Source organism: Vulpes vulpes, chromosome 3 (assembly GCF_048418805.1).
Source record: "Vulpes vulpes isolate BD-2025 chromosome 3, VulVul3, whole genome shotgun sequence".
Taxonomy (NCBI): domain Eukaryota; kingdom Metazoa; phylum Chordata; class Mammalia; order Carnivora; family Canidae; genus Vulpes; species Vulpes vulpes.
Genome location: NC_132782.1, coordinates 83,846,492 through 83,914,098, shown reverse-complemented (window position 1 = coordinate 83,914,098; position 67,607 = coordinate 83,846,492). Strand labels below are relative to the sequence as shown.

Sequence of the window (67,607 nt, the reverse complement as noted above, 5' to 3'; positions counted from 1 at the left end):
AAATATAATTTTACTTCTTCATTTCCAATTTAGATATTTTGTTTTTCTTGCCCAGTTGCTCTGGCTAGAACTTTCAATACAATGCTGAATAGAAATTGGTAAAAGCAGGCATCTTTTTCTTGTTTTTATCATGAAAGGATGTTGGATTTTGTCAAATGCTTTTTTTTTTTTTTTTTTGCATCAGCTGAGGTTATCATGTGGGGATTTTCCCCCCTTCTTTCTATTATTGTAGTGTATTACACTGATTGACTTTTGTAAGTTGAACCATCTTTGCATTCCTGGGATAAATCCCACTTTGTCATAGTGTATAATCATTTTAATATGTTGCTAGATTTAATTCACTAATACTTTAAGATTTTTGCATCTGTGTTCATAAAGAATAATGGTCTGCAGTTTTCTTTCCTTGCAATGTATTTTTCTGACTTTAGTATAAGGATAATGCTGAACTAACAGAATAAGTTAGGAAGTGTTCCTTCCTATCCTATTTTTTAAAAGAATTTGAGAAGAATTGGTTCTTTAAATGTTTGCTATAACTTTTCACTGGATAACACCAGTAAAACCTGGTCCTGGACTTTTCCTTTTGGGGTCTTCGATTACTGATTCAATCTTCTAACTTGTTACAGGTCTATTCAGATTATTTATTTCCTATTGAGTCAATTTTGGCATATTGTGTGTTTTTAGGAAGTGGCCCATTTCATCTAGATTATTTAATTTGTTGGCATGCAACTGTTCAGAATATTCTTTTATAATTTTTTCCTGTAATGTCAGTAGTAATATCATCACCTCATTTTTTATTTTATTACCTTGAGTCTTTTTTTTTTTCATAGTTAATCTGGCTAAAGATTTGTCAATTTTGTTGATCTTTTCAAGGAACCAACTTCTGGGTTAATGGATTTTGTCTATTATTTTTGTATTCTCTGTTTTGGTTATCTCCACTCTAATCCTTATTATTTCCTTCCTTCTACTCTTTTTAGGTTTCATTTGCTCTTTTCCTAGTGTGCCTGTGTGTGTGCAGGGGTGCTTTATAAGCCTGACACCAAAGGACAAAATCATAAAAAACTTGACAACTTAATTACAGAAAAAAATTTAACATATACATAAAAAATATATGAATAAATTAAAAGACAAAAAGCAAACTGGAAAAATACTTGAAACCTATTTCAGGCAAGCTCCTGCAAACAGTAAAATGAACATCCTAGCAGAAAAGTAGACAATAGGCCTAAGAAAATGAATGAAAGAAAAATCATCCTAATGGTTGCTAAACATATAATTAAATCCTCAACCATAACTGTAAATAAAGAAATTAAAAGACATATTTTTGTTAATTTTTTTTACTGAACTGAAATTCACATAACACAAATTATTTTGAAATGAGCAATTCAGTGGCATTTAGAACATTCACAATGTTACATTAACTACTACATCTATCTAGTTCCAAAACATTTTCATCATCCCAAAAGAAACCTAGTCATTAAGCAGTTGCCCTTCACTCACCCTCCTCCCAGCTGCTAGCACCATTGATATATTTTTTCCATCAAAGAAGATATAAAGCAGTAATAATTCACATATCTGTATATCAGAATCACCTGGGAAGCCTCCAAAATTCCAACGCCCAAGGTCACATCCCAGACCAATTAAATCAGAATCTCTAGGAGTAGGACCAGGGTATCAGTATTTTTTAAGGTTCTCCATGTGATTCCAAAGTACAAAGTTGAGAATCAGTAATTTAAAAGAATTATAATATCCAACATTAATTCTAGTGACAGTGTATCCTAGTATAGTGTGCTCTGTAATTTGGGAAACTTTTTGAAAGAACTGTCTAGCAATAATAATAGCTCACATTTATTGACCTCTTATTATGTTCAGACACCAGGCTAAGTGTGTTATTAGTTCTTTTAATCCTCACAGCAGCCCTACGTAGCAGTGTGCTAACACTCTCATTTTACAGATGTACAGAGATACAGAGAAACTAAATGATATAACCAAATTACACAGCAAAAGTGGTTTTTTTTTCAAAAGTGGTTTTTTAAAAGATTTTATTTATTTATTCATCAGAGACACAGAGAGAGACAGAGACAGAGGCAGAGGAAAAGTGTTTTAATCCATGCTTTAGACATGTACTCTACACAATTGTACTCTACACTATGAACTGCCATCCTTTAAAATACTCCTTCTAGAAAGTTAACCCAAGGAAATCATCCTGGATGTGCACGAAAATTTTCAGTGCTGTTGTTTAAAAATGAAAATTGAAAACAATTTAAATGCCCAGGTGTACAATAGGAAATTATTAAATTACATAAATTATATGACTGAATATGAGGTAGCTATTTTAAATGGGTAGTTGAATATATGTGTGTAAAAGCTGAATAATTGGTAGGCCAAAAAATTTTAAAATAGTATGCACAATATGTGTGTATATATATCTGGTAAAATAGGTACATCTGGGTGGCTCAGTGGTTGAATGTTTGCCTTCTGCTAAGGGTGTGATCCCAGAGTCCTGGGATCCAGTCCCGCATAAGGCTCCCCACAGGGAGCCTGCTTCTCCCTCTGCCTATGTCTCTGCCTCTCTCTCTCTGTGTCTCCCATGAATGAATAAATATATCTGGTAAAATGCACTGAAAATGCTAATTTCATTTTATCTCTGAATTATCGATTGTGGGTAACTTTTATTTTCTTCTTTTTGCATATGTAGATTTCCTAATTTTTCCATAATGCTTACTTTTTTTGGTTTTTAAAGTAAGTTTAAAGGGGAGTCTGCTGGCTCAGCTGGTGGAGTATGAACTCTTGATCTCAGGGTTGTGAGTTCGAGCCCACATTGGGTATAGAGATTATTTAAAAATAAAATCTTAAAAAAAAAAGTTTAAAACGTGTACTGTCTTCATCAACAAACCTCCTCCATCTCTGCTCTTGGGATACATAGTCTAGAGACCTTACACAAAACCTATCATGCTCCCATCTTCCCCTTCCCATTTTTGAAACTTTAGAGTTCCAGTCTGTACTATCTCAAGCTGTCTTTAGTCCAGATGACAGAAGAATTAGATGTCACTATTTTCTTTAACCCCCAAATTCAACTTATTTCCTTCCCCCATTGCATATACCTCCTATCTTCATTTCTTCAAAACCAATAAACATCAAATCCACCCTCTAGAGCTACATGGTTGAGGAGCTAAATGTGACTATGAACTTAAAGAGAAAAGCATAGAAATAAAGCCTATCCCACCCCTTCTCAAATATTCTTTTTAAAAAAGATTTTATTTACTTACTCATGAAAGACAGAGAGAGGCAGAGATATAGGAAGAGGGAGAAGCAGGCTACCTGTGGGCAAGCCCAATGTAGGACTCAATTCCAGGACCCCGGGATCACACCCTGAGCCAAAGGCAGACGCTCAACCACTGAGCCACTCTGGCAGCCCCCTTCTCGAATATTTTTTTCCTTTCTTTCTTTTCTTTCTTTCCTTCTTTCTTTTTTTTGGGGGGGGGGGCTGCGGGGGTTGGGAAGGGTGCCTTCTCCTTTTACTTTATCTTTTTTCCTCTTTTTCCTTGAAAAGAAATAGGTGATGTACCACCACCACTTTCTTCCCCCTAAACACCATCCCGGATTCAGGTCATACTTACTGTTACTATCCAGCTACTTACTATACATCTTGCATAACTTGCATAACCTGTTTTTTTCTGTAACTAAATTAATCCTATCTACTTTGTTTGCATTACAAACTAGTTGTGTTGATAAATATAACCTGCAAATGTTCTGAAGATATAAAATGCACTTTATAAATTCTGAAGGAGGCAATTTTTTTTCCTCTCCAATTTCTTCATTCATTCTGCATTATTCTCATTATTCATTCTGTAAACATGGATTAACAAGTGGGTCAGGCATGTTCCTAGAGTTCTTTGAAGACCTCACATCTAAAGTGGGGAACCCCAGCTCATAGACCAGTAGCTGCAGTATGATGTCTAAGAACTAGAACAGCACAGAGGACCCTGTGACAAAATCTGGGCACAGGAGGTCTTCAAAGAGGAAGTGGGGGTTTGAAGAGGGTCTTGAAGGTTGAGATGGTTCACAGAAAGCTAGAGGAGGGAGAGAAGAGCATTCCAGATAGAAGGGCCACATGCACAGAAGAAACATGGGTAATTCCAGAAAGGCAGAAACAGAAGATGCAGTTAGAATAGAAGGTTACAGCCACATAGGGGTGTTTTTAAACCTGACTAGAGAGTTTTGACTTAACAACTCAGCTCATAGGTTCCTGGTTTTGTTTTTGTTGTGGTCTCAGGAGTGGGCTGGCATGATCATTGAGCAGTCTCCACTCCCAGGGGTTAGCAGGTACCAGCTGTGCAGAATTAGCAAGGTCTCATCCCAAGCACTTCCAAACCCTCACCTACTCGCCTTTTGTGTCTCTTTTCCTTCTTTTCCTTCCTTCCCCCTCCTCTGTTCCTTCTCCTTTGATTTCTTTTCCCTTCTGCCCTTTACCACTCTTGGTTCTCAGTGCATGTGGAGCCAGAAAGTTCAATGACAGCAGTAGGAATTCTGCAGAAGTCACTGGCGCCTACTGGTGAGAGCAAAGGGTGGCTCGGGAGGTGGTGAGTGGGGGTCCCCACCAAGGTTCTTGGTCATTTGCTCAACTATGCACACTTGGCTGCAGGGGAATGAAATAAAGCAGAAGGAAACAAAAATGAGAGCAACAGGCACAGGATTTGTAGGAGGGAGCTTTCCAACCAAAGAGGCAAGAGGGAATCCATGTCCATGCTTCCATCATTTTAATGCAAATAAAGTGGGCCTGAGGTATGGACTGTGATAAAGCAAAGTCTCCTTCCCTCCTGACAGGGTCTTGAGCAGCCTGCCCCAGTAACTCAGGGCCATGCCCCCCACCAATGCCAGGACCTTCCAGTCATGACTGGCAGGACTAATTACATTTGGGGGCCTAGTGCAAAATGAAACATGGGGCCCCTTGTTAAAAAATTATTATGAATTTCCAATTGGGGACAGCAGAGCATTAAAACCAGCACAGGCCCTTCTGAGCCCAGCGCTCTGTGTGGTGACTGTACGGTTTGGGCACCCACGAAGTCAGCCCTGATGAAAGGCAAAGGTAATATGGACAGGACTGGCACAAAACACAGGAACTAACCCAAGCAATGCAGGAAATGAGGCAGTTAGGTTCCCACAGTGGGGTCTGTAAACTATCTTAAGTATTTAAAATACTTAGAGATGGATGTTGAAGGTATCCAATATCCAGTGGATTTTGGAAGTAGAAAGGAAAATTTTAATAAATTTGAAACAAAAATGGGGAAAAGGTTATATCATAAATGCAATGTTGTAAAAAGAAAGTAAAAAGGGTATCTTGATTCTTGCTGTTGTAACAAACTACCATAGACTGGGTGGCTCATAACAACAGAAATTTAGTTCTGGAGGATGGAAGTCCCAGATCAGAGTGCCAGCATGATCAGGTTCTGGTGAAAACCCTCTCTTGAGTTGAGGCTGCTGATTTTAGTTTTAACTTCACATGGTGGACACAGACAGAAGGAAGTTCTTTCCAGTCTCTTTTTATCAAGCGCACTAATCTCCTTCAGAGGGCTCCACCCTCATGACCTAATTACCTCCTAAGGCCCCACCTACTACCATTAATATTGGGGTTAGGATTTCAACACATGAATGGGGGTAGACAAACTTTCAGTCCATAACAAAGGGGGTCATTGTGGCAAAAAGGTTAAGAATCATGAAATAAAATTAAGTCATATCTTCACATTACAATCTAGTCAACTTGGGAGGACTTTTTTTTTTTTTTTAAGATTTTATTTATTTTTTTATTTGAGAGGAGAGAGAGAGAGAGAGAGAGGGAGACAGAGAGAGAGAGAGAGCACGCACATGAACGGGGAGTGGCAGAGGGAGAGGAAGAAACAGGCTTCCTTCAGATCCCAGGACCCTGGGATCACAACCTGAGCCAAAAGCAGCTGCTTAATTGAGTGAGCCCCCCAGGCACCCCTTGGGAGGGCTTTTTGAGGGAAAAGCCAAAATCAGAAATGACTCTCTTCCCGGTCCAACCAAGGAAAGATCTCCTTGATGGGCCCAACTCTCTCTGTCTCTGAGATGATTTGGAACTTCACTGGACCCCCGTGTACTAGCATACACCCCTCTGGATTCACATTACCACCCAATCCCCATCTTAGCCTCTTCCCAGTCTCCCACCTTCGCTCTCTTCACTGTATCTGCCAAGATTTGCCCAGGCCTTTCTTCTTCGTTTTCTTGGCTACATGGTTATTTATTTGAAAAGAGCAAAGGGTCACCAAATTTGGCTCCCTTACCTCTTGTGGGTGGTTTTATGGAAAGGGAGGTAGGGATGAAGGAGATAGAGGGCTAGCTGGGAAAGATGATATTGGTTTTGTGGACCTGAATTCTATTTGATTTTGTTTTGCCAAATTTTGAGAAAATATGGCCCCAGTTTATGAACAAGATCTTGTTTTGCAAGGCAAGGGCTAAATTCTATTAATAGCCCTGAGCTGAGCCTTCTGGGGCTGCATAAAGGATAAAGATGAATTGACATTTTCAAATACAAGTAATACAAGGCTATTACTCCATAAACCAAGACAATGTTAAATAACAAGTCCACAGTGGTGCAAACTGGACTCTGAGCCATTCAGGTCTTATGGGATCATGTGCACTAACAGCTCTGGGAATACACATCTACATCTTACCATCAAGATCTTTTTTATTTATTTATTTATTTATTTATTTGTTTATTTATTTATTATAGATTTTATTTATTTATGAGAGAGAGAGAGAGAGGCAGAGACACAGGCAGAGGGAGAAGCAGGCTCCATGCAGGGAGCCTGACATGGAACTGGAACCCAGGTCTCCAGGATCATGCCCTGGGATGAAGGTGGTGCTAACCCGCTGAGCCACCAGGGCTGCCACATCAAGATCTTTTAAATACAAATGCCTGCCTCAACCAGTACACACTCACCCTCGAATGAAAGCAGAAGAGCCCCTCCTTACTCTGGCTCTCAATCAGCTTTGTCACTTGTTGCTGACTGGCTGCCTTTAGGCCTTGGCTTCCTGGCTCAGTGTGCCATTCCTCTGAGGCCACATTTGCTCACCCTCACCTGCTGCACTCCCAGCTCCACTTTCTTGACCAGGAATGGGACTGAAGCTAATAATTGCTCAGGGCCTTTCAGATCCTACTATCTGCCAGCTGACATGTCCTTCCCCCTCATTTCTAAACAATGTCAGCTTCTGGCTCAGTGTCACTCTAATTCCCTACTCATCCTAACAGCAATTTCAAAATCCAGGTAGATGAACCTTTCAACACTACAGCTTTTCACTTCTGTGAGCTGCTTTCCACCAGATATTGTCATCCACCCTCCCTCAGTTACTCATTCAGGACTGACCATTTCACACCTGGGCCTCTGTCCTCAAATTTCAGATGTCATCTCCTCCTCTCTCTCAGGCAGTGATTATGGTTCCCACTTTCAAAAAAATTTCACAGACTTCCCCACTCCCATTTCTACCCAGCTATCAGCATCTGTGTCCATATAATCGTACTGCCCATTAGTTGCCATGGATGAACCGTTTGTATTTGTATCTAAAGACAATCCTTCACTAGACCCCACGCTTCCTCACCTTCACAAGGTTATCGCACCAGAAATTCTCCTTGCTCTCTCCATTTTCCATCACCATTTTCTCCCTCTTTTCTGAGTTATTTCCTTCGATGTACAGCTATGCTTTTATTCTCTCATTTTAACAAAACCCTCCCTTGACCCCACCAATCCCTGACGTCTGTCCTGATCACTGATGTATCCAGCTCTTCTACCAGCTATTGCCCCATTTCTTTGATCCTGCTGCAGTAAAACTCTTAAAAAAAACTTTAAAAGAGTAAAACTATTAAAACCCATTCCTATACTCAATGCCATTGATTTCTCCACTCCCATTCTCTCTTAATCTTGTTATAATCAGACTTGGCTGAAACTGTCCTTCTTGAAATTATCAATGATCTTTGTAGCACATAAGCCAAGAATCAATCATCTACTGATGGTTCTCAGCACCTATTAGCAGTGTCTACACCAGCTGGTCACTCTCTCCTTCCTGATACATACTCTTCACTTGTTGTCCAGGACATTTCACTTTCCTGGTTTCCTTTGATCTCACCAATTGTTCCTTCTTAGACACCTTTGCTGATTTCTCCTCTTCTCACAACCTCTTGGTGCTGACATGGCCCAGGGATCAGACCCTCATTCTCTTTTCTCTGTACACTCACTCCCTTGTTGAGCTCATCCAGTTTCATGGCTTCAAGGCCATCTATTTATCAGCAGCTCCCAAATTTATATTTCTAGCACAGAATTCCTTCCTGAATTCCAGACTCATATCTGTCTGTTCAAAATCTCCACTTTGAAACATAGCAGATAGATATGGGCAAAAATGAATTCTAATTCCACCCCCATTGACTGTCCTCTAAATAAGCTACTCTATCCTTAGCTTTTCCCATCTAAGTTGATGATAATACCATCCCTCCAGTGGCTTGGGCCAAAACCAAAAATCATTCTTATTGCTTTGTTTTTTTTCTCATATCCTACATTCAATGCATCCGGAAATGCTATTGGTGTTACTGTCAAAATATTTATAATCTGACTACATCTCAATACCTCCATTACTACCATCCTGCTCTATGTCACTATAATCTCTTACCTAATTGGTCTTCTTGCATCCACACTTCTCTTCCTATGATCTCTTCTCAACATAATAGCCAGAATGATCCTTTTAATAGTGAGATCATACCATTCCTCTGTTTAAACTCCTTGGTGACTCTCTATTTCACTCAGCATGAGCATGCATTCTCAACAGGAATAATATCATTTCCAGGGGGATGGAAAGTTGTTTCTTAGGGGTCAGGGTTAAAAAAAAATCTTGGATATTACAATGGTTTGTGGCTGTTTGGAGAGCCACGGTACATAGACAAATGTAAGTTATATCTATGGTATTAACATTTTATGAGATAGTAGTAGTTAGGAAAATAAAATCTAAAAAGTCTCCTAAGGGGCGAAAACAAAACAAAACCAAACAACAACAACAACAAAAAAAAAACAACCAAAAAAACAGTTGACAACTAAGAGGAAAAATCAAATTCCTACACAGCTGTACATGATCTGGCCCCCATTATCACCTGGCGCTTCTCTCCTAATCTCCTAATACTCTCTCCTTGATCAGTTTCAACCATATTGGCTTCTTTGCTGATTCTCATGTATATCAGTCATGCACACTCATACACACACACACACACACACACACACACACACACACTGAACCTTCACGAAAGTTACCTCCATGGATATTCACTCTCAGGTTTCTCCAGGTTGACTCCCTCACCTCCTTCCAGTCTTTGCTTGAGTCTTCTCAACATCTCAGAGAGACCTACCATTGACTATGACCACCCTATTTAACTCTGCAGCATGTTCTCTCTTACCTTCACTCTGGCCCCCATTTACTCTGATGATTTTTTTCCCATACCACTCATCATCTTCGAACACACTATTTAAATTTCTTATTCTATGTATTGCTTGTTTTCTGTCTCCATCCACTAGAGTATAAGCTCCATGAGGGTAGAGGTCTTTGTTCTACCCACAGCCTCTAGAACAGTGTCTGGTATAGCGTAGTAGCTTTCAATAATGAATGAATTAATCCTTTCCAGCCCTAGAGGAAAACCTTAAATCCTAGACATAAATATAAATTCAGTTGGGTATGAATCTATAACTGGAAAAAAAAGTATAAGGCCAGGGCTGAGGATGTGACTCATGACCACATTATTAATTCTGTCTGGGACCCCCTCCTTAAGGTCATAAAAATAACTAGAAATTGAGGCATGTTAAAGCTGTATCTGGAGCCTAGCCCAGATGGAGAGGGACTTTTTGCTTGGGCTTCACATTCACAAAAGCCTCAAATGTAGGTTTTGAACATTCCTTCCAAAGGGAGTTGGTTATATTTCAGCCAGAGACATGCCCACAAGAAAAGAAAGAGACTTACAGATTACAACTTAACTGGTGTCTCATTACAGCATTCTGCCTCACAGATTAGCTTTGTAAACCTGATAATTATCGCAGGACTGTCAAAACCATAAAGCTTTGTAATATCTCTGTGTTAAAAGCATCCATTTGTTAAATGTAACCATTTCAATCATGCCACAATTTTGGAACCCTGATTTTGCTTCTCTTTGGTTTTTCACATACCACTAAATCTGAGAAATGGAGTGGCCTGAGCTTTGAGAGAGCCTGCATGTGTTAGAAGGGCTTTGTTGCCTCTTGGCCACAGAAAACCAAGGAAGTGGACTCTCCAACATTATATGGGCTCCCAGCAATCACAGACTGCCAGGCCCGAGACACTCAAATGCCTCCTCCCCTTCTGGCTCACAAATGCTTCCCCTAAGATATGTACTTACAAAGCGCATTCCTTCCCCTTTGCTCAGTTATCCCATAATACTCTGGCGTGGAGGCAGGAGAAAGCAAGTGGGAAAGGATTACCCACAACTCAGGCCCAGGTATGAATGCTGCCACAGAGACTGTCACAGCAAAGGGGCACCCACCCTATTTGGGTTTTGTGACTTTATGTGTCAACTTGGCTAGGCTATAGGATCCAGTGGTTTGGTCAAACATCAGTCTAAATTACATATAGCCATCAACAGACTTCCCAACCTTCACTCTGCCTTTCCTGGCTCTTAAGCCTGACATATTGATTCAACCAGCACTTTTTGAAGACTGTGGGGTAGTAGTCATATTCTTTGGGAACAAAGTGTTGAAAACATCACAGCCCTGACCCCGTGTTGCTCAACTTCTAAGTAAGCTAGGCAGGCAAAGAGTGGTAGTAAAATATAGTCAGTGCTACACTAGAGATATGAGCTCCTTAACCCCATTGGAACAAAGTGTGTATGTTGGGAGGGATCAGGTTGGGGAAAAATAAGGGAGTGTGTAGTTTCCTAAAGTCCCAACCTCCAAATATCATCAAAATAGGGATCAGAGTCAATATATGAATTTAGGGGTGGGGGCACACAAGCATTCAGACTACAGCAATTATCAACACTTTGAAACCCTTTGTATCTCTTTCTATCCCATCCCTGACCCAATTTCAGAAGTGGCCATTACTCTAATTTTAAAAAATAATTCCCTTGATCTTTATCGTTTTGAAACAGATAGATAGATAATATCTGACTCCAATTCCAAGAAGAGTGTCTGGTACACAGAAGGTACTCAACAAATACTGGTTGAATGAAAGAACGAGAAACTGTGCTCTCTACAAGAGTAGTATGATTTGTAAAAACAAAACAATTCTGATGATGGCTAATGAGCATTGTCCTGCAAAGGGCTCCTCTGTATCAAGTAAAATTAAAAAAAGGGAATTTTTGAGATAATATTAAGTAGTAACTTAAATAGTAATAATAAATGTAGTTGGCCGATGGAGCAATGGGAAAAAGCATCAAACTCAGTGTCAGCAAACTTAAACTGGAATTTGGCTCTGCCACTTGCTAGCTAGTGTGCCTGTGAGCAGGGCTTAGCCTCTCTTAACCAGAGACCTGCTTCCCGTTTCTATGGATTTGACTGGGTTGGACATTTCAGAGAAATAGAATCATACTCTGTGTGGCCTTGTGTATCTGACTGCTTTCAGTTAGTAATGTTTTCGAGGTTTATCCACCTTGTAGGACTTACCAATACTTCATTCCATTTTTTACAGCTGGATGAAAGGCCATTGTATGGCTATATTAGGCTTTATTTCTCTGTTGTTGAGTTTATGGATATTTGGGTGGTTTCCATCTCCCGGCTCTTATGACTAATGCTGCTATGAACATTTGCGTGCAAGCGTTTTTTGCATAGACATGTTTCCAATTCTCTCAGGAGTCCATCTAGGAGTGGAGCTAACTCTGGACTGAACTTTTCCAGGAACCGCTGATGGGTTTTCCACAGCAGCGGCACCATTTCACAGCCCCATTAGCGAGGCAGGCGGGCGCCAATTTCTCTACACCTTCACCAAACGAGGTGTTTACTATTTCTAGAACCAGCCTTCATTTTACCTCACCAACACTTTCTGTCACTTTGGTAGCGCGGGTCTAGAAACTACTTAAAACAAGTTTCCGAGATGACACTCGGGTATTTAAAAAAATGACTTCAGAGTCCTGTTTCTAATTTTTCCTGGCAGAGAGTATTTAGCTTCGCGGCTGCCTAGCCTGAGGGGAGGAGGCGGGGAACTCACTCACCGGCACACCGCTCCTTACAGAATCTCGGGAGGGAAAGCAGCTTTGGGAACAAATCCCTGTCCTAAAGGGATAGTTGCCTAGAATAGGGATATGAGTAGCAGTTGAAGAGCTCTTCTCGCGCATTTCACGTCATTTCACTTTATTTTCTCGCTCGTGGTCACACTGAGGAGCAGCGCGGCCAAAAGGGAAACGCTCGCCCCTCTGCGCGCAGGCGCACAGCCTCAGTCCACCCTCTCCCTCCGGCCCCGCCCCTCCAGGCCCTTCCCTCCGCCGACACGCCCCCTCCCCGAGCTCGGGGCTTAGGGGCAGGGAGATGGCTGTGAGGAGGGCCTGAGACCAATCCGCTTGCGTCTACGGGAAGCGGCGCTTCGCACTGGCAGATTAAGGCTGATGATGTAGCCATGTTCCAATCCGCACTTTGGGGGGCGGGGTTTAACTTCCAGAGCGCAAGGGTAGAGGGAACCGCCTTGTGGAAGCACGTGATCTGGGTCTGGAGCCGGAAGCTACCTATCTGATAGGGAGCGCCCCCAGCACCTAAGGCTGCGATGGTGAGTGAGGACGCATGCGCGGGAGTACGCGCTAGGGGTTCTGTATGCCTGTTCCCCAATCTCTTTGGTTACCCCTACTTGGGCCTCCACTCCGCCCTCACCTCCTGTCCACCCGGGAGGCAGAGAGAATCGAGATGGGAGGGGAGGCGACGTAGAGGGCTGAGGAGGGACCTGTGCGAGAGTGTATGGGCGCTGGGGAGTAGTCTGCGGGGGTGGGACGGGCCACCAGGGGAATTGGAGATGGGGCAGGGTGGGGGAAGGGAACAGCAGATCTACAGAGGCCAAGAGAGCCCAGGGTCAGAGGGTGAGGAAGATGGGAAGCTTAAGATCAATGTTGAAGGCTTTATAGAGGCAAGAGGGTCTGGAAGGGCCCTGGTTGGGGAAAGAGAAGGTTCGGGCGGGGCGGGGCGGGGGGAGTTGTCAAAAAGCCTTGGGTTTGGAAGTGAAGGGCATCTAGGGCCATCCTGGTATGCTTCTCTAATTGCATCTTTACCCACTAGACTTCTGCACTGACCCAGGGGCTGGAGCGAATCCCAGACCAGCTTGGCTACCTGGTGCTGAGTGAAGGCGCAGTGCTGGCGGTGCGTTCTGGGCAAGGGAGGGGGTCCCCCATGGACACAAGGCCCCGTGATCCCTTTTAACATAGCCCAGTTTAGCCTAAGTTGTCTCTAGTCTCAGTCTTAGCTATCATGCTGGGCGTGTAGTAAGCTTTCAGTAACCAATCAAATAAATCTTTGGAATCGTAGTCTGGTACTTCAGAGTGAAAGAGGTTTACTGACTTTACCAAAGTCAGACAAATAGTCTTTTGTTGATAACTGATATTATCCAAGTTTTCTCGAATGGTCTTTAGTTAGTATTTATGTAAGAGGTTTTGTATTTTGTTCCATGGTGCAATATAGTGTTAAGCTCTCTGGAAGTTTTAATGGAGCTGGAGAGCATCGCTTAAGGTACAAGTTGAAAGTAATGCAAGTGGTAAAGACTAGTGAAGGAGACCAGAAAATGAAAGATTCAACCCATGTGTTATACATTATGACAAGGAGACTTTCTTAGAGGAGGCAAGAATTCAGCTGGGCTTAAAGGATAAATAGTGGGACTATCATAAAAAAAAAAAAAAAGATAAATAGTGAACAGGCAGAAAAAGAGAGTACTCAGGGTTGGAGTGGTGGCTTTGTGTTGAAGAGATTTAGAATAAAAGATTCCATTGTGGAGGACTTTCAAGACTGGGTTGACACACTGGGTTAATCGTGAGGGGAATAGAAGCTTTGAAGGGTTTCGAATAGAAATGTAGGTTAAGGAAATAGTTGAGCAAGATTCTTCTATTAGGTGTGAAGATAAGCTGGGAGGGTTGGGATTCAGAAGTAGGGGGCCTGCTGTGAAAATCTACGTCTGAGACATGTCTGGCAGCAGTGAGAAGGAGCAAGGAGAGAAGGAATTTTAAAGGAAGAATCAATATATATTGGTAATGACTAGAGATAGGTAACAGAAGAGATACTTCTTCATGTAGTAAGACTGAGCCCAAGCCTAGACTGATGGTATCTTAACTAAGAGGAAATTAAGAAAGGAAGTTGATTTCGGAGGGGGTGAGATAAAGGGGAATTTTGATGACTTGACTTTAGATATTTTGATATAGAATGAGAGCAGTTAGAGTACATTGCTAGGAACTAAGCATCTCGCCAATATCTCAATGTAATCTTCAATAAGCCCATGGATAGGAACTTGTCCCAATTTACAGATGAGAAAACTGAAGTGTGGAATGTCTAAGAGAACAAAGGGCACTTCCTTAGTTGAGAGGTCCATGTTGAAGAGGTTGGGAGAGGAAATTGAGACAGTTACCAGAAAAGAGGAAGCCTAGGTCACAGTCATATCATTACCCAAGGGCTAGGTAGTAGGGAGGGGCTCAAGGACAAAAAGTATGTTCAGTTATGTTTCAGATTCTGCAGATAGGGCAACAAATAGAAAGACTGAGGAAAAGAGGGAGACTTGAACTAGTCAGTGGTGGATGAGCACAGATGTTTGAGAATGGTTTTATTAAGAAGTGGGGACAAGGGAAGAAATCAAGTTTCAGGGATTAGGAAAGAATGGTCAGTAAAGAAATGAATGAGAGTCACTGCTCACAGGGGGAAGCCCCATATTGTAAGGATGAGAAACAAGATGGCCTCAACAGGAGCAACAATATCATAGGAGAGTTTCAGGTTTGTTTTTCCAAAAATGGGGGGTGACCTTAGGGGTACTAGGAAGTTGAGAGGGAGAGGTTACAAACACTAGAGCCAAAGTGACTGTTCTTGGAATTCTTTCCCAGTTCTGTTCCCTAATTTCTGCCATCCCTCCTCCTCCCTCTGCATGCAGTCATCTGGGGATCTAGAGAATGACGAGCAGGCAGCCAGTGCCATCTCTGAGCTGGTCAGCACAGCCTGTGGTTTCCGGCTGCACCACAGCACGAACATACCCTTCAAGCGCCTGTCCGGTGAGCCTCAGCCCCTGCCCCTGGTGGTGGTGGTGGTGGGAGGGGGTGGGGGTTGCTCCCAGAGGCTTCTCTTCTCAGGGGGAAAAAAACACCTGTCTCCTGCCAACCTCCCACCATCTCCCCCTGGGGTCCCTGGTTCTGGCTACTTTCTTCCCTTTGGGTGGGATTCATCCCTGCATCAGAACTGTGAGAAAGCAAGAGAAGGAAGGAGACATAATGGAGCCCTCCTATCTTCAAATCTTTGAGCCTTCAACTATCAAAAATGCCTTTGGCTTTTGATCCCACCAGTTGATGTGACCCAGTAGAGGCCGTTGTACCCCACTAACTCTGTGCTCCCTTCCCTCTCCCGGGTGGGGGAAGGTGTGTCTCCTCTCCAGTGGTCTTTGGAGAACACACGCTGCTGGTGACCGTGTCAGGACAGAGGGTATTTGTGGTGAAGAGGCAGAACCGAGGCCGGGAGCCTGTTGACGTCTGAGCCTGCCAGAGGGCAAGGGGCAGAGGTGGATTGGGTCCCTGAGCCTCCTCGATGAGGAAGACGCAAACCTTCTCCACCTTTTTCTTGGCTTGCTGCTAGAACTAAGGCTTTCTGCTCACCCACTTCCCCTCCCCTCCCCTCGAAGGGCAGAGGCTTGGGGACTTTGCACTGTGTCGGGGAGAGTGAGGGCAAGGGGATCTCCCTCTTCTTTCCGTCCCTCCCTCCCTCCTAATAAACATGAGTCTGATGTTCCCAGGCCTAGGAATGTGTGTATGAGGGGGGTTGCACCCCAAGTCTGTCTTTCATCTTCTAGGGAGACAGTCATGTATGTTGGACCAGAGGGGTAGTGTATATAAAACTGGCAATCAGAGGATAATATGGTAGGAAGGGGGTTGAGGGGAGCTATTTGGTGTGCATGCTGAAGGGAACCACTCTGAGCCTCTGGGATCTCTGCTCCTGCTGCCAACACACAAATGAAAATCATTCTTCCCCCTCCTGAACAGGCATTTAATAGTCTTATTTCAGTTGGAAGCAGTAATTGGAGAATAAGTTACAGGAACAGATAGATTAAAAAAACAAACAAACAGAAAAACAAAAAAAAGAAAACCCCACACAACTTAAAGTGCTTTAGGCTGCAAACGTAAACATAAGGGGCAGGAGGAGGCCACCTGGCTATCTCCCCTTTCCCCTGAGACAGGAGGGTCATTGTCCGGGGTCCCTTTACCATCACCACCCTCTAATCTCAGCCCTGCAGGTGGGTGGGAGGGAGGGAATGTCAGAGGCAGGAGAGACAACTTAATAGGAACAAGGAATACACTTTGTAAACTTGAACCAGGGTACAGGGTGGGGGGGCGGGGAATGGAAGGGGGGCAAGGGAGCTCTTGAAGTCCCTGCCCTGGCCTCCGGGTGGGGCCAGCCCCCCCCCCCCCCCGCCCAAGGGAGATGAAGAAATACTGTTGGCTTAGTGCTGTAGCCGTACCCGCCCATTTTACAGCTTCTCCCCTCCTCCCTCATCAGCAGACACAGACAGGTAGCCTTCTTGGGCCTCCTCATCCACGGTGGAAGGCATCCCAGGGGAGGCAGTCTGGAGCGAGGACCCTCTCCAGGGGCTTTCAGTTTCTGGGAGGTAAGAGGGAGGAGAGCCTGCATGGTGCTACTTGACAGGCTCCACCACCAGGACCTTGCACTCACGCTTGGCAATCTTGTCCAGAGAAAGCACAGCCTTGTCCGGGGGCAGGTAGAGGGGGCGGCCCACAGGCGAGGCCACAGGAGGCGTGATGGCCCTGCGCTCCATCACGCTGCCTGACCTGGGAGAAGGCAGAGGCTGTGGGCTCCGGATCACACCACAGGACCCTGATCTGCTCCTGCCCCAACCCTGGCCTCTACCCGGTACAGTGGCACCAATGGCACACCTCCCCTGCTTCTGTACCTCATGAGGTGGCTGCGGGACGGCTGTTGGTGAGAGAAGGATTGAGAACGGCCCAGGCTAGCCTGGTGTCTCTCCACCAGGTCCCGTACAGCAGGGCTGCTAGGGCTGCTCTTTCGAGAGAGGGGCCGGGCCTCAGGCGGAGGGTGGGACACACTGGCTGTGAACTGCAGCTTCAGTTTCATGTGCTGGCTCAGCTGGCAAGGGGAGACACAGGTCAGTGTTCCAACTCAGCCTCCAGGCCCCAGCCTTCCTTTCAAATCAGGTTCCCCATTTGCCCTGCCAATGCTGGATCTAAACTCCACCTTCATTCTGCGTAGCTGTTCAGTGCCACCCATGGTATTTCTTCCACAGAGGCTGGTGGCTCTGACTCCTCCCACCCCGACCTTCCACACAACCCATCACATACAGTCCAGCCCCTCCCCAGCCCACCTCAAAGAGTCCCGTCCTCAGAGCCTGGAAGGCCACACTGAAGGTGAGCGCACTGCCTTTCCGGGAAAAGCCTAAGTTGTTGAGGGGCGTGTGGCAGACAATGGAGTCCAGGGCTGCCTGCATGGCCCGTCGCTCCTCCTCACACAGCTGCTTTCCTGGAGGGGATGGCCGGGGAGGGGGGAGTTGTAAATAACAGAACCAGCCACCAATAAATACATCTGTACAGAACTTCTCAGTTGACAAAGGGCTTTCATGAGCACTCCTCAGAGCCACTCTGTGGAGTAAACTGAGTATATGTCATCTTCTCAACTCCATAAATTAACACCTAATACTTACTGTGTGCTGAGGTCTATTCTAACCACTTTACTTATGTTAAACTGTTAAATCACCGAAACAACCCCATGAGATCTTATTTCCCCCCATCTTAGAGAAGAGGAATCTGAGTGAGGCTCAGAGAGATTAAGTAACCTACCTAAGGTCACACAGCTAGTGAATGCGAGAGGTAGAAATCAAACATGCCAGGGAGCCCAGATCCAGGGTCAGTGCCCTTAAATCACTGCCTGGCTGCTGCTTCAAACTCTCCATATGTGATACTCTGAAGACCACCCAGGTACAGAGCCAAAGCAGCCTGATGCAAGCCACCCACCTCCATGACCTCTTTTCCCTTCCTTTGGGACTAGGTCCCAGAGCCCAACAGCCCACCTACCAGCCTGTGCATGCTCCGGGGTCCACACAAGCCTCACAGCAAGGAAGTCTTGGAGATTGTTGAGCAGTGTATAGGTAACAGTGAACCGCTCATAAGTCTGAACGGGGGACTCACAAGAGGCAGTCATCACAAAGCATGGGCGGTCCAGGCGGATGCTGGGCAGGCTAGAAGCAGTGTGAGAGGGAAGCAGGGTGTGTGTTGCCACACAGTGAACAGGAGGGTGGTGCCCTTTGGGGAGTCCCACAAACTCACCGGTAGTGGGTGTAGATGCTCTGGGTGAAGGGCAGCTTCGGAGTAGACCACTGAACCACAGCAATCAGGGGAACCTCTAGGCCCTGTGGGAGAGACAAAAGGGAATATCATCTATATCTACCGTTCCTTTCCATCTTTTGTTGTCCTCCCGCCCCCGGCCTTTCCTTCCCACTGCTCTTTCTTAACCCTGTTCCTTGAGCATGCCAGCCTCTTATACTCACCTCCTTGGCCCCTTGAGGGGGTTGCTCCCCCCCTCTCAGCTGGAACAGGAAGTTGTGTTCCTCCAGGGCACTAAGCGGGCAGGGGAAGCAGCCAGAGGTACCAGGGAGCCGGCAAAAGGAGCCCATGGAGACTTCCCCAGATTGGTGACTAGTTCAGCAGAAAGAGGGACAGAGCTTGATCTTTTCATGCCAGAGCCCTTGACCCTGCCCCCATCCCCACTGTGTGGCTGTGCCCCTCCTCAGAACCTCACCAGACATTGTCCACCAGGAGCACAGAGCCGTCGGGCATGACAGGTAGATAACTAGCATTGAAGTTTGGGAGAATACGGATGTCCCAGATGGAAATTTCCTCCTGGGAGGAGCTGTTCAGCACTGTGGGAGGTAACAAGCTCAGCCAAGAGTACCTGGACCCCTCAAACCGCAGCTTTACCCCTCCAAAATGGACCAATCCCCACCAGCGTGCCCAGAGTAACTGCCCCCTTCCCCCGCCCCCCTCCCCCCCTCATTACCCTTGCTGCTACACGGATCTGCTCACCCTTGAGCACGGTCAAGTGTTTTCCAGCCACAGTGAACTGGCGGCATTTCAGAACTGGAGGGGGCAGCAGAGTCAGCAGGGTGCTCACTGCGGAGAGGGCAGAGGCAAGAACTGACGAGCTGGGCTCAGACCTCACCTCCAACCCACAGTTCTAATCTTCCTGGACTGTCCGCTCAGGCACTTGGCCAGTATCACCCTTCCACTCTGTCCCCCAAATTCCAGACTCTAGCATTTCCTCTCTGCATTCTCCCCACCTTGGGCCTTGAAAGCGCTCTGCTCCCCCCGGAAGGTCTCCCCGGGAGATCGGGTCTGCAGCAAGCGCAAGTAGCCTTGATCTCTGACCTCTGGTGCCTCAACCTCCCGTTTCCACACAGTCACTACAATCTGAGCACAAGGGACACAGGACTGAGGTCAAAGGAAGCGACAGCCAACCCAGCCTTAGAAAGGGAGTCTGAATTAGGACAACAGCTCCACCCCTTGCCAATCTTACCTTGGCCTTAGGTGTCCCTGGGGGCAGTCTATCCAGTGAAACGGTGAGTGGGAAGATGACCTCATCTGTGGACACAATTGGTTCCTCCACAGGCAGCTGGGGTTAGTGAAAGGGGTAAGAGGGCGGGAGAGTCAAAGAGGCAGCCTGCGGCGTTCCCTTTAAAATGTGCAATCCGCGGTTCTTCTCCGCCAGGCCTCTGCTCTCCTCCTCCGTCACCTGCCTCTTCCAGGGCCCCCAGCGTCCATCCCCTCCTGTCTCTGGAGCCCCCCAAACCGCCCCTCCGCCCCGTGCCTTGTCACCCCAAGCTCCTCACCGTGGTCGCTCCCCCTGAGGTAGCAGGGCCCGGGCCGTGGGTGAGGAGGGGGCTGCAGCCTCGGAACAACGCCCCACCGCCAGGATCCCCGCCCCCTGGGGGTTCGGGATCCTGGTCTCCCGAGCCACCGCCCCCGGGCGCCCCGCCTCCGGCGCTGACCGAAGCCAGGGCGGCCAGGGCCGTTGCCAGTTCTGCCCAGGCTCCCCGGGAGCCCAAGCCCGCGCCGCCGCCGGCGCCGGGCCCCGCGCCTCCCCGGCAGCGCAGCACCAGCAGGAAGCGGACAGTCTCCCCCAGGTAGAGATGGTTGCGCCGGGGCAGCGACCGGTACCGGCCCGGGTCCCCCGCCAGCTCCGCGCGCGGCGGCAGCGGCACCGCCGGGAAGTACATGGAGTAGTCACACTGGGACTCCATGGGGCGGCGAGGACGGCTTGGGCCGGGCCGGCGGAGGGCGAGGGGACCGCTGGCGTGGGGCTGGGGAGTCCCGACACCCGACCGGGGCTGCGGGCCGGGGGACCAGCCGGGGCCGGGAACCGGGGCAACAAACCCGGTACCGAGACCCCGCAGGGCCGGAACCGGGCTGCTGGGCCGATTGACTGGCGAGAAACCGGAAGCGGAAAAGAAGGGGCGTGGCCTCCGAGGCCCCGGAATTTGTGGGTGACCGGACTGCTGGGGGGAGAGGCGGGGTCCGGCTGGGGTTAGGCTGCAGTAAGGATTCTGGAGAGACTGCAGACAGACAGATTTTAGAGAAGAAATGCTAAAAGAACCCTCTCCAACTCCATTTCTCCCAGGCCGGTGTTCCATCCTCCTCCCCTTTTCGCCCCACATAAAGCAAGTCAAAGGTTCAAATTATTTATTCATTCAACAAACATTTCACAGTGAAATGAGCATAGTCCAGAACTAAATAATTCATAGAGAAATGGACACATTATTCCAACTTACACGTTCCAAATTTTCTTCTGGCTTACTCCGCGATTTGCTCCTCTAGGGGATCTTTGAGAGTGCTAAAGGGATCTGCCAGGGGGTTGGAAAGGGGAAGGGGCAAAATGGGCCGGGAAGGGGTACTGCAAAGAGCTGAATGACTGGAATGCCTTCGCACAGGCTGGAAGACTTGGTCCTCACAGTTGTGCAAAGTTTCATTCAACCTCTAGGGCACAAACATGCTTTCAGAGGAAAGTAGAAATAGCATCTGGCTGCCCCCTGCTCAACCATGTGTGCCCGTGTAGCTTTGTCACTAGACTTTGTGGTCTGATGTCTGGGGGGAGAGTACCCTTGACGTCTTACGGGGCAAAGAGACTGTTGGGGGAAACTGCTTGGCATCTAGCTTGTCCTTGTACTGTAGCTCAGGGGTAGCCAGGCGCTCACACTCTTCCTGGTCTGCGAGGCTCAGTCCACTCCGAAGTACGTAGCCCAAAACCTTACCTGACCCAAACTGGAAAGGGCGGAACCGTCGGTCAGTGATATATTTGGGGTCTAAAGCCTCACCCCCCACTAGACAGTGTTTAGCCAGGGCCTCTCTGCGAGCCCGGAGCTCTGCTACAGCACTCTCCAGGCGGCTCAGGCCGTATTGATTTATCCGTGCCCACAGACTACGGTTGAAGTGAACATAGAGAGCCCAGTCCAAGTGGTTCCAGGCTCGGGCCCGTGCAGTCAGCTGCATGTCTTCAGTGGTCAGTCTGCTGTTGCTGACAGCACTTCGGCCCTGCTCACCTCCAGCCTGGGCATTGTGCATGAAGCCCACCACATCATCTAGACCCCAGCACAGGGCATCTGCCAGTAGAACCAATGATTCATCAAAGTACTCAGCGACCAAGACCAGATCAAAGACAGAGTCTAGCCAGGCCAGACTCCACTGGATGAAGGACGAAGACCCCAAATCTAGAGAGGCAGGGCTGGATGTCTGTCTGTGACCACCAGCAACTGTGGGAGCAGGGTGGAAGAGACCATTGGGATCCAGGGTATGGTGGGCTCGGGGACCAGTGCCAGAAGGCAAAATGTTCAGCTGTGGGAGGTTGGGGTCTCTAGGTGAATGAGGATTTCCTCTTTTGGTCTTCATCTCTGGGGGGAAGGGGAGGCCAAAGTCAAACCAAAGCAAATTGCGTGCGTAGTGGTCCCCACGGGCCCCAGGTCGGTAGAAGGCTCGAGGACTGGCCAGGAAGGCAGCCAAGGATGGTGCCTTGCGGAAGGCCGATGAGGTGGATTTATAGTAGGAGAAAGCAGAGCGGGCCAGAGCTGCTGGGTCTCGAACAATGGAAAAGAAGAAGCTGTCAGAAGGCATGACCTGAAGTACCTGCAGAGGAAAAAAAAAACAGGTATAGGGAGAAAGAACTGGGCCAGGAAGAAACTAAGAGCAAGCCCATGGCCAGCTCATCCCCTAGACTTCCCATACCTCCTTCTTACAGCTCTGCTAGAAACTCTTGGCTTCCTTCATTAACATCTTGGGCAAGTTATTTATCATCTCTGAGACTCAATTTGTTCATCTGAAAAATGGGGATACCCCTACCTTTCCACTGACTATGGGGGTCCACAAGACAAAGAGTATGAAGGAAGCTGGTACATGGGAAGCTCCTCAAGAACATTAATTTCTTTGGGCCTCTCTATGTAGCTTTGGTTGGTAAAATCTCTAAGAATCAAACTTTGCCTTCACTTCTCCAACAAATACCTATTAAGTGCCTACCCTGGGACTCTTGGTCACAGCTCCAAGAAAGGAACTGGTCTCAGGCCTCCTCCAGGTGGGGAGAAGGTGTCACTGGCAGTGAAGAGGAAGGAGAGGGGCCAACCATAAAGCTGTCTCGGGTATAGGCATCAGGTGGACAGGCCAAGCTCAGCATGACCAAAGGACAGAGTACTTCTGGGGCTCCTAGGCATCTTGGAAAGTAAAAGACACCCCTCAACTGGGAACTGGGGAGTTATGGACACTTGGTAGGATGCTACCTGAGGCCTGGAACACATGATTCTAATTCTCAGCAAGAAGGAAGGTGAGGGGCAGCCTGGGTGGCTCAGTGGTTTAGCGCCGCCTTCAGCCCAGGGCGTGATCCTGGAGACTCGGGGTCGAGTCCCCACGTCAGGCTCTCTGCATGGAGCCTGTTTCTCCCTCTGCCTGTGTCTCTGCCTCTCTCTCTCTCTCTTTCATAAATAAATAAAATCTTAAAAAAGAAAAAAAAAAAAACGAAGGTGAGGATTGGACTGAGCCACACCCAAGGATGCAGAACCCGGCTCCTGGACTCCTCAAAGGGTTTCTGCCTCTGAATATGGCTTGTCACTGAACCTGATGCCCCTAACATGATGTCCTCCAATCTGCTCTGCTAATGTAGGCATGCCCGCAGAGCAGAGCCTATGAACTGAGTGTCTCTTTGAAGGAAGGGGAGAACAGTGCAGAGAACATCCTATGACATCAGGTGAACCTGGAATAGAATCCCAGTTCAGCCATTTATCAGTTATGTAACTTTAGGCAAGTTATCAAACTTATCAGAGCCACTGTCCTCCATTTATAAATCTGGGTTACCACTTACCTTGAATGCAGAAGTGCATGGAACACTGTAGTTACTCCGAGCATGATGATGACAATGAAGGTAAAGGTAAAAAAAACAGAGAAACCTGCCTGAAAGATCGTTGTCATCACCTCACTCCCAGAAGTGACTCCTCATGAGGTCCTATTCATGACCCTCATCTGCTTTCTCCAGCTCCAGCTTAACAGGAACATTTTTGCCGACCCCGCTGAAACTCTACCACCTACATACAATCCCCCTGTTACACACACAGACATACACATACACACACCACGACCACTGCCGCCACCACATCTTTGCTGATATTCTTACTACAAAGTTGTGTCCACCCTTTCCTTAAAACCCACTTCCCCAGAAAGCTGCATGTCTTTTGGGGTGAATATTCTCCCCACAGCTCTAAATACAAATGCACACATACCAGGAAAGTTGCTTTGACTTGGGAGCAGATGGGCCTGCATTCAAATCCTAGCTCTGCTCCTTTCTGTTGGGGAGGCCAGTCACTTAGCCTCTCTGAAACTTGACCTCTTCATATGTGTAATGGAGACACTTCTAAGTGCCTTTCTGGCAAGGCGATGGTAAGATTAGTACCCAGGAATCAGTAAATATTCAGTAAAAGTTCCTTCCCTGTATATTTTCATTTGCACATTGATTTTGTTTGCCCAAGAGCTCCCAGGTTCCTGGGTGTGTGGATGAGCACATGAGTGCACACATCTTCCCCTTTAGAACTGGGGAGGAGGGGGTCAGGACCAGGCTAAGGCTTAGTATGTAGACTTGGCATGTAGCTGATTCTCCATCTGGCAGAAGATAGTAAGAAGGCAGTGGCCAAGCAGGGGACCTGGCAGTGTCAGTAGAAGGGACCAAGAGGAGCAAGAAGCATGGAGGTGGGGGTTGGGTGGTCAGAGTTGTCAGAGCACTGATACCAGTGGGGTAAATTGGTCAAGGAAAGAGGCTAAAAAGCTCCAGATGGAAGAAGGCAGGACTTTGGCTCCCAGGAACTACTTGGCAAGGGATGGCTGAGGAGAGGGGAACAGGAATCTCTGTGACCCTCATGCCCAACTTTTGGATGAAATGGTGCCTGGGAATCCCCAGGCCTGGGGCCTCCTCCCCTGGTGGTCTTGGCCACAAGCCTAAGCCCACATCTCTCCAATCCCACCCACCCCCTCCCACACCTCTCACCTCTTTCAGGTTGAACCTCATGTGATGACAGAGGATGTGGAAGGGGGGCTTGGTACCTCCACCCTGAGGGCGGTAGCCTTTGACCCTAGAGGCCTGGAAAAGCCTTGGGTAGCCGAACTGGTAGCGGGCAGGGAGAGCAAATCGCAGCCCGTGTCGGTCCCCGTAGCGATGAAGTAGATTCAGCACAGAGCTGCTCCCAGATTTATGAGTCTTCAGGAACACAAGTCGCTGCCGGGGTGGGCAGGATGATACAGCCAATCTCAGGGATGGGGCCAAGGGCTGTCGGAGCTGCAGGCCTGGTAGCCTGGGGAGAGATGGGAGAGGAACTTTCCTGTCTCTCACCAGCAGGTGGGTGGGCATCTGGAGCAAGGACAGAGGACATGGAACCTCCTCTGAGTCCCCAAGAGTCACAGACCTAGGTGGCATGGGGAGGAGCTAATGGGGAGCATCTATCAGGCATTGGGACACGATAGGAACTCACCTCTTCTGGAAGGGCCCCCCCCAGAGCTGGAGGGCAAATCCGATGGTCATGAAGACTCCCAGAGCCACCCCCAGGCTCCGAGGCCCCCAGAGGCGCCTGGTCCTGGTAGGAGACAGAGGGCCCATGTGGCACAGGTAAAGGTGACGCTAGCGAAGGGACAGGGCGAGGGCCAGGCACAGAGGCAGACAGCTTGAGATAACCGTGCAGCCGTGGAAGGCGCTGGTTCGAGATCGGGGGGTCATCCCCCAGGCCTGCTCGTAGCCCTGGTTGAGTCTGCCCCCTGAGTTAGCAGATTTTTGCCTCTGTCAGCGTCTAGAAGGGAAATGAGGGGGGAAGGAGGGGAGTCTAAGGAGAGGGTAGAGCCTTCTCTCCTGCTGCTGCAGCTCATTCCAGGAGTGGGAGCCTTTGGGGAGGGGTGTGTGCTCTCCACACCCAGATCTTCCAGGTGGCCCACAACTACTCCTCTGCTTCCCTGGCCCCGACCTGAAGTTTCTACCTGAGCCTCAGGCATTTAGAAGGGGAGGGTAGAAAGGCAAAGACCCTATGAGAAGGACCAATCTGTTCATGTGCCAGTGAGGTAGACATGGGCGGGCCAGGCTTCGCTGGCTGGCTTCCTAGTGAGCTCCTTTGCCTGTGGCAGATGGGGATGAAGAGTCCCATACTGAGTCCATGAGGGGCAGGCATAAGGAGGGAATGGGGGACAGTCAGGGCACAGGCTACTGAGCCCAGAGAGGTCAACTATAGAAGTGACTTTGTCATGAGTAGGAGTCAAAATTCAGGCATTTCGTCCCCCTTCCAAAGCGCTCTCAGTGCAGGGCAGACCCCAGTGTGTAAAGAGCTGGGGGACACGTGGGGTTACTTGTGAAGCTCAGCTCCCCGGACACCCCCCCCCCCCACACACACACCCATGCCTGCTTTCCAATTCCCTCTGCACCCAGGGGAGATTGAGAGGGTGGAGCTGGAGAGAGAGAAAACTCTGCGACATACAGATACCGAAAGATATAAACACGGAGCTTCTGAGTCCTTTCCCAGGCCCTGGCTTCCTAATCAGCTGGGAGTCCGGACCCTCCCCTTCAGATCACAGCCACAACCCTGGGCCACAGTTCCTCCAAAAAGTCCTGGCAGCCCCTTTCTGGGACAAGCCAGGAGTAACCCCAGGCAAGGAGAACCCACACTTGCTACCTAGAGACCCGCCCCCTCTGGCATTACCCCCCCCCTCAATTCCCTCCCCCAACACAGCCCCCAGGATCCAGCCTGGCACCGGACTCCCTCCTGTACCTAGACTTCTGTTCCTTTCATCCATCCATTACCCCCATTCCAGCCCTCCTCTATCCCCTCCACCCTGGTGTTGGCTCGGTCTGTCGTCAGCCCTTTGTTGGCCCGCTCCGGGGTTTTCTCTATGAAACCCCCAAGTCTCCTCCCATCAATTCGAGAGAACCTCCACTGGCCGCGGCCTTGGCGTCACTTGCCCACTCACCAGGCCCCCTGAGGAGCAGCAGGGAAATCGGGGTCTGGCCGGTCAGCCCGCCCCAGCCACCGCCCGGCTGCGCGCTGCGCTTAACTTTCCCCATAAACTTGCTCCGCGCCCAGGCTCCTCCCCCTCCCTCCTTTTGTCCCGCCAGTCCCAGCAGCTGCTTGGGCTTTAATCGCGTCTCTGGGTCGCTGCCGGCATCCTTCCTTCTCTGTCAGGGCACCCAGCCCGCTCTTGGAAGACAGCACTTTTACCCTCCTTTCACACTTGGGAATCAATTATACCTTTTCCTCCCAGCTTTGTGCAGAACAGAAGACTCATTCAGGCAACAGAAAGAAAGAAGGAAAGAGAAAATAACGAGTAGAAAGCAGACATTGTCAAGGACATGACAAGGTAGCTCCAGGGTTGACACACGGAGAACAGGGGCCCCCACCCTGATGGCAGGGGACAGCGGTGTGGTAATATTAATGATGCCTCCAGGCTGCACAATTCTCCCCATTTTACAGATGAAGGGGTTCAGACCCATAGAATAGACAGCTTGCCCAAATTGAATGACAGGGGCAGGTTCAAGGAGAGGTCAGAAGCCACTGCCAGGGACGTGGCCATGCTCAGGGAAGGATGCTAAAAGTCCAGAGTCACACACAGGGTCCAATAAATTAGCTGTTTATTTGTAGAACAGATACTGAATCCAACACTGAAATATGAAATGTGGAAGTTTGTGAAGGATGTGGATGACAGAGATCATGAGATGAGTCTTTTTTTTTTTTTCTTTTTGGTATTTTAGTTTAAGAAATTGATACTGAGAAAACACAGAAACAGCCCACAGATCCTGACATCCTATTCATATACATCCCAGTCCCCTGCCCTGCACCCCATCAGCACCCAGCTTTATCCCTTTGAGACCAGGTGCCCCATCCCTCCCCACTTCCAACTTCCTTCAAATCCCATCCCCAACTGCAACTCTAAAATTCTTCCCTTTTTCCTTTTTGAGGCTGACAAATGGCCCAACATAGAGGTTGAGGTTGAAAAGTACACCTCCTTCCTAAATAAATAGCCCCAGCCCCTCCTCCCCAGATCGTAAATGAAAAAATAAATATCATGAACACCACCCACCCACCCACCTACCCCCAACCCACCAATGGTAATCTGGATTTGGGGCCCCAGCCATTCACCCAAAAAGTCCCTTTCTCTATCTGTCTGCATCCCCCTTTGATTCCTCCCCAGATCCAGCCTAGCGGCAGGGGGTGGAGGGGATGGACCATGAACCCTTCTGATGCTAGGGCACCCCTCCCCTGTTATCTTGGTCCAAGCAGGGCCAGGGCTGAGAGGAAGAGAATGAGAATGGGTTGGGTGTGAAAACCAACAGATGTCCCCCCAGTCCTGCTCCTGCCCTGGTTGTGGCGGACAAGGACACCTCCTCCTCTGCCCCCACTAACATCCCTTCGAGGAGGGCGAGGCAGCCGGGCTGGGGGTGCCACAGCTGCTGCCCCAGCCATCCAGTCATCTGCATAGTGCTGTCCCTCTCCAGAACCGCTGGCATCCTCATCTGCAGGAAGGAGAAGATCAGAGACAGGGTTGGGAAAGAGAGGCAGTAGGAGTCAGAGAGAGAGAGATGTAAACAGGGGGGAAGACAATTTGAGATTAAAAACAGACGAGAAGAGAGGGGAGAGAGAGACACAGGTATATAGGTGGAAGCTGGGAGAAGGGAGAAAGTGACAAGAAGGCAAGGAGAGAAATCACACAGATATAGGAATGAAAGACAAGGGACAATAAGACAGAACAGAGAAAGATGGGGAGAGAGAATACGTGGAAAAAGCCAACAGATGCACACAGAAGCAACAGGTAGACAGAGGGGTGGTGAAAGAGAGACGATGAGAGACAGAGATGGACAAACAGTAGGAGAGAAAAACGAACGTCCGTCCGTGCCTTGCTTCTCCGGTAATCTCTATCTTGGGAGCCAACCCAAAGGCCCCCCACTGGGCTTTCCCACTTCCCTCAGGATGCTCACCCTCCCCAACAACCCATAGCCTTTTTTGTTGGCTCTCAGAGGCTCCCCCCTATTCTGTAAGAGTGGACTCAAGGAGGAAGACCTATCATCGGCCTTCTACCCCTCGCCTTTGAGGTAAGCGTTCAGTAAGCGAGTTTTCAAAGGAGAAGAGAAAGAAAATAACCGAGGGGAGACGCGAGGGGAGGGGCTCAGAAGGCAGTGGGCGGGGGCGGGGCCGGGGCGGGGCCGGGGCGGGCCGCAGAGAGGCGCGAGCGGCGAAGCCCTCGAGGCGCCGGGGGCTCTCACCCCAGTCTTCCAGTTCCAGGTCGCGTCCCAGCGCGGCCACCTTCATCCTGGTCGTGGCCGCCCGGAGCTGCAGCCGCCGCCTCCGCGTCTGGAGGTCGGAGCCCGAGTCTTCCTTCTCCATCTCTGGGTTGTCGAGCTGCTCGGTCGGGGAGGTCCCGACCACGGGCGACAAATACCTGCGGGCAGAGCAGCCCCGAAGGCTCCCGCCCGGCCCGGCCGACCCGCAGTCGCCCCCGGCCCGCCCGCCGACGCCCGGTCTCACCGGCCCCGCCCAGCTCCGGTCCAGCAGGGTGCCGCCTCCTGAGAGATGTCCGCCGCCATGCGGGGGTCCCCGCACACCGTCGTGGGCAGCCCGGCCCAGAAGCCCCTTGCCCGGCCTAGCCGCTCGCGGAGCTCCCACACCTGGGCGAGCAGAGAGCGCGGCTGGGCTGGAGCACGCGCCCCCCACTTCCCGTCCTCCAGGTCCCCCCCGCCGCCGCCTCCCGCCACGCACTCACCAGGCGGTTCATGCTGGTGCTCGCTGTCGTCGTGGGCCTCTCCTCCTCCGCCCCCGCCCCCGCCGGTGCTGCCGCCGCCGCCCCCGCAGCCGGCGGGGTCCAGAAGCGGCCCACCTCTTCCTGCGGGGGTGGGGCTCGGCGGGCCCGGGCCAGTATCCGTTCGGGGTTCCCACATTGTTGAAACACCTAAGGCACAAGGAAGAGGAACCCCCCGCCACCGCCAAGTCATCCGGCGGTGAGAGCCACAGTGTCCCCACTCCCAACATGCCGGTCTCCCTGACACCCCAATCTGTCTCCCCACTTCAGGCCCTTACCTCCACTTATCTCTCTGGTATTCCATCTGATACCCCCACACTGTCTTCCCCCCTCCTCAGGCTGACATTCCCACTCTTCTCATGGCCCCCATACCTGGGCTGACACTGCCACACTATTGTCCTGCAGATACATCAAAGCTTCAGAGATCTTCACTCCAATGGATCGGGCTGCCAGCTCAAAAGAAAAAGAACCCTGGAGCTTCTCAGCCAGTAACAGGAGAGCATCTTGAAGAAGAGGAAGAAAGAGAAAGTGGGGTCATGAGGGAACTATCATATTCCCACAAATCCCAACCTGGGTCTTGGAGAGAAGGAACAGGTGTTGGATAGGGAAACCTCACATGAGAACAGTCTCTCAACTCAACAAGGTTTACAACTCTCTCCACAGTCCACCCCAAGGCATCCCAAACACAAACAGCCCTCTCAAGCCCTCCTGAATCCCCTCACCTAAATAGGCCTCCCAGTCAGGATCCAGTCCCTGGTTTCGGAGACAGCCATTGGCCACATTGAAGCAGAAGCCCCGGCAGGGTGGCAGTGAGGGGACGCCCCGACAAAGGGGACAGCCAGTCAGACGCATCACAGCCCGCTTGCAACCTTCAGACATTGGCACCTGGGGGCAGATACCAGGACTGTGTTATTCGCAAACAAAGTGACTGCACTCAGCCAAACTTGGTGCTGGACAGAGAGAAATCAAACATCCCCCCCACCCCCCAGGCTCTGTGTGGAGAGCTGGATGTGATTGTGTAGAGTTGGTGACCCCATGTGGCAACAGGTAAGACCTCAAGACAGTCACACGTCTGATAAGGAAGTTTCTTAGGGGCCAGGCTACAGATACCATCTTTTGGGGGAGAGGGAGGGATGGAATTAGAGAGGCAGTGGGAGGAGAGGTCTGAGAAAAGGTTGAGAAGAGTGAGCCCATTGTGGCTGAGAAGAGAGGAGACTGGGAATGCAGGATGTAAGAGGTCAGGGAGAAAATGGGTGCTGAAAAGAGGGATTTAAAGGCCAAGGCAGGGGCAGCTGGGTGGCTCAGCTAGTTAAGCTTCTGCCTTTGGCTCAGATCATGATCCCAGGGTTCTGGGATTGAGCCCTGGGTAGGGCTCCCTTCTCTGCAGGGAGCCTGCCTCTCCCTCTCCCTCTGCCCCTCCCCCTGCCTCTCCCTTTCTCTCTCAAATAAATAAAATCTTAAAAAAAAAAAAAAAAAGAAAGAAAGAAAGGCCGAAGCAGGAATCTGGCCTTCAGTACCAGGAAGGCGGAGTTATTAAGGAGTCCCGTGGGACATGGGGTGGGGGAATAGTAAAGGCAGTACTTCAATTTCAGGCTGCTCTGGAGATGAGCAGGCAACCAGAGGCTGGCAGGGGTGGGGAGGGCTGGAAAGGGGGTTGTCTCAGAGGGCAGAAAAGGGTTACAGAATGGCACAAGGTCATGGGTCATGGCTCAAGGGCCCCTCCTTCCTGCTTTATCCTGGTTACTGGTGTATCCAGGACTGACACGGAAAGGCCTCAGACCTCTCCAGCTGGCACTTGACTCTTCCTCATAGGGCCTCTCTTCTACCTCTCCCTCCCTGGGCCCTGCCCACACTCAGGCCCCTTCTAACCTTAAGTGCTTCGCTGACCACATCTCTTCCGGTCTCCAGGCCCTGGATAAAGGCCCGGGCGGCCACCAGGGCCCGGGTTATCTGGGATAGGGGAGAGAAGGTGAGAGAAACCACAGGGTCAGTCATGGTTCAGTCAAGACTGGAGCCAAGAGACTACACCAAGGGCATAAGCAGCAGGGATTAGGTTTGTGGAGTTAATGGCAGCATTGTTAGGAGTGCCAGGTGGTACAGGGAAGCAGGTTCAAAAGGCTCAAAGGAATTATAGTCCAGAAGGATAAAGGGGAACTGGGTTTGGGAAGAAACAGAGCAATTATGATTTATAGGGCTGAGGGCTGAGTGATAGAGGGACGGTGTATCCGAATAAGCAATGAACTGGAAGCCAAAGGTGTATCTCACACCAGAGATACACCCTGCCCATCATCTCACACCAGAGATACACCTCTACCACTTACTGGCTGTAAGACCTTAACTTCTGGGAGGCTCAGCTTTCTTATCCATAGAATAGGGATACTACCATCTCCCTTGAAGAATTATGATAATTAAATGAGATACCATAAATGAAAGTCTGTCTCATTAGGTGCCTAATTCATGGTTAGTTGAACCAGAGGAAATCAAGATATTAGGATTGGGGAGCAGTTGGCAGAAAGGTGGCTGGGGCCAAGAACAGGAGAGTGGGTCAGGGACTTGTGTGAAACTAGGGCACAGAATGAGAGTGAAAAGGTACCCAATTAAAGGAGATCAAAGAACACTGGGTTAGGAGGAGGGGACTGGGGCTCAAGATAGGGGTCATCAGGTCAGAGATGGCTGCCATGCAGGATGGGGGAGATCACCAGGTCAGGGGTGACTGGAACATGGCGGGGGGTTCACTGAGTTGGGGGTGAGTGGTGCACAGCTCAGAAGTCACCAGGTCAGAGGTGGCTGAAGCTCAGTCTTTGGGGCCTCTCACCTGCAGGTAGAGGCGGCGGGGTATGTCCCCAAAAGGCTTCAGAGGGTCATCAGCAGAGGAGGCGAGGCGAGTGAGGCAAAACAGGTAGTCAGGGGAGAAGATGTACTGTGGATGCAGCAGGGGGAACAATCTCTCCAGGAGCTGTGCCCAGAAATCCACCAAAGCGTCATCTAACCCCTCACCGGACCTCTCATAGTAGTCCCGCAGCCGAGAGAACAGGCCACTGAATACGGGGGCGTGCTGAGAATACAGGTGGCCGAAGGAGCGATGGAAGAGCAGGGCCAGAGAGTGCTCAGATGACAAGAGCATCTCCCGAAAAATCTCTGTGGCAAATGTGGAGAAAGGGGTGTGAGATGGGGTGAGGCCAGGGAAGGATGGAAAATTGAAAGGGCAGGGGCAGGAAGAGCCAGGAAGGGAAGACTGGAAAAAAAGACAAGTGAGTTAGAGCCTCAGGAACTCTTAGAGACCTGGGAAGACTGGGGGGGGGGGGGGGGGGGGCACTGATCCTGGAGAGAGCCTGGGGGTGAGAGTGAAGGGGGGCTAAGCCAGGGTTAGGATGCCACAGGGATGGGTTATAGGGTGGAGACAGGATGTTTACTGGGGTCATGAGTGCAGAGAGGAGGTGTGAGGTGTCAAACCAGGTTTAGAGACCCTAAGTCCTCACCATCAAATTTTCTGTGCCGGGAGGCCAGTGTGTGAACCAGGAATGAGCCGTTCTCTTCCACCAGGCCTCGGAAGGTGGCCTCAGTGTCCCAAGTCAGCCTCTGCTCTATCTCACTGGAACAGCAGGTGTACTCCTGGGGGCAGATCCGGAGGTGTTCACCTGCACAGAGGAGACATAGAGCAATGGGGGTGGCGGGAGTGCTTTCATGGAATCCCTTCCTTCTTCTGTCTGTAAGGAGGGGGGGGGGCTACCCTTTCTCTTCTACCTGTCTGGTCTCTTTTCTATTGTCTCTGCCTCATCCCCACCTGACTCTATCCCCTCCTTATTGTCCCCTCACCCATCTCAAGTCCACTGCCATTAGCCATGGGATCAAATAGTAATGGGCCAAATTAGTGATTAGTGTCCTCAGGTCACCCTCCCCAATATTGCACACTCCAGGCCGCTAAGGACTTACAGGACAGCGTCTTTGAGAAGAATGGGGATTGGAGGGGTGGGGTTACTAGGTAAGCAAGAAAGTATTATCATTGAAGGGGCTCTTAGAAATAGCAAGGGGGACAGATTGAGCTATGAAGAAAGAAACACGGGGGGGGGGGGGTGCTAATTACTAAAAAGGGATTCCTAGGGTGGGGGTGGAGTAAGAAACCTATTATGTGAACAGGAGGGTTATCGTGATCCTGGTAAGTTCAGAAGAAACACTACTCTCATGACTATGGCATGAAAAGATTATGATAACGGTCATTCTGAAAAGGAGGAGAGTTATTGTGCACTGGGGAGGAGCCGCCCCCGCCCCCTCCCGCGCCCCCAATTCTCTAGTCTTCCTCTTTCTCCTCACCTGAAATCAGGGCGGGAGGGAGTAGGCTTAAGCTATATCCCCGGGCCCCCAGCACCTGCCGGGTCTCAATGCAACTCCGGGTGACCTTTGCCTCGCTCCCAAGTCCAGGACCAGGACCGGGACACAGAGACAGCAGCAGAAGCAGAAGAGATCGCAGAGCGGACATAGCTGCTGCCGACCTGGTTCAGCAAAGTGTGTCCCAAGAAGGAGAGAACAGCCCGAACTCGGGAATCTGGTTCTCTGCCGACGCACCGCTCCGCCGGCCAGAGAAAGAGCGCGACCTCGGAAAACTGAATCCTGAGCACGATAGCTGGACCAAGCGGCATCTGCGGAGACAATGGGAGCGGGGAGCCGGACAGGGGGCGGGGTCCGAGGCAAGGCCCCGCCAATGATGGTAAAGAGCGGGCCTCAGGGGCGGGGCCGAGGGAGAAATTAAGCCAATGTAGTGGGGAAGCTCGGCAGGGGGGCGGTACTCCGCGGAACTAAGGAGGCTGGTGGGGGAGGGGCGTAGCCTTTCTTGGGGGCGTGGCTATCTGACTCGAAAGGCGGGGCCTTGGTGGAACTCAGCCTATAGCAGTTGAGAAACCAGACTGAAGGGGCTACAACTACTCTAATGCGAAGCCTGGCCAATGGAGGGGGAAATTGGGGGCAGAGGGGGCGGGACCGGGGTGGAGCAGGGCTAAAGCAGGTGGTTTCCGCGCCCGAGCCCATGTGACGGGGCGGCCCGCCGAAGAGGCTGTGCGCACGAGGCTGCTGGAGTAGCGTGACTGGAACGTGGTGAACACGAGCTTGTGCACGCCCAAGCCTCGCGACAATTACCAGCAGTGGGACGGGCCGTTGAGCTTGCGCCTGCGCACACGTGCCTCGTGCCTTCCCGCGTTTTTCTAGATTCCTCCACCACCCTTCTCCTCTTCCCTCGGAAGAGAAGCCGCTGGCGCCTGTCGTGGAGGTGGGGTGACGGGACAACCCCGAAGAACCTGAAGCAGTGCTCTTTCCTCATCGCTGCCCATCCAGACATCGCCCTTCTGGGCTCAGTGAGACTCCTCTTGGACCCAAGAATAGGCCCTCTCCCCGCCCTCCCAGCCCTGAGGAGAGGAACTGCCCTCTTCCATGCCTCAGTGGCTTTCTTCACAGAGGCCAGGAACCCTTAGCCCCAGCCCTTAAGAGACTGATAGCCACAGTTTTGAATGGTTAGGGAGCCCCTCAGCCCACTTACCCCAGGATGGGTCTGAGAATGCGATTGCCTTTACTCCTTCAGCGTTTCTAGCCCTTTTCTAATGGCGGCCGCGCCCCAGATTGTTAAGCGCTTTCCATACCATTCCATGTGGAATCAGGCGCCAGCCTGAAAATGAAAGATGGAGTCCTTTTTGTTTTTTGAGTTTTTATTTGTAGCGCGCAGACACGAGCTGGCAGTCGACAGTTGGACGCCTGCAGAGAGGGATGTCTGCAGAGAGCGACTCCCAACCAGCGTCTGTGGCTCTGTGGTGTCTCTGAACCCCTGATGCCTTAGGGCAAGACTCTTGCCATTTTTTTGTGCGCCCACACCCCAACCCCGAGTGGCAGAGCAGTCCCCTTGGAGGGAAAGTGGATGGTTGTGGCCGAGGCTGGAGACGTGGTGGCCTAGAGGCCCTCTCCTCTCCTCTTTCTCCTGCAGCTAGACCAGCATGCCTACGCTGCGGTCCTCCTCCTCCCCAAGCAGGGTGTCCTCCCCGCTGCGGAGAACAGCAGGAGGTGGTCAGAGGGGCTTTTCTGCGTCCTCCAGTTCATCCGTCACTGTGCCTTATGGTGACAGGGACTCAGACCAGGTGTCACAGGGGTGAGTGAAGTTGGTGAGAACTTGTCGTATTGCGCGACTTTCTCCAGTGCGGGCAGCTTTCCACTCTGTATGCCTTTGACTCTGGAAATATAAGAGAAGCTTACTGGTTCAGAGTAGTGATCCTCTCCAGCTCTACTGGCTGTTTTTTTGTTTGTTTGTTTTTTTCTTTTTCCTACCTTGTATGTTATAGGCAGCAAAAATAATAGATCTTTTTATAAACCTACTATCCAGCTCTTCCAGACCCTTCTTGAATACATTTGTATATTCAACATGTACAGCCTCTGTCCAGAGCCGGGAGGTGGAGGAGGACAAGTAAAGGGTTCTTTATTTGTTAGAATAAATAAATAAAGAAACAAATAAAGAACGCTTTACTTGTTTCCTAACAAGTAGTATATACTTGTCAGTTGGTGTGTCGTGTTCATTTGGGGAATTTTATAAACAGATTGGTCTGTCCTTATCTATGAGCTTACTTTGTGAAGATTTTAGTAATCTATATATTTTTTTATCTTTCCAGGGAAAAAAATGACCTCATACAAGATCTGATTTATCTCCTGGTTATTTTTTTTTCTCCTGGTTATTTTTTAATTGGCTTCCTCTGACGTATCTATCAGTGCTACTACTGGGGCCAGATTATATCTATGTTATAAACTTAACTCTAAATAATACTTGTGAACTTGTTTCAAGAGGCGAAATTTAACTATAGGCACATATTAATCTCCAGTTTAGGCATGAATAATGACTTCCTGAGCCATGCTGATTTTTCTCTCTCCCTGCTTAAGCGAATATCATTTTTTTTTTTTATTCAGAGAGAATGTTAGGAAAGGGTTGTCCTTTCCCCAGCTCAGTTTTTCATTTTTAATCTTCACTGCTTTTTTCAAGTTAGTTTTCTTCTAAGATTTTGTCTCCATTCTGTTAACAGTAAACAAATTTCTTTAGAAAAATCTCAATATATTTTTCCCATGGAAAGGGGGCTATAGTTACAAAGAAATTATGATTCATTTGCCCTTTTATATGGAGGGACTGGGATTTTGTATCTAAAAAGAACCAAAAAAAAAATAAAAATAAAAAGAACCATACTCCCTCATAGGGATAGTGATTCTTTATCAGCTGATGAAGGCAGTGACTTTGAAGACCACCTGAGACGCAACGTGAAGAAGAGAGCAGCAAAACGACCACTCAAAACAACCCCAGTGAGTCATTTGGTTTTGTTTTGGTTTTGAACCTGGTCTGGGAAGCATCAAAAGAAAACCTAGAAAAGGCTCAGGTGATAAGTTTGATGAAAGGACAAATTTTTATTAAAAAGTGTTAAGGGACACAAGTATGAAGAAGGTAAATTTTGAAGAGAAAAGAATAAAAGAACAGCATTAAGGATATAGAGGAACAGGAATGGGCCTGAGGGGATTTTTTTTTCCTGAGGGGATTTTTAAAGGGAGAAAAATAATAAAGTTGACAATGTAAGAATTATTTATTTCAGATCTCAGTAACTCAGATTCTGCTGTGAAATTGGCGGTTTAAGCCTACCTGTGTGACAGTTATGAGAGCAAGTGTTAATATCACTTTGCCTAAAAATATTCCTTTATACTTAACTAGGTGGCAAAACATCCAAAGAAGGGGTCCCAAATGGTACGTGGTCATGGCCAGAAAGACTCAGAGCCACCAGCCATTGATCTCTTTGATGCTGTGAAAGCTGCCAAAAGTGACATGCAGGTAAAACATTGTCTCACCCTCTGTTTCTTGATACCATCTTACTATCTTGTAGGGTAGAAAGATAAGGGCAAATGTTTATAAAACTGATCTAATGTGGACAATTAAGGAGTATAACATATATCAGGAGACAGAGCTAAGACCATGGAATGAATCCTTGGAATGTCATAAGGGAAACCTTGGATGTGAGAGAATGCTTCTTTCCTAAAAGTATCACAGAACAGGATAGAAATCGAGACAGAGGAGGCAAGCAGTGGCATTGGATAATCTAGGGAGAAATCATGGATATGGGTGGCAGCTTGTTCACTCTTGTCATGTTTTAGCTCCACGTTAACAGTTACATCTAATTCTTCTTTCCCTCCCTGAATTTTTTTCCATAATTGTTTTGTAATTCTGATACCATCTAAGTGTAGAAAGCTCATATATAGTTTTAAAGAAAATTTGATCACTCAGATCGCTAATCTTAGCTCAAGAAATGAAACATTAATAGTGTCATAGTGTATCTTTTCTCTGTCTGGCCCACACAGTCCCCTCACCACTCAGAAATAACTTCTAGAGTTAATTTTCTGTTAATCATTCCACTGTCTTTCATTATATTTTTTGTCACCAGTGAATGAGTTCTTTAAATAAATGAACCATTTTTGTGTAGTCTTCTGTGACTTATTTTGATTGTTTGAGATTTAGTCATATTGTGTACTATAGATTTTTATAGTTTCTGTTTTCATACATAAGGAATTTTTTTCATTATTTTTTTCATTATTGATTTCTAACTTTATTGCATTGTAGTTAGAAAATGTCTTTGAAACTTACGGAGACTAGCTTTATGATTTTGCATTTACTTCATTTCCAAAGCTATTTCACAGTAAAATGATACTTCTTTGATATTTCTACTAGGTTTTCAGGTTTTTGTTTGGTTTTGGTCTGGTATGTCAATTACAGAGAGATGTATTAAAATCCACAAAGATGATCTTTTTAGTTACTACTTTTGTATTCACATCTATCTTTGTCTTAAATATTTTGAGTGTTTGTTGCCTACTAAATTGAACCTTTGTTATGTATTGTCACTTTTTATATTTTAAGACAAAAATTGTTTTTTATAAATATAATCTACATTAGCTTATTTTATTAGTATTTGCGTAATATCTTTTTTTATACTTTTTTTTTCCTAAGACTTTATATTTAAGGACCCTCTCCACCCAACTTGGGGCTCAAATTCACAACCCTGAGATTAAGAGTCACATGCTTTACTGACTGAGCCAGCCAGACACTCTTCTTTTTACCTTTTTGTCTCCAGTCTTTCTATGTATGTTTGGAGTCTGTCTTTTTTTTTTTTTTTAAGATTTTCTTTATTTATTCATGAGAGAGACACAGAGAGAGAGAGAGGCACAGACACAGGCAGAGGGAGAAGCAGGCTCCATGCAGGGAGCCCGATGTGGGACTCGATCCTGGGTTTCCAGGATCACACCCTGGGCGGAAGGCAGGCGCCAAACCGCTGAGCCACCCGGGCTGCCCTGTCTTCTGCATATAGCATATATCTAAATTATGTTCTTTTATCCGTTTTGTTAATCTCTCTTTTAACAAGAGAGTTTGATTGATTTACATGTATTGTCACTATTGGTACATATGAATTTATTTCTCTCATTTTATGTACTTTTATTTTACCTTTTCTGTTTCTTCTTTCTTTGCTTGCTTTTGGTTTTTGTCTTCTATAAGGACCTAAGCACACTTTAATTCTAATTGCCCCTGCAAGTTTTCATGCTGTCTTGTAGTGTTTTATTTATGTCTATTTTCCTTTTTCCAACAAATTAGACATTACTGTTTATACAGTATTTGTATTTACATTTTTATCATTTTGCTTATCATTGTTTCTCACATCTTTAATACAAATTCACTCTCTTGCTGTTCAGGTTTATCCTTTAAATTTTCCTTTAGGTAGTTTACTAGCAAACTCTTTTTTTTTTTCTTGTATGAAATGTCTTTTATTCCTGTTCTTGAAAGGTTATTTGCTGGGTATAGAATCCTAAGATGATATTTTTATTTCTCTACACATTGAAAAGATTATTCCATTGCCTTCTGACTTCATTTGTTGCTGCTGAAGGCCAGCTGCCATCTAAGTTAGTGCTGTCTAGTACAACATGTTGTAATGATGGAAATGTTATGTATCATCATTAATATAGTATCCACTAGCCACATGTGGCTCTTGAGTACTTACAAGTGTGACTGATGTGACTGAGGAACTGGATTTTTAAAATTTTATTTGGTTTAGTTTTAAGACCCATATATGGCTAGGGGCTCTGATGTATTTGTGCAGATCTTTTTTTTTTTTTAAGATTGTATTTATTATTCATGAGAGAGGCACAAAGAGAGAGGCAGAGACAAGGGCAGAGGGAGAACCAGGCTCCATGCAGGGAGCCCAATGTGGGACTCCATCCTGGGACTCCAGGATCACACCCTGAGCTGAAGGCAGATTGCTTAACTGCTGAGCTACCCAGGCACCCCTATTTGTGTAGATCTAATTTGTAAATGCCATGACATGTAAATACTTTTTAAGTGATCTCTTTTTGCCTTGACTGTTTTTGAGAGTTATTTTTTGTGTTCTGATGTTTTACAGAGTGCTTAAAGATGTAAATTTCCTTTATGTGTGTCATATTTGAAATCTTTTGGCTTCTAGGTTCTGAAGATATCTTTCAACAACTGTGGAAAATTCTCTTCAGATACTGTCCCTTTATCATTCCATTATCTACTTCTGCAATTCAATTAGACATCAATTAGAACTTCTCCCTCTGTTCTCCTTGTCTCTTAGTAGCTCTATCAGTATTTCAGTTAGTGTCTCCAGGCTGAATTTTGGGTGTCATCCTTGTGCAAGGGCCATGCTAATCTTCTGTATCGTTCCAATTTTAGTATATGTGCTCCGAAGTGAGCACCCAGGCTGAATTTTGGATAATTTCTTTCATTTAATCTTCCAGTTCATTCATCTTTTGTTTTGCTGTGTCCAATTTGCTTTTAATCCATTTGTTGAAGTTTGAATTTTATTGTATTTTTCACTTCTATAGATCTTTCTTTCTTTCTTTCTTCTTTTTAAAGATTTTCTTTCTTTATTCATGAGAGACACACAGAGAGAGACAGAGACATAAGCAGAGGAAGAAGCAGGCTTCTTGCAGGGAGCCTGATGCGGGACTTGATCCCAGGACCCTGAGATCATGCCCTGAGCCAAAGGCAGACAGTCAACCGCTGAGCCACCCAGGCATCCCTTTTTGCCCTTTTTCAAAAATGATTGTCCTTTGCTTCTACTTTAAAGCTTCAATCTCTTCATTCATAGCATGATTTATAATCTGTAATAACTTTAATGTTTGAAGTCTGAATATAATTCCGCTGTTTTTTCCTGCCAATTCTTATTTTCAGTGCCTTATTTCTTTACTAAGTTTCACGAGGAACTGCTCATTTTTCTAGGAGCTCTATCCTTTAGAATTCCTTGGGCCCCGGGTTACAGGTAGGTTTTTAAGAGAGGAATCTGCACTTGCTTCTGGTAGTTAATTGGGGACATTCCAGGTTCATTTTGAATTAAATTCTCTGATTGACAGTATTCTGATCGTACAGGTCGTATGGATCTGGACTGCAAATCCAGGACCTGAGACCTGACTTATGGTTATGAATTCTCAAGGGAAAATTCTTTTGTTCCCCTCCACCCCCACACTAGTCCTAACAAGCTGGTTTTGTTGCTTGTTGCCTTCTGGCTTGACTATAGGTTCATTTCTCATTCCTGCTTTCATGATGTGACTTTTTGCAGTACCTAGCTTTATTGCAGAAGCCTCCTTTTTAGATCTCTCTTCTTGGAAAACCCAGAGGCTCTATATCCTATGCTCTACATTCCATGCAGCCGTCTGGACAGAGAGTCAGGATTCCCAGTGTTTAATAGAACTCTTAGGGCAAAAATCAGCTTTCTTATCTCCCAGGATTGATACCTTCACTTCATTTTTGGTCTACATGGAGTTCTACATTTTCATTCTGGTTCAGCAATACATTTTAAAAGATGTTTTTAATATTTTAATCAGAAGTTTTGCTGTTTCAGTTGGGACAATCATATAGGATTTCCTGTCTGTCGTATTGCCAGAAACAGAAATCATCCATCTTATTTTCCTAGTCTTTGGTGGATGAGTGGCTGGATAGCTACAAGCAAGACCAGGATGCAGGATTTCTGGAGCTTATTAACTTTTTCATCCGATCTTGTGGGTGTAAAGGTGAGGAAACTCCTATCCCTTTGTAATCCTTAACTCTCTGTACCTATGTCATGAAACTTTTGCTACATTTAAATGAGTGGGACTAGGTATTTCCTAAATAAAGAGAGAAGGTAAAGCATGAGAAAAGTTTCACTGATTTGAATACATTGTAGATTGGTAAATAGGAAAGTGATTAGTAAGGGAACTATGTTGATTTGGAGCTAAGACCCTTTGGGGAAAAATAACTAATCACACTAATGTGATAAAGATGATATTCACAAATTTGAAAGTAGACTATTAGACACCTTTTAGTCTTCCTTTCTCTAGATGAAATAATCATTTATCCTTATTTCTCAGCCACTTCCTTCCATATTTTTCCACTGAAGCTGTGGGCCCTCCACATACTCAGAGGTCATGACCTAATTTATTGGGGCAAGATAATCCTAGGCAAGCAGTATTACAGGAATCCAGAACTGGTGTAGTTTTATTGCTTTATTTTTTGTTTGGATTTTTTTTTAAGTAGGTTCCATGCTCAGTGTGCGGCTTGAACTCACTAGCTTAAGATCAAGAGTCATGTGCTTTACCGACTGAGCCAACCAGATGCCCATTTGGATTTTTTTAACCATTGTTTTGTATTGCTTTCCATTTCTTGATTCCTTTGGGTTCTCTAGAGAGGTTGCTTTATAATAGATATGCAGTTAGATTGTAGCACATTTAGGACTAGGATTCAGGTCTTCTGATTCCCCACCTACGCTCTTTTCAGTGTATTCCCCTAGCTCATCTTCAGGTATATGTGTAAATGGTCAGTGTCTTGTTATCTTTCTCTTAAGTATCTCATCTCCTCCATTCCTCAGGCATTGTGACACCTGAGATGTTCAAGAAGATGTCCAATTCAGAGATCATCCGGCACCTAACAGAACAATTTAATGAGGTGGAGGAAGACAATCAGGATCCTCTTGCCACTCTTTTTTTTTTTTTTTTTTTCCTCTTGCCACTCTTATTTCAAAATACAAGGCCCATTATCCCCCTTTTTCTGATTCTGGGAAATAGGATAGCTTTTGGAAGGAGGAGTTAAGTTTCTTGTGGGAAAAAGGGACCTGTAGGTGTTATCTCAATATGCTTCTAGAGTTTAATACAGCAGGGAATGAGGTATAGCAAAGATACATCTTTACTGTACTATTGGGTTTTGACATACAGAGTCCCTACAGCTTCATAGACGTGGTAACACTTTTCTCATCTTTTTCATAAACCTTTCTGTAGGACTCAGGAGACTATCCCCTGACAGCACCAGGTCCATCCTGGAAGAAGTTCCAGGGAAGCTTCTGTGAGTTTGTGAAGACCTTAGTCTATCAGTGCCAGTATAGCCTTCTCTATGATGGCTTCCCCATGGACAACCTCATCTCCCTGCTCACTGGCCTCTCAGACTCCCAGGTCCGGGCCTTCCGTCACACCAGCACCCTAGCAGGTGAGCACTCATTTGAGTCTCTAAGTGTTCTCTGGGGGATTTCCTCTGTTCTTTGGTCCCAATCTTTTTTTTTTTTTTTTTTCTCTGTCTTAGCCCTTTACTTCAAGGCCAGGCTTCTCTTACCTTGAACTTGCAATCAAGTTTCTCACTAGTAGTATGGTATTAAAAAAAAAAAAAGTGGGTTACAATGACAATTAACAGCTTTAACTTGTTTCCCATAGCTCATCTGCTGGGAATATGCTGAGGATTAAATGAAGCCCAAAAGAGGGAGAAAAAATGTCCGTTCAGGACAGTATGTCTTCGGATTTTAGGGTTACTCTGCTCTAGCTTTTCATTTTTTACTGCCCTTTTCTTTTTTCTTTTCCTTCCTTTTCTGTTTTTGGTGGCAGTGGTGGTAGCAGTCATAGTATGTTTTCCCCAACTGCCTCATTCCCTGCTTCCTTCTCCTCTTCCCCCTGGAACCACAGGAAGGTTTTTTTCTTTCTTTTTGAACCTATCCTCCCTCTTCTAACCTAAGTAATAATTCCCCTTTCTTATTTTTCCTGGCTCAAAGCCATGAAGCTGATGACCTCCCTGGTAAGAGTTGCCCTCCAGCTGAGTCTTCACAAAGACAATAATCAGCGACAGTATGAGGCTGAACGAAATAAGGGCCCAGGACAGAGAGCACCTGAGCGGCTAGAGAGCCTGTTGGAGAAGCGCAAAGAAGTAAGAAATGTTTCCTGCCTCTTCTCTCCCTCTCTCCCAGTTGCCGTCCAGTGCTGCTGCCTTGAGGGCCTGAGCACTTCTCTTTGCTAAGACACAGGCCCCTATGCAACGTTTTCAGGTCATGAAAAGTGGGGTCTGATGGTCTTAATAGAGCCATAATGTTAGATGTCACTGACGCTTGTTTCTGGGATGTATGCTCATTGAATTATTTCTAATTTAGAATAAACTTTAGAGTTCCTCATAATTCCACTTTTGCTTAGTCTCCATGTCTATGTTCATTATCAAAAATGTGTTTAAGTGTTGTGCTTGCATCTTGTGCAAGGAGTTAACTTTTTATTTTCTGGTCAAGTATACAGTCTGCAGGTCATCACAGGAGTACTAATGGCCAGCCACTGACAAGGGAGGCCAACTGTTCAAGGACTGGAAAGCAATAGGCCTTTCACTCATTCCTGGGTTTCAATTCTGTTCCAATTACCTACTAGTTCCGTGGCCTTATGTAACCTCTAAGCTTCCGTTTCCTTTTCTGTAAAAAGGGAATAATTCTACCTTTTTATGAAGATTAAATGAGATGGTGAGTGAATTGCCTAGTCTGGCACATTGTAGGTACTTGCTTTATCCTTTCAAACTTAAAGACCACTGGAGGATGTAAGCTCTAACAAAATCTTTTACACTGATTAAACCTTCAAACAGTTATGTATGTCATGCGACCCTGATTTTCCCCCTACCCTCCTATACTGTCTGAGACTCCCCCAGCATGAGGTTGGCAGGACTCCCCATGTCTTAACTGCACTGTTTTCCCATCCCTCACCAAGGTCTCTTCCAAAATAAGCCTTTCTTAACTCTCATTGTTTTCAATGTCAGTATGATCTTAAACCTTATTATATGTTAGGTCTTAAATGGTGTCTACCACATGAATCTCTTTTTGACTTGTCTAGGTTCTTCAGTTATTATTTGTCTTTTGGCTTTTAATTTAATTTATTTTTTATTTTATTTTATTTTTTTAAGATTTTATTTATTCATGAGAGACACAGAGAGGCAGAGACACAGGCAGAGAGAGAAGCAGGCTCCATGCAGTGAGCCCGATGTGGGACTTGATCCCAGAACTCCAGGATCCCTTGGCCCTGGGCCAATGGGAGGCACTCAACCACTGAGCCACCCAGGCATCCCTGTTTTTTGGCTTTTAATCTCTTCCTCCCTACTGTTTTCTTATAAATGTGTGTAGATCTTTGATCTTCCTTTTACTCTTCTTCTCTGTGAACTACTCCATCTCTGTCCTTCCTCTTAGTATTTCTTAATATCCAACTGAATTCTTTTTTTGCTACCTAGTTTCTATCCCCATTTTTCTTTGAAAATATTCTCTCCAAACCAGTAACTTCCTAATCCATATGGTCAGTGGTCTTTTCTCAATCTCCTTTATCCAAACTTCTGTAGAATTTGGTAGTAATGGCACACTTTTCTCCTTTTCTCCATCCCTTTTTTCCTTCATTTAAAAAAACATTTATTTGAGAGAGCATGCATATGTGAGTGGCAGGGAGGGGCAGAAGGAGGGGGCAGGGGGAGAGAGAGAGAAAGAATCCTCCAGCAGACTCCTTGCTGAGCACAGAGCCCAACACAGGACTCTATCCCAGGATCCTGAGATCTTGATCTGAGTAAATCAAGAGCTAGCCGATTAACCAATTGAGCCATCTAAGTGCCCCTTCCTTTTCAATATGAAATTTTCTAAATGTTGTGAGAAGTAGAGACACTGGTAGAGTGAACACTGTATACAAATTATTTAGATTTAACAATTAATATTTCACTATATTGCCTCATCCAGTTTGATATTTTTTTTTATTTTTATTTATTTATGATAGTCACAGAGAGACAGAGAGAGAAGCAGAGACATAGGCAGAGGGAGAAACAGGCTCCATACACCGGGAGCCTGATGTGGGATTCGATCCCGGGTCTCCAGGATCGCGCCCTGGGCCAAAGGCAAGCGCCAAACCACTGCGCTACCCAGGGATCCCCAGTTTGATATTTTATAGTAAATTATGGACATTGGTATTTCCACCTAAGACTTAAAACATGTACTTTACCAGATACAAAAAAATTCATCTAAAAAATGATCCCCCCCAAAAATGATCTCCACATTAGCCCAATGCCATTTTCACATTCAAAAAATATTAATAATTATTTCTTAATATTTTCCAATCCAGTTCATATTTAAATTTCCTGATCTGTCCGAAAAATGCCTTTTATAGTTGATTAATTCCATCCAGGATTTAAATTAAGGATTATGCACCGTATTTATTATATTTCTTAAGTCTGTCATAATCTTGTGTAGAACCTCTGCCTCCCCCATTTTCCCCCCAGTATGTTGATTTATTGAAGAGGTAGGGTCAATTGTCTTAAAGAATGTTCTCTTATAACCCCGCTTCCTTGTTGTTCTTGTCATTCTCTTTATAATTCTGCTTCCTTGATATCTATCATTCATCTAATCCAGGGTTCCCAACAATGGCACTATTGACATGGGGGCTGTCCTGCCGTTGCAGGATATTTAACAGCATCCCTGGCCTCTATCCACTAGATGGCAGTAGTACCCCCTCCCAGTCTTAACCACCAAAAATGTTTTCAGAAGTTGCTAAGTGTTCTCTGAGGGGCTCCCAATTGAGTACCATTGGTCTAATCTCTTATTTTTTTGTTTTTTATTAGTTCTACTTTTTCTGTTAAACTGCATTTGTTAAAAGTTCATTTTCTCAGTTGTTAGTCAAAAATGTATATAACTGCCAGCTAGTACCTCTGGATAGTCAGAGATATCCAGAATAACCAGATCCAGAGGGGAGATATTATTTTTTCCAAATACAAAGAAACCTCTGAGGCATTAGTTGACTCTATAGCTTCTTCTAGAATTAGAAGGTTTTCAGGGGTTCAGACTGTCCTGTAATAAATAGGAAGTAGATGGGAGTCATACTTTATTTTTATGGCCTTAGGCCATAGGAACATGAGAAAGATTGACCTGTTCTTCCCTGTCCTCCAGCTCCAGGAGCATCAAGAGGAGATTGAGGGGATGATGAATGCCCTCTTCAGGGGTGTCTTTGTGCACCGGTACAGGTGAGTGAATGGGCTCCCCTTGTTGAAGTAGCTGGTCCTTGGTTATAGAATCTGTAAAAAGTAGCAAGGCCCCCACCCTGACCCTGGTTATTTGGTTAGTTCTAGCGCTAATGCAGCTGGAGCAAAAACTGTGGCAACAGATGTTTTGAATTCGTGAAGTTTAGTTCATCCCCAACTACAAAGACTCTTGTAAGCTCTTTTGAGAGAGAAAATAACAGAATAAGGCATTGTCAGTATTATTTTGCACCAGCTTTGCGGAGGACCTTCCCTTCCTCATCTTCCTGGGACTGGAGACCTGAGAGGACAAGAGCAAAGAGCCAAAAGGCAGGGCTTTTCTGAGGGTGTGCAACTTCACAGGCCTTTTCCTAACCCAGCCTGCTGTGTCACTGTGCTAAAGGCAGGGGAGGTCTACACTGTTTAAAAGAACTGGTGGAATTAAGTTAAAAATAGTGTCCATATTTTTTTCCTCAGTCTTAACAAGATTTCAACCTCTGCCTTTCCAAGAACTCTTCAGCTGATTTAATCTTCTCTTCAAGTGGAAGTTTAGCCAATGGTTAGATTAACTTCCAAAATCAGTTTTAAAGGGGGCAGGGAGGATAAGCTCAATTATTTTCTGAAGTATTACAGAAAGAAAAGGTTTATGTTTTATGTATTTACATTGGGAAGAGGAAATGGAAGGCATGAAGCATGGTATTTAGTGAAGAAAATCGTTTCCTCTATGGCAGGAAGATACGTGGGAGGATGGAAAGTGAGTTTGGAGAGAAGGTGATAGGGGTCCATTTACCTGTCTGTGCCTAGGGATGTTCTTCCTGAGATCCGTGCTATCTGCATCGAGGAGATTGGGTCTTGGATGCAAAGCTACAGCACATCTTTCCTCACTGACAGCTATTTGAAATATATTGGCTGGACCCTGCATGATAAGGTGAGTGTTGAAGTCAGTCCTTTTTTTCCTGTTGCCCTCACCCTCTTTTGAGCCCTGAGACACTGCAGCTTTTCCTGGTCCTGCCACATGGAAGCTTCATCAGTCATCAGCCCATCAAGGAACCCAGTGAACCACAAAACTCCCTGGTATTGGGAAGGGTAGGATAAACCAGAAGAGAGGTACATCCAAGAGATGGAACACCTCAAAACCAGAGTAGAGAAAGACTTTCCCTAGGAAAAAGCAAGAAAGCTAGGAAGAACAAGAAATGGATAGTAAGATGGGTACTAGGGTTGTAGCCAAACCAGCCTTTTCATGATGATTGCTCAATTCTGCTTAACTTTTTTGTTTGTTGTCTGAGTCCTCCCAAAGTCCTCAGCATGGAGGCACCAAGGCCCAGAAAGAGTAATCTGTGTAAGGGGTATGGAGGCCCAGTGGGGGTTGGGTAGAGGAGTAGTCAGTTATGCTTCCATTTTCCTCAATAGCACCGAGAAGTCCGTCTGAAGTGCCTGAAGGCTCTAAAAGGGCTGTACAGCAGCCAGGATTTGACTGCCCGCCTGGAGCTCTTTACCAGCCGCTTCAAGGTGAAATTGGGGCCATACTCCTGTGCTTGACTCTTGGTGTGGTTCCTGTTTCCCCACCTTATCTTTCCATTCCTGTTGCTCTTATGTATGTGTAGCTATCCCAGCATCTGCTTCTGTGCCTTTTTTTTTTTTTTAAGGAATCTCTCAAATTCTCTGAGAGTATGATGTTTGGGCATGAGTATGATGAAGTGTTGAGCAGTGTGCTCTTTCCTTACAGGACCGGATGGTTTCTATGGCCATGGACCGAGAGTATGATGTGGCGGTGGAGGCTGTCAAGTTACTAACCCTTATCCTAAAGTGAGTCCTGGGGAGTGGAGAGGCATGCATCTCATACTTTTATCTTTCTAACATCAGACAGGCCCTTCCAGAGTCCTAGCCCTCCACCTGTCATAAGTTGATTCTTTCTTATGTGTGGGTTGAAACATAGAGGTCATTTCTGAGTTGCAGCATCTCCGGGAAAATTTCCATCTTCTCTAACTCTCTATACTCCTCTGTCTTCCATTCTTCCACTTGTTTAAAAGTTGTCAATTAATCCTTGTTGCTTTTTTTTTTCTTTTTGGTTCATCTTTTGGATTGTTCCAAATCTTCATTTGCCTCTTTTGATTTCTAGCCCTGGGTTGTGCTAGAGGACAACAGTCATATCTACCTACTTTTTATTCTTTTCTCTTGGCAGGAACATGGAAGGGGTACTGACAGATGCAGACTGTGAGGGCATCTACCCTGTTGTATATGCCTCTAACCGAGCCCTGGCGTCTGCTGCAGGGGAGTTTCTGTACTGGAAGTGAGTAGGGGCCTCTCATTTGTTCCTGTAATACTATCTGCTGTTGTTTTCTCTCAACTCCTTGAGGCTTCCCTTGGCTCTGCACTTTTTCTTATACCTTTCCTTGGACTCTTTCTGTCCCCCGTAGTGATTATTCCACTCCTCATTTGCTCCCATGTGTGGCCTTTTCCCCATGTTCATTCTACCAGGCTCTTCTACCCTGAATGTGAGACTAGAACAGTGGGTGGGAGAGAGCGACGCCGAAGTCCACGTGCCCAGAGGACTTTCTTTCACCTTTTGCTGTCCTTCTTTGTGGAGAGTGAGGTGACGTATGGGAAAGTATTATTTGGCTGTGGTATATAAGACCTGCTGGTGGAGGAAGATGGGAGCTGGCACTGTGGGAAGGAAAGACATAGTTTAACAGTAGCCACTTTCCAGAATTTTCTAATGTGGCTTCAGTATTAACATGTACCTTTTTCAAATAAAATCTTATCATTTTGCAATGACGTGGGTGAAACTAGAGGATGTTATGCTAAGTTGCAGTAAGTTTCTCAGAGAAGGACAAGTATCATATAATTTCACTCATCTGTAGAATTTAAGAAACAAAACAGAAGATTATAGGGAAAGGGAGGGAAAGATAAAGTAAGATGAAATCAGAGAGGAAGACAAGCCATAAGAGACTCTTAACTCTAGGAAACAAGCTGAGGGTTGTGGGGGCGGGGGTGGGGGGATGGAGTAACTGGGTAATGGGCATTAAAGAGCGCACATGATGTAATGAGCACTGAGTGTTATATGCAACCTATGAATTGCTGCACTTCTGAAACTAATAATACACTGTATGTTAATCAATTGAATTTAAATAAAGTAAAATTTTAAAAATGTAAAAAAAACAACAACATGTACCTTCTTCCACAGCTCCATGACCATGCTGCTTACTTAGTAGACAGCCTGTGGGACTGTGCAGGGTCTCAGCTAAAGGACTGGGAGAGTCTGACCAGCCTGCTGCTGGAGAAGGACCAGAGTGCGTACTGTGTAGTAGCCAGAGGAGGGGACTTTTCACCTCCTAGTAGGAAACCAAGAGTCTTATAAAGGCAGAGGTGTCATGGGTAGTGGGGAAGTTGGAGTAACTTGGAGATGAAGGATGACTAATTTGTGATTCTATGTTTTTCATCCTTCTGCTGACCCAGACTTGGGCGATGTGCAGGAGAGCACACTGATAGAAATCCTCGTGTCCAGTGTTCGGCAAGCTTCAGAGGGTCACCCACCTGTGGGGCGGATCACTGGCAGGAAGGTACGGCATGAAGGGTGGGTGGATTGGTTAGCAATATTAAATCCAGATAGGCATTGTCACTCCTTATCCCTAAGCCTTGGGTTAGGGTGCCCATTCTCTGCCTCTCAAAGAATTCCATTTCTAGAAAAAAATCTGAAGGAGTTGCTAAATGAATTCTCTCTTCTTCCTGGGAAGATAAGGTTGTGGGGGAAGAGGGATACATATCTACACCCTCTGGAGCCACTGTTTTTCTGCACATTTCCCTCCACCCCCCAAATGACTAATTCCAGGGCTTAACCCCAAAAGAACGTAAGATCCAAGCCGACGACAGGGTGAAGCTGACAGAGCATCTCATCCCTCTGCTGCCCCAGCTCCTGGCCAAGGTAGAGCTGCCCCTGTTCGGTATCTGGGAGTGAGCAGTGAATGGAAATGGCCTTCAGTGAGGACTGGGAGTAGGACTTAGCATATGTGAGCTAGTAAGTAGCTCTCCCTCTCAATCTCTGCAGTTCTCAGCTGATGCGGAGAAGGTTGCTCCCCTGCTCCAGCTTCTCAAGTACTTTGACCTCAACATCTACTGTACTGGGCGCTTGGAGAAGGTGAGGAGAGGAAAATATAGTTCTATACCTTGCTGCTTCCTTGCTAGGACCAGAGGTTCTACTGCCAGTGTCTGGTTCTTCTCAAGAACCTTGGTTCCAGAAAAATCAGTAAGCCTACCCTTTCAGAGACATCTTATCCTTGAAGTTTAATGCTTTCAGCAATATTTTTTCAGTTTTCCTCAGCACTCCTCCCCTCCAGAAGACTTGCTCTCTCCCTTGCTCCCCCACAACATGATCTTCTCTCACCTGTCTCTCTGTTAGCATCTGGAGCTGTTCTTACAGCAACTCCAGGAGGTGGTGGTGAAGCATGCAGAGCCTGCAGTGCTTGAGGCTGGTGCTCATGCCCTCTATCTGCTCTGTAATCCTGAGTTCACCTTCTTCAGCCGGGTAGATTTTGCCCGCAGCCAGCTAATGGACCTGCTGACTGACCGCTTCCAGCAGGAGCTTGAAGAGCTGCTACAGGTAGGAAGTGGGGCTGAAAGATGGGACACCCCAAATTTGGGCCCTAGGGGGCCACGAGATGGGGCACATGAATCTAGGAGTTTTGGGGAAAATTCCATTGTGGATCCTCTTTCTTCCTCAGTCATCCTTCCTAGATGAGGATGAGGTGTATAGTCTGGCAGCCACTCTGAAGCGCCTCTCTGCCTTCTACAAGTGAGCAGCTCATCTCCTGTTCCTTCCTGTTTCTGCTGGTGTCTGTGGTGTTGATTCCTCCTGTTTGTTCCTGCGTAATGTTTCCCTCTCTTTTCTAAAGTGCTCATGACTTAAGTCGCTGGGAGCTCTATGAGCCATGCTGCCGGCTCCTCCAGAAGGCTGTGGACACTGGAGAGGTTCCTCACCAGGCAAGTAGACAAGTCTGAGATGTGGAGGCAGAGAGTTTTTAAGGGCTCTGTGTTTCAGGTGGCTAGTGATTTCAGGCAGTTCCAGGCCCAGGAATGTGGAGTAGACATGAGAGGAAAGTCAGGTGCTTGCTGTTATTCTGTTCCACTCTGGAAGTTGAACTGTACTTTCCAATGTCTGAAAATAGCCATCCTCTCTGGTTTTCTGAGAGTGAAGGATAATGTTGAGGGATTCTAGGAGACAGATAAATAAGGGGGAGGTGGCATTCCTGTCCAAGACAATTCTATGAAGATTGTCCAGAATTGGTTCTTTTCCCTCCAGAGAAGGAATCATGTGTCTCCCAATATCATTTTCTTTCTTTGCTGCTTTGTATGTGTGTTGCCTATTTGCCTTTCCCTTTCTCCCTCCCTCCTTGTTCCTCCTTCTCCTGACTCATCCATTTTTCCAACATCTGGTTGTTACAGGTGATCCTGCCAGCCTTGACTCTTGTCTATTTTTCCATTCTCTGGACACTAACTCACCTTTCTGGATCAGGTGCCTCCCAGGTGAATATGGGTCTGAGTAGGGGGATTGGGAATGGAGGAGCCTGTGTCTCCATTCCTCCTCCTTAAGCCACTGTCTCCACAGAAGCAGCTGTTGAGTTTAAAGGGCAGGATGGTGGCCTTCTGTGAACTCTGCCAGAGCTGCCTGTCAGATGTGGATTCTGAGATCCAGGAGCAGGTTAGCATTTACTTAGGTGGGACCAAGGAGGCATGTTTCTCCCCGTGGTCAGAGGAAGCCTTGTTCTAAGGGGAAATTAGCTGTATAATTTCCATCTTGATCAACATCCTGTCCTTTTTCAGCATTCTTTTTTTTCCAACAGGCTTTTGTCTTACTGAGTGATCTACTTCTCATCTTCAGCCCTCAGATGATTGTAGGGGGTCGTGATTTCCTTAGACCCCTTGTCTTTTTTCCTGAAGCCACTCTCCAGTCTGAACTAGCCAGCTTCCTCATGGACCATGTCTTCATCCAGCCTGGAGAAGTGGGCAGTGGTACAAGGACTCTGTACCTGGGGCTCAGGGAGGGTCTGGGGCTAGGACTGCCTAGGTGTATAAAGGCAGGAGGCCTAAATCTGTGGTTCTAATATTTCCATTCTGCATTAATGTGAGCCAGGTCATTCCCAGGAGGATCATTTACAGATAGAGCAACTCCACCAGCGGCGCCGCCTCCTGGCTGGGTTCTGCAAGCTGTTGCTTTATGGGGTGCTGGACATGGATGCAGCCTCAGATGTTTTCAAACACTACAGCAAGGTGCAGTGAAGCGTCAGGCTGAGCACAGCCAGGACTTCCAACACTGGAGGGCTCCGGGCAGGGCGAGGTGGGGGAGGTGGTGGTGTCAGGCTTGCAGGAAAAGTGGGAAGGAAAAGGCAACAGAAGTTTGGAATAAAGAAACCAAAGGGATCCCTGGGTGGCGCAGCGGTTTGGCGCCTGCCTTTGGCCCAGGGCGCGATCCTGGAGACCCGGGATCGAATCCCACGTCGGGCTTCCGGTGCATGGAGCCTGCTTCTCCCTCTGCCTGTGTCTCTGCCTCTCTCTCTCTCTCTCTCTGTGACTATCATAAAAAAAATAAAAATAAAGAAACCAAAGAGTCAGTAGTAAGCAATCATGGGAAAAAGCTGTTAGGAAGAAATTCATTGGAAAGGAAATAATCTTACTTCCTTTCCAGAGTTTTTTTTTTTTTTTTCTTGTAAACTAAGTCTCCATAAACTGGAGTGTAACAAAAGAAGAAGAAAAAGAATGGAAGAGGGATCAGTCCTTACAGGATATCTAGATGTGTACCTCAGTTTCCTCAACTCACCATTATATTGATTTCTGTTTATTTTGAGCACCTCACATGGGCCAGATACCATTCCAGGTGCTAAGGATACAGCAATGAGCAACACAAAGTTCCTGCTTCATGGAACTTCCATTCTAGAAGGAATATAGTGAAGGCTTCGGTGCTGCAAAGAGAGCAGACACTGGCCGGCTCACTACTCCCCTTCCCTAAGAAGTGGGCTCAGGGCAGTTTCTTTCCTTATTTGTTTGCCTAAACTCTTTGGGCCCCTACCTATTGGCTGGAGAGGAGGTTTAGTCTTAGATGTTTTATCATTCGATTCATGTTGCCTGGCTAAGGCAATTCAGGAAGGACACATGAGAAGGGATGTAAAGGAAGAAACAGAATGGAATGTCTTGTGAAACATTATCTTCTCTGTTTCCTGTCCTTCAGTTTTACAAGGACTATGGCGACATCATCAAGGAAACGTTAACTAGAGCAAGGCAGATTGACCGGAGTCATTGCTCCCAGATCCTGCTGCTGAGCCTCAAGCAGGTACTGCCTTCTGCCTGGAGTACCTCAGACCTATGATGTGCCTTCCCTGTAGCCCAGACTGTCTGCTCAACCCTTGGCCATGTAGGATGTGAGATCCTTAAGAGCAGGAACTTTCTAACTTACTTTGACTTTACTTGACAGTCTCCTTCGTAACTAATGGGTCTGTAGAAAGTATTAGTTGATGGGCAGTTTCCACCCTAACTCCATAGGATTTCAGCTATCAGGGCATAGGAGCAGCACCAGTAAAATGATAGGAATTCCTAATTTTCTTCTAGTCTGTTGTCTCTTAGTGCCTTCAGTTACTACAGATGTTTTTATTGTTCTAGAGCAAAGGTGATGGCTGTCTCTGCAGTAGGGGGCCAGGGGTAGGGGCAGTGTCTGGGAGGAAAGAAAGAGTAAAAGTAGCAGATGACATCCCAAGTCTTTGAGCATTTCTGGGCAGAGAAGGCAGTGCTGTCCTGCTCTCTTGCCACTTGTTCCTCTCTATCCCAAATGTACCATGCTTCGTGGACACAGTTGTATACAGAACTGCTACAGGAACAGGGGCCCCAGGGCCTGAATGAGCTTCCAGCCTTTGGTGAGATGAGGGATCTGGCCCGAAGGTTTGCTTTGAGCTTTGGACCCCAGCAGCTGCAGAACCGTGACCTTGTGGTCACACTCCACAAGTAAGGAAATACTAGTAGGAAGTCAGGGGAGGGTACTTGGATTTTTCTGAGAGGGCTAAGCCAAAGGCTGTGTACAGGGAGAGCCGAAGTCTGGTCTTGGAGGGAGGGATAAGCATGTAGAGAAGGCAGTCAGTGTGGCCAGTGGATGTCCTCTGGGAGACAAACGGGAAGGAGAGGGTGCCCTTGGGTGGGATGCTTCAGCTCTGGGCGGGAAATGGGGAGAGACTGTCTTTTTAAAATAATTCTGCTCCACCAAGGGAAGGCATCAAGTTCTCCTTGTCTGAACCGCCTCCACCTGGCTCCTCCAGTCAGCCCCCAAACCTGGCCTTCCTGGAGCTCCTTTCAGAGTTTTCCCCCCGACTCTTCCATCAGGACAAGCAGCTGCTGTGAGTTAGTGAGTGGGCGGGTAATGACATGGATCAGGGAAGAAGGGAACAGTGGGTGCGCAGCTCAGCCCCTTTGTCCCACCCCTTCCTTAGACTGTCCTACCTGGAAAAGTGTTTGCAGCGTATCTCCCAGTCACCTGCTTGTCCCTGGGGTCCAGTCACCACCTACTGCCACTCCCTCAGCCCTGTGGAGAACACAGCAGAGACCAGTCCTCAGGGCTGCCCCCGCTACAAGAAAAGGCGTACTGAAGGTAGAGTACCTTGTGTTTGTGTGTGTGTGTGTGTGTGTGTGTGTGTGTGTATCAGGATTCATCATGACTTCTCCGTTTTTAGCTAGTTCATAGATAAGTAGCATATGGTCTTTTGCCTCCTTCAAACTTTTGTCTTTGGTCAAATAAACATTTCACTGAGCATGTGTTGTCATTAAGGGATACTCATTTTCTTCAAGGTTTATCTAGCCAACTAAAAATAGCAAACCTCTGTGAAAAATCACATAGAAACTAATGATAAAACCAAAGATTGAATGAAGAAATCTGTACATTTAAGAGGCCCCTTTTTGCATCTACTATTCTATTGTTTTCCAAATTTTAAAGGTTATTACACAACCTTCATGATTTTACTTTCAGATCACAACCTTTTTTTTTTTTAAGATTTTATTTATTCATTTATGAGAGACACAGAGAGGCGGAGACACAGGCAGAGGGAGAAGGAGGCTCCATGCAGGGAGCCGGATGTGGGACTTAATCCCCAGACCTGGGATTAATGCCCTAAACTGAAGGCAGACACTCAACTGCTGAGCCACCCAGGAGTCCCAAGATCACAACCTGTCTTATAATCTAAGATTTTTTTAAATTTTCTTTTTAAATACAGTTTCATTTTAAGTAATGTCCTAAAAATCACAAATTTGATGTGTTATCATTTCTTTGCAAGGAAACATTTTGAATTACTCATCTTCCCTGTTCCCCAGCCCTAGGCAGAATCTTTCATCTATTTCCCGTTTCTGGATTTGCCTACTCTAGATATGCATGTAGTGAAATCATACAATATGGGGCCTTGTATGGCTACCTTCATTCACTTAGCAGAATATTTTCAAGGTTCATTCATGTTTTAGCATATATCAGTACCTCATACTTTCTTATGGCCAAGTAATATTCTGTTATACAGCTATGCCATGTTTTATTTATGCATTTGCCACTTGATTGACATCTGGCTGTTTTCACTTTTTTTTTTAATTGGAATATAGTTGTAACATACAATGTTACATTAGTTACAGGTATACAACATAGTGATTCTGTAACTCTATATGATAACTTTATATGTTATGCTGTACTCACCATAAGTATAGAGATCATCAGTCACCATATAGGCTATCACAATACCACTGACTGTTTTTCCTGTGCTGTACCTTTCATCCCTCTGACTTATTTCATAGCTGGAAAGCCTATACCTTACTCCGCTTCATCCCTTTTGCACATCCCCTACCCCCTGCCAACCACCAGTTCTCTGTATTTGTGGGTCTGTTTCTGCTTTTTCATTTGTTTTGTTTTTTTAGATTCCATGTATAAGTAAAATTGTATCATTATTTGTCTTTCTGTGTCTGGTATTTCACTTAGCAGGGATTCTCTAGGTCCATCCATGTTGTCACAAATGGCAGGATCTCTTTAATGAAAGCTAAGTCATGTTCCATTGTATCAGTGTACATACACTCTATCCATTCACCTATAGAGGGGCACTTAGGTTGCTTCCATAAGGTTGCTTTCACATTTTGACTGTCGCTGTGGACATTCATGTACATGTTTTTGTGTGTACGTATATTTTTAATTCTCTTGAGGTAAACCTAGGAGTGAAATTGCTGCATCATATGGTAACTCTACGTTTAACTTTTCGAGTTCCTACCAAACTGTTTTCCAAAGTTCCTGCATCATTTACAGTCCCAGTGCCAAAATATGAGGGCCCCAGTTTTTCCACATTCCTCACAACACTGGTTATTGTCTTTCCTATCTTTCCCCATCTCCTAGCAGTCATGAGGTGGTATCTCATTGTGGTTTAAATTTGCGTTTCCCTAATAACTAATGTTGAGCGTTTTTTGATGTGCTTATTGACCATTTGTATATCTTTTTTGGAGAAATGTCTATTCAAATCATTTGCTTATTTTTAAATTGGATTATTTGTCTTCTTGATGAGTCATAGGAGTTCTTTATATACTCTGGATACAAGTGTCTCATATCAGATATATGATATACAGAATTTTTCTCCCATTCATGTGGTTGGTTTTTTCATTTCCTTGTTGGTAGCCTTTGAAATTAGAAACAGAGCTTCCTAATTTTGGTGAAATCCAAATTACTTAGTTTCTCTTTTGTTGTTTGTGCTTTGGTGTCAGCTTGAGAAATCATCACCTAATCTAAGATCATGAAGTTTTTACACCTGTGTTTTCTTCTAAAAGTTTTATAGTCTTAGCTCTTAGGTTTAGGTCTGTCATCCATTTTGAGTAAATTCATGTATATGGTGTGAGGTAGAGTGTGAGTGTAACTTCTTTTTAATGTCTTTTGCATACCACTTAAGAGTATTTTTATATCACCAGGAAACTGCTTTAATCAGTTAACTAATACTTGTTAAGGACCTATTATGTGCATGATACTGTGTTAGATGTTTGAGAGGCTGGGAAGGATCCTCAAGCAGCTTACTGTCTAATGGGAGAGAGAGGAAACACATTTAAAGAAAATTTAAATTATGAATAGTCACCAGTAAATGATAACTTCCTGAGGATTTAAAGAATTGACAGATGAGTGCCTTAGAATGCAGGGAAGGAAGGTATCACTTTGAGTCCAGTTGATCCAAAGCTTATGAAGATTCACCAGGAAGATGGAATTTAACGGAGCTTGAAAAACAGGTAAGATTTATGTAAGCTGAATAGAAGAAGAGCGAGGAGCATGAGCTAGTAGAGTAGCACTAGAAGAACATAGGAAGGTATGTGCTATCCAAGCTTGTAGATGTATAGTTTGGATGGTTTACCTAACAAAGGGTTTGCAAAGGTAGGAGAAGACTGAAAAAAGTGGTTTCATTGTCCTTTCAGCAGATATTCACTGAGCGCTATATGCTGGGAATAAAGCAGTGCACGAATAAAGACAAATCTATCTTCTTTAGAGAGTGGCAGGTTGTGATGTGTGCTTGGTGGGAAAGCAGGAAGCAAGTGAGCAAACACTGGGGAAGCAGGAGCTTCAGTCTCCTCATGAGGGATGAGGGAGGCCTGGTGGAGCTTTTGAGTGTTGGGCAAAGATCTCAAGGAAGGGAGCGGGGGTGCCTGGTGTATATAGAAGAGCATAGAGCATCCCCAAAGGAGCACCAGTGCCCAGAGGATGTACCTGGCATGTCCTGGGAACAGCTGAGAAGGTCAGATGGCAGATGGGGGGAGTATGTGGGATATAAGACTAGAGAGCTTGGAAGAACACAGAGCTTATGAGGCAGGGTACAGATTCTGGCTTTTACTCAGCAGTAAAATGGAAAACAGGATCTGTTTTATGTTTTTAAAGGCTTCTCCTGAAGGACAAACAGTGTATGTTCTCATTCATTTGGGGAATATAAATAATAGTGAAAGGGAATATAAAGGAAGGGAGAAGAAATGTGTGGGAAATATCAGGACAGGAGACAGAACATAAAGACTCCTAACTCTGGGAAATGAACTAGGGGTGGTGGAAGGGGAGGAGGGCAGGGGGTGAGGGTGAATGGGTGACGGGCACTGAGGGGGACACTTGACGGGAGGAGCACTGGGTGTTATTCTGTATGTTGGTAAATTGAACACCAATAAAAATTAATTTATTAAAAAAAATAAAATAAAGGCTTCTCCTGGGTGCTGTGTGTTGAGAATGGGCTGTAGAGGGGCAAGGGCAGGAGCAAAGGAACAGCAAGGAGGCTGTGGAGTGAGTAGACTTGGGGGAGTGGTGGTGCTGGTGAGAAGTGGCCAGATCCTGGATATATTTCTAAGGTATCACTCATAGGATTTCTTGACCAGTTGGATGTGGGATGTAAGACAGGAGTTGAGGGTTGATTTGGCCTAAAAAGAGGATTTTAGCCTAACAACTGGGGATGATGGCATTGCTACCAACTGAGATAGGGAAGGTGATAAGTAAGCAGAATGAAGCCCCAGTGTTGGCCACGTTGTCACAGGTGGAAGTGCTGGACGGACAGCTGGGGATAGGAGCTGGGGGAGAGGCAGATGCTTGAGATAAATTTGGGAGTTGGTATTCAAAAATGGGAAGCTGTGTGGCTAAGGAAGCCAGTGAAGATGGAGGATAGGAGAGGCTGAAGGGTTGAGCCCTTGGGCATCACGCCATGAATGCATTGAGGGGAGAAGGAGAGCCCAGCTTGGTCCTCCCTGGGGATACAAAGACATGGGTGTGGCTTTTTTTTTTTAAGGATTTATTTATTAGAGAACACAGGCGTTGTATACGGGTACAGGGGGCAGAGAGGGAGGGAGGGATGAGCTCAATGAGCAGACTGCCCATTGAGCATGGAACCTGATACAGAGCTCCATCTCATGACCCCAAGATCATGACCTGAGCCAAAGTTGAGTAGGATGCCTAACCAGCTGAGCCACCCAGCTGCCCCAAAGTCATATGAGTAGCTCTTCCTGGTTTTCTCTAGTCCTCTTCGACCAGTAGCAGTTCATTTTCCAGTGACTGGTTACAGGACACAAACATGGCTGTGGGACAGAAGGTAACAGGGGTGTGAACATTTACAGTTGAAAAATAGGAATATCAGTTTGAAAATACTGTCACTTGGGTTTTCTGGGTTAACCTTGGATTCTTTCTCTTCTTCTGCCTTCTTGAGTCTCTGCAGGAGAGACTAATGCTGGGAACCGGGTGGAGGGGGGGTCCTCTGCTGCTCCTTCAGATCAGAGGCACGCTGGTACTGCAGTTATCTCATTTTCCTGGCTTTTAGAAAATCATCTCCAATTTTTCTGTTCTCACTAGGCCTCGTGCTTCCACTCTTGTAGCTTCTGGGCTCCTACTGCCACTTTAAGGTTGTTGGGATTTTTTTTTCACCGTCCTTGAACAAGTCCTGGATACCATTCTGTAAGCCTTACTCTTTAGTATGTTGGGTTATGCTCAGTTTTAGTCATAACATAATGAGGCCATATAGGTTTTCCATTCTCTTTTCAACTTTCCTTAACCAAACCCTGGGCAGGTCTTGAAAACATAGGGAACATCTGTGACAGTACCTGGTCTGTAGGGAATATGCACATCTGTCTCTCTGCAGGTCCCTCCAGGCGGCAGAGAGGGGATGTCTCTTCGTCTCAGGAAGAAAGCCTGCAGCTGAACAGCATCCCACCCACACCCACCCTCACCTCTACAGCCATCAAGAGGAGGCAGCCTCTGAGGGGGTTGGAAGAGGTGGAGGAAGAAGGCCGCTCAGAACCAGAGCTGACCCAGGGGTGAGGGTTGAGGGCGGCTCTGGGCAGCTGGTCTTGGCATCTCACCATCTCCATCCTGCCATTTCTGCTCCCTTGTTCGTCCTGCAGCACTCCATTGTTCCTGGGTTCTTCCTCACACTGTTCCCATTTTCTTAAGATTTTCTTTCCCCTTGTACACTTTCCTGTTGTGTAACATCACTCACCTTACTCTTTTTACTGTTTACTTTTATCCCCATCACTGATCTTATTCATTCCCAACAGCCAACCCCTGTCAGGCAACCAGAGGTCAAGGTTCTCAAGTCCACAGCATTTCCAGACTCTCCTCAACCCTTCAGGTCCTGGTTTGGGCAACCGGCTGACCCGGTGAGCTTCTCATCATCTTCACATTTGGCACCCACTGGGAGGGGTTCTCCACTAACCTACTGCTTCTGTGCCCATACTTTTTGGACTTGTTCAAATCACAGACCACTTCCTTCCAGGATAATGTCTGCCCCTAGCATATAGAACTGGTAGAAGTAGAGTTGCTCTGATTGAAAGAGCAGTGGGAACCTGGAGCCTGCTCCACCTTCTGCCTCCCAGAGCCTCTCAGGGGTCATCCTTAAAGAGCACTATGAAAGCCTTACTCTTTGCCACTGCCCTCAGCCTCAGCCTCATGGAAGAGGATGAAGAAGAGTTGGAAATTCACGAGTTAAGTGAGGAATGGCAAGAAACAGACAAGGTGAGCAGACACAACATTCCCTTCTCCCTGTAGAACTAGAGGCAACCATGAGATAGAAGCTAGAATAGTTCTCCTCTGTTGTCCTGACCACATGCTTTCTCTGAAAGCTGCTTAGGATTTTGTGAAAGAATCAGAGTAAAGGAGAATATTTGTAAGTTCCTTTGTATTTGCTTGGACTTCTTTAAAAAAAAAAAAAAAGAGGAAAAACAAAAATACCACAAAGGACTCAGATAACGCTCCACCTCTCAATCCCCATATAAGTATTTTGTCTCTGAGTTCGAGAGTTGAAAGGAGTCCCAGAGCTAGAGATGATGGAAGGTCCCCTGGTCCCACTGTCCCGCCGCACCCCAATGGCTCCAGGCCAGTAGGAGCACGAGGAAGTTGTAAGGTGACCTGAGTCCTCAGCTCTATCACTTTGTCAAGTTAGCTTCTTGTGACTTCTCAACCACTTCATCTTTCAAATGGAGCTTGCACACTGAGAAGGGTTCTTTATGTGTCTGCTACTGTTACTCTTTTCTCTGCTGTTTGCTGAGGGAAGAAAGGGCAGAATAGTTCAGGGGAACGGAAGTCCTATACTCGGAAGGAAAAAAACAAAAAACAAAAAACAGGTCTTGAAACAGATTAGAGAGCAAGGCCACTATTAAAATAGTTTTTCCTAAACATCCCTCAGGAAAAATGCACTCTGTGGTTCCAAACGAAATAAATTTAAGGGACTTGGGTGGCAACCCAGGAGAGGAGGCACCTCTAGCTCTGAACCTTCTGCCCACCACACCTTGGCTCATGCCCCCCGTCCTTGCTGCTGCAGGGAGCTGCCTCGGAAAGGGCCCTTGCTTATTGTTTGCCACGTAACGGGTGGGAAGGTGAGAAGGGCCCATCTGACTTCCACCCGCTTTCTCTAGCACACTTCCCCCAGTGAGCACGGGCTGGACCTCTTAGATTCTACAGAGCTAAACCTTGAGGTAAGTATCTCCACACAGACTGGAAGGCAGGTTAAGAGAGGTTGTGTGTCCTTGGGAAATGCTGACAGGTAACTTGTGTACTATGCAGTAGGTGATGGAGGCCATAACCCATGGCCTGCCCTCTCTGCTGTCTTTGGAACCTTAGGAGTAGTTGTAGGGGGTGGGGGTGGAGAGTGGGGGAGGGCAAGAGATCTAGAATGGTCACCTGGAGGACGTTGCCATCATCTCTTTGCCCTTTGGGTTGTTCTGTCTCCATGTTTTCATCTTTCCCGTTACAGGATTTCTGACAGGACTCCATGCCCCTCCCCGTTTCCACTCCCCACCTCAACGGGGAAAAGGCAAACAGGAGAACAGAGAAGAAGGAACCATTACTTCCAGGCCCCATCTGGTCTTTGAAGGGAAGGAGAGTGGGCTGTGCCTTTCTAACCTAATGTTTCTCCTATGATGTTGGGATAGAGAAGCCTTAGGCCCCCTGTCCTTCCTCATACTCCTGGCTCTGTCCCTGTGTGTAGAATGCCTTTTTCCTGCTGTGTCTGGAGGAGGTGGCAGCCTTACCTCAGTACAGGAGTGGCACTGCCTCCCTGTACTGAATAGAAAGAACTCAGTAGTTTCCTGTATTTTTGGAACAGCTTTCCCAGCTTCTTTTGTACCCTAGTGATTAGCTCAATAAACATGCTTCAGGCAGCTGTTTCCCGAGTGTGGCTCGAGATTGTTAAACTGATGCACATCGGGTTCTTCGCTAGCGTCTTAAACCGCTGTGCCCGATTCTACGGTGCAGCACACAGACGCATGCCGGCGCTGCACGTGCTCGCAGCTGCTTTAGTATACTGGCTCAAGGATGCTTAGTAACTGGGAGGCCTGCTGGGGCAGAGGAACTAGGAAAACACTGGCTGCCTTCCAGTGGTTTCTCTAGTGGGGACAGTTCAGACTGAGGAGGGCAGAATCCTAATGGGCTGGAGGGGGGCCTATCTCACCTACACTGATAACAGGCCGTCCACCATGGCAGCCTTTACCCAAGGGCTCTTCCAGGGGGAATTTCATGACTTCATCCCCAAGACCTATTATAATTTGTTATTGTATAGAATCTCAGTGTCTGAGTTAAGAGGAGACTTAGAGAAGTGACTCAAAATGTCCAGCCCCTAAATCTAAGGCTTTGATGCTGCTTCCTTTTTTATCCTTACCTTCCCCACCTATTCCTTACCAAGTCCTGTCAAGTCCTTCTGCAAAATCTCTCATCTGTCCATCTCTTCCCTCATTGCTGCCCTCATCTCTCGCTTAGGCTGCTCTGGAAACCTGCCTCCTTGGAACTCTCTTTCATTTTTGTTCTGCTTCTTGGAAAAGCACAGCACCCCTGCTGTTTCTTTGCCCTGTGATGAGCATTCAGATATGTGAAGACACTCTTGTCACTTTCTACTTTGTTTAAACTCTTCAGCCTCCATTTAGATAGGATTATCAGTTCTTTGCTGTCCTGGGCATCTGCTTTAATTTCGGGTTCTCACTGTAGTCTCCCAAGCTGGATATGGCCAGTTAGCTGGTGATCTATGCAAAAGGAACCCTGACTTCCTTTGATCTGGTCAGTCAGCCAAACCCATTTCTTCATCCTCCTGTCTTCCTCTCTAGTACCCTCTCCCCCAGATAGAAGCTGAAAGTTGGGTTTAGGAGTCTCTGTTTAGAAAGGCAGCTGATACATTCAGAGATCCTGAATCTGCATTCAGAGGGAGCAGCTACAACAGGGAGGAGCCCTTCCCCTGGGGTCTGGGAATAGAGTGGAAAAACTGGTGAAGATGTGGAGGTCACTGAGGATCCAGGAGGAGGATGATCCCCAAGTTATTTCACTCCAGGCATGCTGAGGGTGCTTCACAAGATGAAGAGAGAAACTTGGCAGCTCTGTAAATATGGAGATCCTTATGCATCCAGGTAGTCCAGTGTGGTGAATTGAGCCCCAGCGTTAGAATGTGTGCAAGATCATGCTCCCCAAATTCTTTGACACTCTTTAGGGGAGAAGGTGGGTCTAGGTCCACTCCCGTGCAATATGGGCTCTATGATTACTTGACCACCAGATGTGCTTCAGATGTGAATCAGATGATTTTAACACCTACCTTTTGAGTCGTCCAGCTAAGGCCCCAAGACCCATCTTTTCTGTGCCTTTTTCTAATTCCTGACCTATAGAATCTATGAGCACAAAAAAATATGCTCATAAAACCTCTAAGGACAACAAAATTTAGGGTGGTTTGTTAGGACTAGTAACTAAAACAGAATCTCAGGTTCCTAAGACTCCAAAAGTTTGGGCATGTCAGTTAAAAACTAGTGGTTGAAGTTTATATAAATTTTTAAATCTATTGTACACATTAAAAAGTGGGGCCCCTGGGTGACTCAGTCAGCTAAGTGTTGACTCTCAGTTTCAGCTCAGGTCATGATCTCAGGGTCATGAGATCGAGCCCTGCATCAGGCTCTGCGCTAAGCATGAAGCCTGCTTAAGATCCTCCCTCTCCCTGTGCCCTTCCCTCTACCCCCACCCCCTCACACCATACGCATTCAAGCTTGCTCGCTCTCAAAACAAAACAAAAAAAAGGAGCGGGTGAGTTAATGAAATAAGTGTTTTGAAATATTTTTCTTAAGATTTTATTTATTAGAGAGCGCAAATGGGGGTAGCAGCAGCAGGAGAATGACAAGCAGGCTCTCTGCTGAGCAGGGAGCCTGATGCAGGCCTCGATCCCTGGGCCCTAAGATCATGACCTGATGAGCCGAAGGCAGACCCACTCAACCTACTGAGCCACCCAGGCACCCCTATTTTGAAATATTTTATTAATTAACAGTACAGAATGCCTATTTGCTCTAAAAAATTAGCAAAGTAAGAAACATCTTTTAAATTATGGTTTAACCTTTTCTGAGGTTCTTGTTGAAAGTTCAGTTTATTTTGATAGTTCTTTTTTATGTTCTACATCACTGAACAGAGTACTTCTCCAAACCTTGTAAATCCAAATGGAATGGGTGTTTCTTTTGCCTCATTGACTGCTTTTAATAGATGAGCCAAAACCTACTGAAATTTTTCATTTGGGAAGACTTGTAAACAGGTCAGAAAATGATTTCTAAGTCCAGTGACAATGTTCTTAGAGGGGATACACATTGTTTAGGGCCACAAAACTGCTGCATCTTATAGTATGTAGATTATAGTCCATAATAAGCTTTGGGTTTGCATTTCTTACATCAGGATGCTGATCTGATTAGAGGTGAACATTTGGATCCCTGTGAGGGCACCAGTGTCACTTAGTGGTAATAAAAGTTAACTTCCATTGTATTTTTATCTTTAAAAATGAGAAATGTTCATTTGTCCTGCATGACAGCAGTGGATATTTTGTGTACTGTCTGAGGTGCAAGCACCCTACCTTGGAAACCACGTGCCAGTAAATCTCTTGCTAACAGAGGTGGGGCTGTGGGATTCAGAGCAGGAGTCCTAAGTGGCCAGGCCTCAGCCAAGCTGGAACTGAATGGAGGCCAGCTTGCATCAGAGAGGTGGAAGTGGCTGCACAGCCTGACCTTAGCTGGCTTCAAAAGTGACACCAACCAGTGCTTTTCAGGGGACTGGCACTGCTCTGCATTGCCTGTTAGCTTACTGCTGAATAATAGACACACACACACATACACACACACACACACACACACACACACGTATGCACCGCTGGAAGAAAAGGAGGAAGGATTAGAAGCAGACTCTATAGGGTTCCCATGACCTGAGCTGAAAGCCGACACTTAACCAACTGAGCCATCCAGGCACCCTGAATAATAGCTTTTAAGTTATTTTAAATAATCTTCAATTAAGGCTTTTTCTTTTTTAATGCTTGTGGCCATGAGCACTGCCAAAAGGTGAGTTGTTGGTGTTCTTTCCTAAATTATCAAGTGAAGAGATTCTTTTTAAAGGTAAGTCATCCTGTGTGTTTGAATTCCAGGCAGCACTGACTGGGGATGATATGGGATAGAAAGTCTGTACTTGGACAGTGTGAAAGGATAAGGTAGGGGGATGGCAGAAGGTTTGTTTTCACACGTAAACATTTTAAAGTCTCCTTGAGCTCCATAGTTGATTTCCTGGGGTAGGGTGGAACAGAAGATGTGGAAAGGGCCCACAAAACAAGTCTTTCTCAAACACACATACCCTGGGAGTCCTAGGTGTTGAATTGGAATGGCGGAGAAATCAGCACTGAAAGAGGTTAGCCAGATAGGAACAGAGACAGGGTGGCCAACCTGCCAGATGAAGCCTGGGACACTAGAGAAGAGCTCTGCATGGCAGAGAAGCCCAGAATCCTGGGGAAACTGGAAGGAAAACACATCTACTTTAGCTCAGTAGGTGAGAGCCACCAAAGGGATTGAGTAGGGTAGCAGCAGCCGAAGAACAAAGCCTCTGAACCAAGTACAGGTTCTCCAGGGATGGAACAGACAACTGCTGGACTTTTATAAAAACCTTGTAGTTCAAAATCTTCACATGTATGGGAAAGGCAGCTCAGCATAGTTGCTAATAAGGTGGGTTCTGAAACTAAAATTTGTGTCCAGTCCTTGCTTCACTCTGTACTAGCCTTGTGACCCTGGCCAAGTTAGTTCCTCATAAGGTCTGTAAGTACAGAGCTGATATGTGTGACTTGCTCAGAGCAAATTTAGCATATAGTGTATGCTTTGGTGTTACTTCTCGTTTATATTACCTTGATAGGGCATAAATGGCCTTTTCACACATTTAAAATATTTGTGAAAATAAATGGATCAGTTATGAGTCTTACTCTACAAACTTAGATGAGGAAGGTCTTTTATAAAATGATGGTCACTGGGGTCACCTGGCTGGCTCAGGGGAGCGTGCAACTCTTGATCTCGGGGTTGTGAGATGGGTGTGGATGGAGATCACTTTAAAAAAATATGGTCACCAACATTCACTGAAGGCTTGAGCCAGACATGAGCAGAGTGCTACTCTGCTGTGAAGTGGAGTATAATCCTCATTGGGACACTGCTGCTTTGGGAGGTTAGGTTGTGTTGTCAAAGCTTGCAGAGCTAGGAAATTGTGGCACCAATTCAATCCTCATGGGCCTAATTCTAGAACTTGATTATGGGGATATTACTGCTGCAGCAGGACGTGAGCTGTGCGTGGCTGCAGGGATCTCACTAAGAGAAGTCAGAGCTGGAAGTGGCCGTTATCAGACCTGTGTCATCTAATGTGTGCCTCTGGGCCAAAAAGGGAAGAGGACCGGCAATGCAGGCCTGATGATACAGGACTTTTGTTAGTAGGTTTAATGACTTTTTGTGTCTCTAGAGCTCAAAATT

General features: G+C 46.6%; 5 protein-coding genes and 1 non-coding gene across 10 annotated transcripts; 2 read left to right on the top strand and 4 right to left on the bottom strand.

The window, feature by feature from the left end:
* Positions 1-12,635: 12,635 nt before the first annotated feature.
* LAMTOR4 (late endosomal/lysosomal adaptor, MAPK and MTOR activator 4) lies at positions 12,636-15,961 on the top strand. 2 transcript variants are annotated; one of them, XM_026019459.2, is made up of 4 exons: positions 12,636-12,771; positions 13,272-13,352; positions 15,118-15,235; positions 15,613-15,961. In XM_026019459.2, the coding sequence occupies exons 1-4, from the start codon at positions 12,769-12,771 to the stop codon at positions 15,708-15,710; spliced, it is 300 nt and encodes a 99-aa protein (XP_025875244.1). In that variant the 5' UTR covers positions 12,636-12,768; the 3' UTR covers positions 15,711-15,961. The 2 variants fall into 2 exon arrangements, with proteins under 2 accessions (XP_025875244.1, XP_025875245.1); XM_026019460.2 differs by having other exon boundaries at positions 15,596-15,961.
* A 232-nt stretch (positions 15,962-16,193) lies between these two features.
* Positions 16,194-20,705, bottom strand: TRAPPC14 (trafficking protein particle complex subunit 14). 2 transcript variants are annotated; one of them, XM_026019461.2, is made up of 11 exons: positions 20,086-20,705; positions 19,773-19,868; positions 19,537-19,666; positions 19,283-19,369; positions 18,999-19,119; positions 18,748-18,895; positions 18,527-18,609; positions 18,275-18,438; positions 17,569-17,723; positions 17,140-17,333; positions 16,194-17,017 (listed from the first exon to the last, which is right to left on the bottom strand). In XM_026019461.2, exons 1-11 carry the CDS (start codon positions 20,494-20,496, stop codon positions 16,864-16,866), a joined length of 1,743 nt encoding a protein of 580 aa, XP_025875246.1. In that variant the 5' UTR covers positions 20,497-20,705; the 3' UTR covers positions 16,194-16,863. The 2 variants fall into 2 exon arrangements, with proteins under 2 accessions (XP_025875246.1, XP_072609127.1); XM_072753026.1 differs by lacking the exon at positions 19,537-19,666 and having other exon boundaries at positions 20,086-20,123.
* Positions 20,706-20,920: 215 nt separating this feature from the next.
* GAL3ST4 (galactose-3-O-sulfotransferase 4) lies at positions 20,921-26,865 on the bottom strand. 2 transcript variants are annotated; one of them, XM_026019463.2, is made up of 4 exons: positions 26,726-26,865; positions 25,249-25,560; positions 24,768-25,071; positions 20,921-22,372 (listed from the first exon to the last, which is right to left on the bottom strand). In XM_026019463.2, the coding sequence occupies exons 2-4, from the start codon at positions 25,371-25,373 to the stop codon at positions 21,317-21,319; spliced, it is 1,485 nt and encodes a 494-aa protein (XP_025875248.1). In that variant the 5' UTR covers positions 25,374-25,560; positions 26,726-26,865; the 3' UTR covers positions 20,921-21,316. The 2 variants fall into 2 exon arrangements, with proteins under 2 accessions (XP_025875248.1, XP_072609126.1); XM_072753025.1 differs by having other exon boundaries at positions 24,768-25,127; positions 26,726-26,837.
* Positions 26,866-27,859: 994 nt separating this feature from the next.
* On the bottom strand, positions 27,860-34,150 carry GPC2 (glypican 2). The gene is made up of 10 exons (XM_026019462.2): positions 33,857-34,150; positions 33,025-33,183; positions 32,361-32,683; positions 31,415-31,495; positions 30,268-30,430; positions 29,918-30,048; positions 29,510-29,695; positions 29,275-29,414; positions 29,013-29,188; positions 27,860-28,265 (listed from the first exon to the last, which is right to left on the bottom strand). Exons 1-10 carry the CDS (start codon positions 34,020-34,022, stop codon positions 28,015-28,017), a joined length of 1,776 nt encoding a protein of 591 aa, XP_025875247.2. The 5' UTR covers positions 34,023-34,150; the 3' UTR covers positions 27,860-28,014.
* Positions 34,151-34,428: 278 nt separating this feature from the next.
* STAG3 (STAG3 cohesin complex component) lies at positions 34,429-62,996 on the top strand. Of its 2 annotated transcripts, none has more exons than XM_072753023.1 (34): positions 34,429-34,890; positions 35,511-35,672; positions 36,760-36,862; positions 37,263-37,379; positions 41,518-41,614; positions 42,448-42,524; positions 42,854-43,058; positions 43,612-43,763; positions 46,780-46,853; positions 47,652-47,775; positions 48,258-48,356; positions 48,574-48,653; positions 49,030-49,137; positions 49,326-49,440; positions 50,032-50,137; positions 50,304-50,407; positions 50,677-50,769; positions 50,893-50,982; positions 51,244-51,444; positions 51,566-51,636; positions 51,737-51,824; positions 52,287-52,367; positions 52,450-52,542; positions 52,685-52,853; positions 52,975-53,111; positions 54,067-54,168; positions 54,685-54,833; positions 55,091-55,219; positions 55,313-55,470; positions 60,476-60,650; positions 60,891-60,992; positions 61,272-61,347; positions 62,247-62,306; positions 62,585-62,996. In XM_072753023.1, exons 2-34 carry the CDS (start codon positions 35,521-35,523, stop codon positions 62,591-62,593), a joined length of 3,696 nt encoding a protein of 1,231 aa, XP_072609124.1. In that variant the 5' UTR covers positions 34,429-34,890; positions 35,511-35,520; the 3' UTR covers positions 62,594-62,996. The 2 variants fall into 2 exon arrangements, with proteins under 2 accessions (XP_072609124.1, XP_072609125.1); XM_072753024.1 differs by having other exon boundaries at positions 34,499-34,805.
* LOC112935802 (U6 spliceosomal RNA) lies at positions 40,197-40,300 on the bottom strand. The gene has a single exon (XR_003238217.1). It is a non-coding gene; the product is annotated as a U6 spliceosomal RNA (small nuclear RNA).
* Positions 62,997-67,607: the final 4,611 nt, after the last annotated feature.

What these genes read in the sequence shown, in the direction of transcription:
- LAMTOR4 (XM_026019459.2), top strand. An exon ending in GTGAAGGCGCAGTGCTGGCG is followed by an intron (nt 13,353 to 15,117) that starts GTGCGTTCTGGG and finishes CTCTGCATGCAG; the next exon opens with TCATCTGGGGATCTAGAGAA. An exon ending in ACCCTTCAAGCGCCTGTCCG is followed by an intron (nt 15,236 to 15,612) that starts GTGAGCCTCAGC and finishes TCTCCTCTCCAG; the next exon opens with TGGTCTTTGGAGAACACACG.
- TRAPPC14 (XM_026019461.2), bottom strand. Translation starts at nt 20,496, where the DNA reads ATGGAGTCCCAGTGTGACTACTCCATGTACTTCCCGGCGGTGCCGCTG. An exon ending in GAGCGCTTTCAAGGCCCAAG is followed by an intron (nt 19,370 to 19,536) that starts GTGGGGAGAATG and finishes CCCTCTCCGCAG; the next exon opens with TGAGCACCCTGCTGACTCTG. An exon ending in TCCCGCAGCCACCTCATGAG is followed by an intron (nt 17,018 to 17,139) that starts GTACAGAAGCAG and finishes GCCTTCTCCCAG; the next exon opens with GTCAGGCAGCGTGATGGAGC.
- GAL3ST4 (XM_026019463.2), bottom strand. Translation starts at nt 25,373, where the DNA reads ATGGGCCCTCTGTCTCCTACCAGGACCAGGCGCCTCTGGGGGCCTCGG. An exon ending in GGGGGGCCCTTCCAGAAGAG is followed by an intron (nt 25,072 to 25,248) that starts GTGAGTTCCTAT and finishes ATCTCTCCCCAG; the next exon opens with GCTACCAGGCCTGCAGCTCC. An exon ending in TGAGGTTCAACCTGAAAGAG is followed by an intron (nt 22,373 to 24,767) that starts GTGAGAGGTGTG and finishes TTTCCTCTGCAG; the next exon opens with GTACTTCAGGTCATGCCTTC.
- GPC2 (XM_026019462.2), bottom strand. Translation starts at nt 34,022, where the DNA reads ATGTCCGCTCTGCGATCTCTTCTGCTTCTGCTGCTGTCTCTGTGTCCC. An exon ending in CCGGCACAGAAAATTTGATG is followed by an intron (nt 32,684 to 33,024) that starts GTGAGGACTTAG and finishes CATTTGCCACAG; the next exon opens with AGATTTTTCGGGAGATGCTC. An exon ending in CCCGCCGCCTCTACCTGCAG is followed by an intron (nt 31,496 to 32,360) that starts GTGAGAGGCCCC and finishes CCCCTATCCCAG; the next exon opens with ATAACCCGGGCCCTGGTGGC.
- STAG3 (XM_072753023.1), top strand. Translation starts at nt 35,521, where the DNA reads ATGCCTACGCTGCGGTCCTCCTCCTCCCCAAGCAGGGTGTCCTCCCCG. An exon ending in CGCCTCTCTGCCTTCTACAA is followed by an intron (nt 51,637 to 51,736) that starts GTGAGCAGCTCA and finishes TCTTTTCTAAAG; the next exon opens with TGCTCATGACTTAAGTCGCT. An exon ending in CTTGTGGTCACACTCCACAA is followed by an intron (nt 54,834 to 55,090) that starts GTAAGGAAATAC and finishes TGCTCCACCAAG; the next exon opens with GGAAGGCATCAAGTTCTCCT.